The sequence below is a fragment of the Salvelinus sp. IW2-2015 genome, linkage group LG2 (genome assembly GCF_002910315.2).
Source record: "Salvelinus sp. IW2-2015 linkage group LG2, ASM291031v2, whole genome shotgun sequence".
NCBI lineage: Eukaryota > Metazoa > Chordata > Actinopteri > Salmoniformes > Salmonidae > Salvelinus > Salvelinus sp. IW2-2015.
The window spans coordinates 33,259,355-33,320,302 of NC_036839.1; the positions used below are offsets into that span (position 1 = coordinate 33,259,355).

General features: G+C 41.6%; 1 protein-coding gene and 2 long non-coding RNA genes across 7 annotated transcripts; 2 read left to right on the top strand and 1 right to left on the bottom strand.

Moving 5' to 3' along the window:
* Positions 1-4,881: 4,881 nt before the first annotated feature.
* On the bottom strand, positions 4,882-7,287 carry LOC111978486 (uncharacterized). Its single transcript, XR_002879176.2, has 3 exons — positions 7,102-7,287; positions 5,689-5,841; positions 4,882-5,531 (listed from the first exon to the last, which is right to left on the bottom strand). It is a non-coding gene; the product is annotated as an uncharacterized lncRNA (long non-coding RNA).
* LOC111978461 (M-phase phosphoprotein 8) lies at positions 5,806-25,038 on the top strand. Of its 5 annotated transcripts, none has more exons than XM_024008575.2 (14): positions 5,806-6,169; positions 8,936-9,097; positions 9,255-10,289; positions 10,426-10,513; positions 10,810-11,058; positions 11,289-11,411; positions 11,537-11,625; positions 22,404-22,544; positions 22,684-22,770; positions 22,965-23,119; positions 23,270-23,427; positions 23,512-23,636; positions 23,766-23,849; positions 24,001-25,038. In XM_024008575.2, exons 1-14 carry the CDS (start codon positions 6,080-6,082, stop codon positions 24,040-24,042), a joined length of 2,628 nt encoding a protein of 875 aa, XP_023864343.1. In that variant the 5' UTR covers positions 5,806-6,079; the 3' UTR covers positions 24,043-25,038. The 5 variants fall into 5 exon arrangements, with proteins under 5 accessions (XP_023864343.1, XP_070304680.1, XP_023864311.1 ...); XM_070448579.1 differs by having other exon boundaries at positions 10,810-11,046; XM_024008543.2 differs by lacking the exons at positions 22,404-22,544; positions 22,684-22,770; positions 22,965-23,119; ... (2 more) ...; positions 23,766-23,849; positions 24,001-25,038 and adding exons at positions 13,938-16,263; positions 16,502-21,099.
* A 5,605-nt stretch (positions 25,039-30,643) lies between these two features.
* LOC111978494 (uncharacterized) lies at positions 30,644-59,156 on the top strand. Its single transcript, XR_011481450.1, has 3 exons — positions 30,644-30,829; positions 51,916-54,013; positions 54,252-59,156. It is a non-coding gene; the product is annotated as an uncharacterized lncRNA (long non-coding RNA).
* Positions 59,157-60,948: the final 1,792 nt, after the last annotated feature.

Here is a 60,948-nt window from a genome sequence, read left to right on the forward strand (position 1 = left end):
CTTTCTTCTACAGCCATATTGTGGACTTTTCCATTGTACAATATATAGATAATTTGCAGATCAGCTTTAAATCCATCTAGAGGGAGAGTACTGCTGGTATGAGGAAGTGGCTGCCTGGGTCTTCTGCACCTCCAAGTGGAGTATAGCCTGAGAGTTTGGCATTTGCTCGAAACCACTGATATTATATAGGGTCAGGTATTTTTTCCAACATTTAATGTTTAATTAACCTGATTCTATATCTGTGGTTAGGGTCAACAACTTTTAGCGTAGTGTATGAGGAAGTGTCAAAGCCTAATGACCAGTGTAAACAGAAGACAATTGCACTGTAACCATACCTGCCCAACCAAATGATAAATTACCTGTTTATTTTTTTGTTTATTTTAAAATTATTTATTACAAAGAAACACACGGAAGAGGTAACATTAAAGTATTAGAACATGAAGGACAAACAATACAGCATCAAGACCCTATCAAACATGTATCAGTCTTTCCGCAACAGAGCCATCCTTACGTGTGAGGGTGCGTGTGTATGATAGTGATATAAAATATATGCCATAGTTTCCTTTTTCATGATCACAATCTTGTGAATCCCGAACCCTCCAAGATCCCCCCACAGTTCCCCAATAGCTGTCCCTCAACCATTCGAGACCCCTCCCACAGTCCCCCCCGGAATAAAAATAAAATAAAAATACAATTAATTCCATTCCCCACCCCCAAGAACCCCTCAATGCACCAACAACCAAGAGAATGAACTAAAGAGAAAAAAGGAAAAGACAGAAGAAAACAGCAAACAACAATGAAAAAAATACAAATATTTAAAACAAAGGACATCAAGGCCAACTGAAATCATAACAGCAATGCCAACTGTATATGTTTGTGTGCATGTCTGGCACTATTACATGTATGTGTGTGTTCTTGTATGTGTTTATTTGAATGAGAGTGTGTGTATATGCATGTGTACAAACACCTGCACGGCATCAGCCTCAGGCAAACCGGCATTAGTTGTAAAAACACTGCCACTTAGTGTAATTCAAATGTACTTTTATTATGTTTTATTTAGACTTTTTTTTCTTTTATCTTTTGACCATCGTTCTTTCTCTCACACAGCAACTCCACTCCCACTTGTCTCCAATTCCACATACCAACCCTCAGCTTCCCTCAGCCCATCCCATCTATCTCTGCTGGCCACCCACTTCGTGTTTCCACGCAGCACATATCTTTCAACTATGCTATGATGTTTAACGTACAATTTCAATTTATCTAATCGAATAGAATCTACAGATTGCGTGTTGAAGATAAATACTTTTACTAAGAGTATTAGTATATTAGTAATTGACTGACCCGGTCTCTCCAGATCTCCTAACAGTACTATTTCTAGGGTCAATTTTAGATCAATGCTATGCATTTTCAGCCATTCCTGAGCCTGAGACCAGAAACAGGCTACCTGAGGGCAATACCAAAATAAATGGTCTATTGATTCTGTATCCTCACAACAAAATCTGCAGAGCTTCTATGATTTTATGCCCCAAATATTCAACATTTTGTTGGTGGCAAGAATTCTATATAATCATTTTAGCTGAAAAGCACGAAGTCTTGAATCTTGCGTTGTTTTATATATCCACTCATACACCCTGTACCATGGAATCGGTACATCAAAAATCTCTTCCCAACTATTTTGCAATCTGTATGGTACAGTTGTCAACATCCTGGTCCTCAAATGAAACTGGTATACTTTCTTATTTATGCTATTTTTATTCCTCCACCAGTTTTGATCCTTTATATTGGGCAGACAGACCAGTTCCCTACCTCCTCCCGCTGCCACCCACCTCCTCCATTTTTGGGGCAATGCTGTAATCAATTGGTTGTACTCTTGGATTGAGCAGACCTTCCCGTACAATTCTGATAACTACATGAAGGACATAACTCTACCATTACAATTTACAATATCATTTAAGAACAAAATACCATTTTTAAACATCTTTCCCATAAATACAGGTATTTTATCAACCAGCACATTTGAGTTCAGCCATAATATTTGTTCTATCTTTTCAGGGGGATGAAATTGAAATTACCTGTTGTTACTCACAATGCTCAGAGTCCATAGCCCACTGGCCATCCGATCATAACATCATTTGATTGTGATCTGTGTGTTGGTTCAATGTCCGGATGATAATCTTGAATATTTGAGGACACGTAACAAACTTCCTGAGTGATTTCCTACAGTTGGTATAATTCACTTTATTAAACAGGTTGTTGTTTTGCTTCTGACATTTCAGTCCAGCTGAGACCAGTTATGGGTGACTTATAGGTGACCTGTAGATGACCTGCACCAGCCTGACTGGTGAGATGAATGATAGAGGGTGAGGAAGTTGTGTAAACCTGCTACTGACTGCTGGTACCATTGGTACTGGCAAATAATCTGCCATTAAAAAGGCCTATGGCTTTTAAAAAGTATGACCGTATATTCATAAAGAATAGAAATGTAAAGGGCAAATTTAGGTCTRGTAGGCTAGTCTGTTGGCCAGTATAATTAAGATGCAGGTGTTATTGTCAGTGGCTCGTGAAGGCAGTGTGGACCCATAAACACATCATGGGGTGTGGAATGCTGCGCTCACGTGCTATCTTAGTTATCGGAAGTTCAGTGGGAAATTTCACTTGAAAGACCCTCCAAGTTGGAATTACAAGTGGGAAACTCTGAGAAAATGTTGTTGCCCGAGTTGCCGAGTTGTGACGTCTCACCACTGACCTTTTACCTTTTCAACCAAAAGATGACAACAAATTTGTTTTGGACAACTACAATATTGTTTGGCTAATGTAGCTTGTTTGAACATATATAGTACATTTTAAGCAAGTTAGCTAACTTTATTAAAAATAATTTTACCTAGATTATTAAACTAGCTAAAATCTTATTGGTTGAAGAATTGGTCTGACCAAAAAGCACATGAACAAAATTAAGTTTTATTTCCGACATCACTAGGAAGCTCAGATGAGCATATGAATGCAGCATAAAAAAAGACCAAAGGAAAATCTCAATTGCATACTCCTTGCCAGAGCTCCCGCCCCTCTGACCTTCTCCTCCAATGAGTTTTGAGAAGGGAAGGGGAATAGAGTATGTGAGGAGAATACAATTGATATCTTCCCCATGTTGAAGTTGCAGGTTAGGAGAGCATTTTAGCTAACCCGAAACCTTTTTGGGTTTATTTGTCACGTGCGCCGAATACAACAGGTGTAGGTAGACCTTACAGTGAAATGCTTACTTACAGGCTCTAACCAACAGTGCAAAAAAGGTATTTAGTGAACAATAGGTAAGTAAAGAAATAAAAACAACAGTAAAAAGACAGTGAAAAATAACAGTAGCGAGGCTACACACAGGCACCGGTTAGTCGGGCTGATGCATATATGATAAATAGAGAATAGCAGTAACGTAAAAGAGGGGGTGGTGGGTGGCAGGACACAATGCATATATTGTAATATATTGCACAATGTACATATTGGGCCAGTTAGCCAATGTGCGGGGACACTGGTTGGTCGGGCCAATTGAGGTAGTATGTACATGAATGTATAGTTAAAGTGACTATGCATATATGATAAACAGAGAGTAGCAGCAGCGTAAAAGAGAGAGGGGGGGAGGGGCACACAATGCAAATAGTCCGGGTAGCCATTTGATTACCTGTTCAGGAGTCTTATGGCTTGGGGGTAAAAACTGTTGAGAAGCCTTTTTGTCCTAGATTTGGCACTCCGGTACCGCTTGCCATGCGGTAGTAGAGAGAACAGTCTGTGGCTGGGGTCTTTGACAATTTTTAGGGCCTTCCTCTGACACCGCCTGGTGTAGAGGTCCTGGATGGCAGGCAGCTTAGCCCCAATGATGTACTGGGCCGTAGGCACTACCCTCTGTAGTGCCTTGCGGTCGAAGGCCGAGCAATTGCTGTACCAGGCAGTGATGCAACCAGTCAGGATGCTCTCGATGTTGCAGCTGTAGAACCTTTTGAGGATCTCAGGACCCATGCCAAATCTTTTTAGTTTCCTGAGGAGGAATAGGCTTTGTCGTGCCCTCTTCACGACTGTCTTGGTTTGTTTGGACCATGATAGTTTGTTGGTGATGTGGACACCAAGGAACTTAAAGCTCTCAACCTGCTCTACTACAGCCCCGTCGATGAGAATGGGGGCGTGCCCGGTCCTCCTTTTCCTGTAGTCCACAATCATCTCCTTAGTCTTGGTTACGTTGAGGGATAGGTTGTTATTCTGGCACCACTCGGCCAGGTCTCTGACCTCCTCCCTATAGGCTGTCTCGTCGTTGTCGGTAATCAGGCCTACCACTGTTGTGTTGTCTGCAAACTTAAGGATGGTGTTGGAGTCGTGCTTGGCCATGCAGTCGTGGGTGAACAGGGAGTACAGGAGGGGACTGAGCACGCACCCCTGGGGGGCTCCAGTGTTGAGGATCAGCGTGGCAGATGTGTTGCTCCCTACCCTCGCCATAACCATAATTATCCTAACCTGCTACGTTAATTCTCCTAACCTGCTGTGTAAGTTCTACTAAGCTGCAAGGAAAAGTTGTCTTAACCTTCCAGTTGTAGCTATATACCACCTAGGGGTTTTCTCATTTGGGAAATATATTATTATGAGCCGTCCTCCCCTCAGCAGCCTCCACTGCACAAAACCTATTGGAGGAAGAGAAGGTCAGAGGGGAGGGACCTCTGGCTTTCTCATCCAATGGGTTTTGGGAAGGAAGCGAGGAGAGAGGAGGTGTGAAGTATGCAATTGAAATTCTCCCCCAGTTGCAGGCAATGTGCACACATCCTACAAATGTTTAGGTGCAGGGTACATGAAACAAGATTGGTTATGCCACCTAGTGGATTCAATAGTGAATACATTACTGTAATATCAAATCAAATCCAACTTTATTTGTCACATGCGCTGAATACAACAAGTGTAGACCTTACCGTGAAATGCATACTTACAAGCCCTTAACCAACAGTGCAGTTCAAGAAGAAGAAAATATTTACCAAGTAGACTAAAATAAAAAGTATTATTAAAAAATAACACCATAAGAATGTAACACCACATGAAGAGGCTATATACAGCGGGCTCCGGTACCGAGTCAGTGTGCGGGGGTAAAGGCTAGTTGAGGTAATCTGTACATGTAGTTGGGGGTGAAGTGACTATGCAGAGGTAACAAACAAACAGGGAGTAGCAGCAGTGTACAAAAGGGGGGGGGGGTCAATGTAAATTGTCCGGTGGTGATTTAATGAATTGTTCAGCATCCTTATGGCTTGGGGGTAGAAGATGTTGAGGGGCCTTTTGGTCCTAGACTTGGCGCTCCGGTACCGCTTGCCATGCGGTAGCAGAGAAAATAGTCTCTGGAGTCTCTGACACCGCCTATTATATAGGTCCTGGATGGCAGGAAGCTTGGCCCCAGTAATGTMCTGGGCCTGTTGCGCCTTAAGGTCAGATGCCAAGCAGTTGCTGTACCAGGCGGTGATGCAACTGGTCAGGATGCTATCGATGGTGCAGCTGTAGAACCCTTTGAGGATCTGGGGACCCATGAACATTTTAGAGAAGTAAGCTTTTTGTGTGTATGGAACATTTCTGGGATCTTTTATTTCAGCTCATGAAACATGGGACCAACACTTTACATATTGCGTTTATATTTTTGTTCAGTGTAAATACCACGTTAATGAGAAAATATACCTGGCCATTACAACATATCAAAGATGTTTCACCAACTTTTTCTCCCGCTCTGCTAGCCGGGTTCTCGCCGCTCATTTCCCACAATACCCTGCACATTTCTCTGTGTGCCATCAAGAATGAATGGGGGCGGACCTTCTCCTGCTGACGCCACGTCTGGTGAAAATGCACTGTTAGTTTTCCCCGCCTATTCAGACAGCTCACCTAGTCTATCAGCTCCCCCTCTGTAATGTTAACCAGCTAGCTAGTAGCAGAAACTCACTGTGGCTAGCGAAGTAAATGAAAAAATAGACATCTTGTACTGTAGCTAGTTAGCTAGCTCCGGCCTTGGCTGTAATACCGGCTAAGGCATAATAAGAAAAGTAACGAATAATTGTTTATAACTAACGATAAAATGGCGGAAAAGCCAGAGGCTGGAGACAGCGAAGACGAGGTTGAAGATGTGTACGAAGTGGAGAGGATTATTGACATGCGAACGGAGGAGGTAACGAAACTAGCTAGCTAACGTTACTGCTAGGCAGTTTTGGTTGTTAGCCATCTAGCTGAACGTTAGCTTTATCTAGCTACACAATGTGACAACAATGAGCGGGTACCGTGATTAATTTATTTAAACTGTAAATAGACAACATAGCTAGCTAGAAATGCTAAAATATCCACGCACAGTTAGCCAACTGAAAGGAAATTGAAATGGCTGCACAACTTTGCCCATACGACGCCCTCTCCTTGCGCTAGGCCAAGGTCGGACAGACTGATGTTATTCTTTCGCGTTTCTGGACTTCAGCCAGCCCCACTTGCGCAGACTTGCCAAATACAACAAACCCTCTGTACTAAGCCTTGCACAACCAAGTCGTAATTGTCTTTAATGAGCTAGCTAACTAGCTACATGTGCTAGTTAAGTTGCTATGCCAGTTGGTTAGGAAAGTGCTAACGTTAGCAAACTAGCTAATAGTCTAGACATGTTTTATGTAAGTTAGTTAGCTAAATATCTGGACGTATTAGCGATTAAGCAAATTTTCCACGGTACGTAATAAGATGGTACAGACCAGAGCTATTAAGATATTACTAGCTGTTACAGTTTGGCGGATAGCCGTTGATACTTAGGTAACGTTAACAGTTAGTGTTAAGGGCATGCAGGACATTTTCGACCAGTCTCTAATTGGCAATGGTTAAACAATTCCCGACTTGGAAACCACGGCTGTCTTATTAACTTCCATGGCTAGTTGCAGGTTGGAATTTAGAAAATGCGCCATTTTTTAAAATTACATCTTTTTTTTGCACCATGAAGTAATCCAACAAWGTGTRTACCGCCATCTTGTCTATTTCAAATCTTCTCTCAAAGATGGAGAGAAGATTTTAAATGGACAAGATGGCAGTGTACATACACATTAGTTTGTTGACATGGAACAACTGACTTACCTGGTATGCTAATTGGTGTAGACAGTCAACCATTTTTCTTACACCAATCCAATGCTTTTTTATGTATGAGGGTAAGTTCACACTTTGGGGTGGGGTGGGGGGCAGAGTTTGGCATAGGTCCCTGACAATCACAGTTGGCTACCACATTTCAGTCTGGTGACATCACTGTACTACACTATAGAGGAGAGTTGCTGAGTTGCCACACAACATGGGCCATGTGTCACTGAGTGATTAAGCAGTAGGCTCCTCTATTAAAGTGCAAGCAAGAATCTGTGTGTATAAGTAAAGGGAGAGAATGTGTTTGTGTAGGTCTGATCTGTGTGAGATTGAGAGAGTGTTAGGTGAATGGGAGAAAAATAGGATTTTCTGAGGCTTGTGATTGTGGCTCAACAGCGATTCAGAGTGAAACACCCAGCCCCGCCAAACCTCCAGAGTTCCGGAAGAAGAGGGGAGGGCAGTATTGGATGAGGAGGAGTGGTGTGTGTGAAGAAGTCACTTGCACAGCCAGTTCCTCTTATCTAAATTGCTTTTGAGCTGAGAGTATGAGGGCGGGAAAAAGGAAAACAAAGCCTCTGAGGGAGGCGGGTGGAGAGAAACCTGACTCTCATTGTGCTTTGTTTACAATCACGACCAGCCATGCACTGTGCTGCAGTCACATGTGTACCTCATTTGAACCAGAACACATTAGTCACATGATACAAGCAAAATCTACTGTCAAAGTAACCAGGTTTTCAGCCAACTTTTTATGTGAGTAAAGGACATGTTGGATAAAGAATGTCACGACAGGAGTGATGGAAACAGCAAATTTGTCTAAACTTTCCAGATGTCAACAAAACAAAATACGCTAGACAAGGTGGGATCATTTTGTGAGAAATTAATTGTGAGAAATGGCAGTGGAAGCACCTTTATGCGCTAATATTAATATAATATCAAAATAAATTTGGCGTCACGTGATATGTTGTGGTCCTCCCACTACGACTCAGGAAAGCATGCAGTTTATTAGGCTACAGATTAAATAAATTACGATAAACTACACAGGGTGGTGAAAGTGCGCGATGATGAGCTTGATTCTTCTTTCCAATAAATATCTAGGCTCTTCTGGTGACATGATGATCATGCTTGGCTGTCATTTGACAAATAGAAATGATCTCTTTTGTCCAAAATAATATCATCATGTAGGTAGCCTACCCACGCTGTATCTGGGAACTATTGGCTAGAGCCACATGCCAATAGAAGAGTGTGCACATTTGCTATAAAACGCAACATGTTTGTGACAAAACGATCAGTAGAGTTGAAAATGTGATGGAAACCCATTTAACTTTGGAAATTAACCTCAAAAGTTGTTTGTGCAATATATCACGCACAGCCTTTTATCTGCAACAAGTACATTTGATGGAGACATCTCTGGTGGGAAAATGCGTATTGTTTTTATGCAGATTTTAGAATATTCGCATGAAAATCTGTCGCCATTTGGATGGAAACCTAGCTAGTGTCAGAACGGTTGTCCCCTGTGACTGGTTCTCTTTGGTGTCCCAGTGCCCTGGATGGGAAGGAGGGGACTGGGAGTTCTGGCTGTGTGCCACATTGCCAGACACAGCCGCTTAACGGAATGTGTGTTTGTGTCAGATGGAGAGGTCTGAGTAGGCATGTGTCAGATTTAATACAAACTCTAGGTCTTTTTTATACACACAGGAGGTCTATGAGTAGGTGTAGGCCCAATACAGTCACTCAGTCAGTTTTCATCTTCTGCAATGATGTGAAAGAACTGAACTGGTAAAAAAAAAAAAAAATCTCCATATTGCTCTCACCCACTTGTATTTGCCCTTGTCTTTAGGGGGAGGTACTGTACCGCGTTCGCTGGAAGAACTACTCCTCTGACGATGACACGTGGGAGCCTGAGGCCCACCTGGAGGATTGCAGGGAGGTGCTCCTGGGCTACAAGAGGGCTCTGGCAGAGGCTAAGGTCACGAAAGACCAAGATGCTAAGAAATGCATGGTAAGTCCCATCCAGAAGGATCATAGCCATCGTAAGAAAGGCGAGTCTAATTGCTGTAATGGAAAGGGCTTTATAGGACTGACTGTTACATTAACTACCTTTCGAGTAACCAATATCACTTTCAATGGCTGATGTGAATATCCCCTCTCCTTTGTAGAAGTTGCCCATGAAGAGTGATGTGTTCGATGCTGACTCTGACAGCGACAGTGATATTGACAAGCCCACAGACCTGCATGTTAAGAAGAAGAAAAAGAAGAAGCCCAGAGAAGAGGAGGAGGAGGAGGAGGCACCTCCCCTGAAGGAGAAGAGGAAAAAGAAGAAAGACAAGCGCAAGGAGGACTTCAGGCCTCGTCCGGCACCGGAGTCTGATGAAGAGGAGCTTTCCCCTCCCCCAACCCCTGGCCGCGGAACCAAGATGTCCGACTCCAAAAAGAGATTTGTTGACTCCGATGAAGAGGAAGAAGCCCCTGTGCCCTCCAAGAAGCACAGGAAGGACAAGGCCAAGGATGGAGGAAAGCACGGAAAAAAAGAGAATGGGGAGGAAGGGAAGAAGAAAAAGAAGAAAAAGAAGGATCGAAGGGGTGATCTGGAGTCCACTGAAGATGAGGCCACYGCCCCCCTGGAAGAGGAGCTTAGCGAGGGGCCATCTGAGTCCCAGACGGATGATACCACCACAACGGAAAAGTCTCGCGCTGATGACAAGCCCAAGAATAAGAAGAGTAAGTCAGAACTGAAGCTGCAGGGCATCAAGGACTTACTTCAGGACAAGAAAGGCAAGAAACTGGAAACTTCGTCGCCAATGCTCTCCGCAAGCGGCCTCGCAAAACTGAAGAGCCTCACTTCCTCCAAGAGCCAGGGCCGGGATGAGCCCACACCAACCTCTGACTCCAGCGACACTCCTGCCCCGGCCCAAGTCCACAAGAAGGCCAAGGGCAAGAGCCACGAGGCCACTCCTGCACCGCCTAAAATTCCCTCTTCCTCATCCTCGTCTTCCTCTTCCTCCTCTGGTGCAGGGGCAAGCACTAGCAAGACTGTGGAGGAGTCTAAAGTTGTAGTTGCTGGGGATAAGGAGCCGACCGCCTCCACTAACCTGTTTGAGAAGTTCCTGCTGAACTGCGAGGCCAAGGACCGTGTTCCCCGCAAACAGATGGTCCACCAGCCCACCCCCACAGAGAACACTAAACCACCAAAGGTATGCCAAGCAGTTCTGCACTAAATGTACGGGGTTAGTAAATAAACGCTGGTGATATAGCCAGTGGCAGGGCCCTCAAAGTCTATCTTAAGCTGCCTCAAGTAAAATCTTAAATATATTTATGTTCAAATTTCAGCTCATAGGGAAAATTGAGAAAAGGACCAAGCCGACAAAGGAGTCACCTGCTCGGAAGCCAGAGCCAGATAAGTCCAAACATACAGACGGTGAGAAGAATTAAAAGGGTCTTTATTTTTTTGAATTGCGTATGAATGTAGTGGACACAGCCACTAAATATTGACTCAATCAAGACATAAACAAAAATGTAACTGACATTTTAGTAATTTAGCAGACACTCTTATTCAGAGTAACTTACAGTAGTGAGTGCATACATTTTCATACTTTATCGTACTAGTCCCCCGTGGGAATCGAACTCAACCATGGCGTTGCAAACTACAAACTTAGCCACACAGGAACCCCTTTTATGCCACCTTTTATTTTTTTATTTTCCCTTATCTAACAGCATTTCGGCCCAGTCAGAGCCCCGGTGCTATGGAGACTGGTGACAGGGCAGAGGCAGAGGAGGAACCCGCCCAGAAGTCAAAGTTTGGCGGAGAGGACCGGAGGGAGGAGGCACAACGTTGGGAGAGGAGGACCCAAGAGGATGACAGGAGGAGGAGGAGGAGGGAGGACAGCGAGCCACGCCTCTTCATCGCCTGTGACGACAATCAAGACCCCTTGGAGAGCGCTGACAAGTCTGGTACGCAGTTTGGTACGCCACAGAACCAACAAACACACATGCATACATACACACAGACACACACAGAAAAGTCAACACACACACGTCTGTTACAAAACCTACCATTATTGTTTACACCTATCCAATCCTTTCAGATCTACACAAGTGTTTAGGGGCAAATGGTTGTTTCTGGATAGAGACTCTCATAATGGCCATGTGAAATAATACTAAATGTACTATTGGATGTGGTTTGTGACTGACAGACAAAGGTCAAGCCTCTCTTAACCTTGGAATGGACCTCAACTTGGACTGGATGACACTGGAGGACTTTCAGAAACATTTGAACGGGGAGGATGAGATTCTTTCTGCTCCACCTCTATCTCCCAGTAAGTGCATACCCTCTTTCTCTCTCATGTTTCCCAGCAGTCTCTCAACATCGGCTGTACATGGAACTCTCTCTTCCACACATGGATGTAGACAACTACTGATGCGAAATCTGTGTGTCCCTCAGGTGAGCTGCGGGATGCAGTGAAAAGTGGGGATTACATGTCTGTGAAACTTGCACTCAATTCCAAAGAGGACTACAATCTGGACCAGGAGGTACGTTCTGTGTTCCAAAGAGAGTACCTCTCACCTGCATTCTCCCCCCTGCTTTGCTCCTGTCTTTGGGGAGCCCCAGCTGTTCCACATATTTATTCAGTCCCAGTACAAGCACTAACTAGTCACAACTAATCAATTAAATATGTTTTTACCTTTTGTTAGAGTAGCCTGTGTGTGTGGTTATACTTGTGAGTTCATTCAAATGAGGACCATTTTGCGACATACATCACAGTTCTCTTCTCATACGCTTTAGCTTTGTTCTCGGGTTTTCCAACAAAAAACTTACGTTAACCAACTTGGGGCGGCAACAGATTCGCTTTTGATACATATGTTTAGCTATTGCATATATGTCAGCGCCAAGTACTATAATTCATTACTCAATTAAAGCCACAATATGTAACTTTCATTCCAGAATGACTGCAAGCACAGTACAAAGGATTGGAAATTTAAGTTACAGATTGCTGCTTTAATTAAATGTATTGTGTAGAATGAATTTTCATTTAGCCAGTCTGGTTCAAACATAGATACAACTGGATCAACTTAGCCACTCTGATCGAGTTATAAAACAGTTTAAATATTGGATATAACGTGCGAGCCAGTGATGGCATGCAGAGGTTGAATACCAGGACATTGAAAGAGASAATCCGACTACAGTACCTGCTGACTGTATCCATTGAGGACCGCTAAGCAATCGAAGGTAAGCAGATTATGCCCTTTAACTACTCAGTTATTTAATTTAGCCCAATGGAGCTACAGATTGTTTTGTAAAGATGTGTTAAGCTTGAATAGGAAAATGCAGTTTGTAAAATGTAATGTTTATCGCTTTAACATGTTTTGCCTATTATCATACCTAATAAACTGTTGTGCCAACTTTGTCTGGCAATGAATAAATCCAAGCTTTATATTGCATTGAATGTTTGTTGTTGTGCACAGTTGTCAGAATTTTCATACGTTACTATGGAGGCAGCTAGAGTGGTCTCAGACAGGTATTATCTTCTCATTAACAGACACAGAACATGATGAGCAAGAGGTCAAAGTTCACAAGAAGCTATAAGATACAACATTTACCTCAGGTACAGTAATGCCTTCAGAAAAGTATTCTTGCACCACCGCAGAGCATGTAAAACTGCTGCGGACATAGCAGCACTGACATTTCACTCATCTTCATTATCGACAATGAATAGCCGAAAAGCTAAAATAAAAAACCTTCCTTAGTCACTCATTACAATACCAGTAACACATTTCAGCTTTTGCCATACAGTTGTCTTTGTGTACAATAATAATTAAATATGAATCGAACAAAACCTTCACAGTTTAACAAACTACTGACATAAGCATGTATTCTATTAACAAAATATGTATTTACATAGGCTAATATTACTTGCCCAGTTACATTATTATTTTGTTTGGGTTGTCCAATTTAGCTTTGTTAATTATTACAATTTATAAGGACTCGATAGTGTTAGTGTGGACCAATCGGTGTTTTTAAGGGCCTGCTGAATATATTATATGTCTCAAACGTTCTGCTGCAACTGTAACTGTTGGGCAAGTACCAGAATTAATTTGGACCAGAGTTTGTTTTGCATCTTTATAGGCAGCCAAACACTCCAGGATCTTATTCAGGTCTATTTGTGAAAACACTTTTAAATCACCCACCAAACGCTCATCATTGCATGTAGGTCACTAAATACTGAATATATTGAGGATTCAAAACAGTCATTGGCACAATTAGGTTAGAAGCCTAGTTGCATGGCGTTTTCTTTTATGTACCTTCCTCGTCTCCATGCAGCATCTCATCCAACATCACATTATTAATTCCTCATCAGACATATTTACAATGTCAAAACGTTGTAGTTCGCTGATTTAATACAATAAAGCCATAAACTATTCCTTGAATGGGTCAAATGTGGTTTTTTTATTATTGAAGAATTCAGTCTACACGCAGTTTGGTGCTGTGTAACCATTGCATTGATTCTTGCTTGACTGTGATTGAAGTTGAGAGCATTGTTGCTCTTAGGCGATCATTTGAATGACTCACAATGTGTACTGTACATGTTTTCAATGAGCAGTACTATGAGGTTTTCACGATTTTAGATTTTTCTGTGTATGAAACAGGGCAGGGGACACCAGCTTTGTCTAGTATGATGGTATAGTTTACCTAATTTCTCTTTGCCACAAAAGTTAAACACTAACTCCCAACAGCTATGAAGCTGCTTGTTTTACGTCCCACTTTTCATACATTTGAAACGGAATGCATCATGAGATTAACCTTTCATAAGTTATGAATCTTACGTTTACTTGTTCTTTTACAGGCATACACTGTTGAACAGAAGAGTTTAAGTGGCAAAGAGAAGAGTTTAAATGAGGAAGAGGATATTTTAAATGAGGAAAAGAAGACTTTATGTGATGAAGAGAAGAGATTAAGTGATGAAGAGAAGCCTTTATGTGCAGCAGGGAATCCTCGCAGCCTGGGGAATCTTCACCGCAGCCTGGGGAATCTTCACCGCAAAAGGAATCCTCACCGCGAAAGGAATTCTCTTTGCAAAGATGAGATTCCTCTATGCGAAGAGAATCATTTACACAAGGAAGAGAAACATTCTCTACACAATAAAAAGAAGACTTCATGTGTTGAAGATAATACGTCATGGGATGTGGAGAAGACTTTATGTGACATAAAGAAGGGTGCTGAGGAAAGCAGTTTGAGTGGTGATGAGATTCACGAAAACAGTTCTGGTGATGAGGTAGAACGACAAAGACTTGATTCAAACGTTCCAAGTGGGTCAGATCCTCTTCCATCTAATGCAGAAAGCTCATGCGAGGATGAATATGAGCAGTACCCTCCAAAAACGGCACAAGCTAAAAAGACTTGCCGCAAAATATTTGCGCCACGGAAAGGTACACGGTCAAGCTTACGTTCCAGCAMAAAAATGACAGTCAGCGCATGTAGTACGATAGATGATGATGATAAGGGAAAATTGGACAAAAAGTACTTCTGCCTGTATTGCAATGAACCACACCACAAAATTGCAAGACATTTAGAAAGGATGCACGCAGAAGAAGCAGCTGTTGCTCATGCTATCAGCTTCCCAGAACTCTCCAAAATCAGGTCTCTCTTGCTTGACCAACTCCGTAACAAAGGCAACGATCAACACAACTTAGAAATTCTTCAATGTGGAGATGAAGTTGTGACAAAGAAAATACCCTCTTACAGTGGTGCTTCTGTGCGTGACTACCTACCCTGCCAACACTGTGTAGCTTTTTTTAACAAAATTGATTTATGGAAGCATGAGAGCTCATGTAATGCCAGAAAAGGACAAGATGAAACGAGGGGAGGAAAAAGAGTGAGGATCCAGGCTGCGTCCTCTCAACTTGTTCCATTGCCTGTCTATTCTACTGGAGGATGTGAAGAAATAATACACAATATGAATCAAGATGACATCTCATGCCACATCAAAAATGATCCCCTGATATGTAAATATGGCAATGCACTATCTGCAAAGCATGGTCATGCCAAGTCGCAGTTTACTTACATTGGTTCAAAAATGAGGGAATTGGCTAGATTTGTACTTRMTGTAAATGAGATGGACTGTGRTGTKCAATAYYTGCATGAAGTATGTGTACCATCCAAATTCAAATTGGCCGTTCATGCTGCCAGGAAAATGAGTGGTCATGACCCTGCCTCCGACAGGTACAAGACCCCATCTCTTGCTTTAAAGATTGGCTATTCCTTGAAAAGAGCTACTGAAATAGCTTTTGGGGAGAGTCGTATGACAGAGGACCGTGAGGCAGAGGAACAAGCCAAAAGGTTCATTGAACTACTTGAAAACGATTGGAATAACTGTTTTTCYGGTCTATCCCTCAGCGCTGTCCCTCAGTGTGATGAAGTTGATGTGTCTTCACTAACTGAGGATTTGATCAAACTTCAGAAGTTTCTCAAGGTTGCAGAGGACACAGCGAAGAAAGAATTGCTGGAGAACCCCACCAACACTGTCTGGAAAAAGCTCAATGAAATTCTTCTTGCAGAAATAGCTCTCTTCAACAGAAAAAGGACAGGGGAGGTTGCGAAAATGCTGTTGGAAACGTACACAAACAGAAAGAAAGCTCCAGCTAGTGCAGACATTTTCAATAACCTCTCAAGGCTGGAGCAGGAGCTTGGTGACGACAAATTAACCAGGTTGGAAATAGAAGGCAAAAATGGTAGGAAAATGCCAGTCCTACTMACGGAGAGGATGATCTCATCTCTTGAGATCCTTATTGCAAACAGAGACAAAGTTGGTGTGTCAAAGGACAACCCTTATGTCTTTGCACGTAGCCTGGATGCAGCAAGCTACATCAGAGGGTTTGACTGTCTGAGGAAGTGTGCACATGAGTGTGATGCAAAGAATCCTGAAAGTCTGATCCATGCGACARTGAGGAAAGAGGTTGCTATYCATTGCCAAATACTAAACTTGAATGAAAGTGAATTGGATCAGGTGGCAAAGTTATTGGGACATGACACCCAGGTCCATAAAGAGTACTACAGGCTCTCTGAAAACGCAGCACATCTAGCACAAATCAGCAAATTGCTGCTTGCAATGGATCAGGTTCCAGTGGTAATTCCAGGGCCATCTGAGGAAAGGGTTGTTTCTCCTACATATGGTGAGTATTAGTTGCTTTACAGGGTATTTGGAGAAAGATGTCCATTGTGTTTTAAGGGATTAAATGATCAATTCAGTGGAAAAATCTGTTGTTTTTGTGCCATTTACATGTTCACTAGACCTACATTTTTGAGAAGCTGGCAACTTATTACTCTATAGTGTTTGCTCTGTTCCTCTTCACAATATATGATAATGGCACATGTTCATGAATCCTTTTCTTCTGTTTATTCATTTCATAGGTACATCTTCTGCAGGGACATATCCAGCGGGGACAGATACTGGAAGGACATATCCTACCGAGACATGTCCTACTGGGTCATCATATCCTACAGAGACGTATTCAGCGAAGTCATATACTGTGGAGGCACAGCCTTCAAGGTCATATCATGCTGGGACATATCCTGAGAAGTCATATCCTTCAGGATTACAATCTGCAATGTCATATTCTGCGGGGACAGATTCTGCAAGGGCTTATCCTACCGTGACACATCCTGCAGGGACCTATCCAGCAGGTTCATATGTTGCAGGGACATATACTGCAGAGACACATGATGCAAGATCATATCCTGCAAGTGCTTATGCTTCAGGGACGAATCCTGTCAGGTCATATGCTGAAGGGACATATCCTGCGGGGACACATTTTGTGGGTACACAACTTGCTAGGTCATATCCTGCCGGAACATATCCTGCACAGACACTTCCTGCACAAACACTACCAGCGCATACAGTTATTACACCAACACTTCATGCCCAGACACTTCCAACGCAGACGCTTTCTGTCGGGACAGTTCCTGAGGGGACAGGTTCTGTGGGGAAGGTTAAGGTGGGCACAGTATGGAAACGGAGACCGTGGAGTGATGCGGCTAAGGCTGCGGTGAAACGTCAGTTGGGACACTTTATCTCATTGATGGAGGTTCCAGGTAAACGGGACTGTGAAGTATGCCTCCACAATGAACCAGCTGTACAAGACAGGACATGGAGAGACATCAAAAACTATGTGCACAACACAGTAAAATCTATTAAAAGGAAAAAGGGTCTTACAAGAGTGGACCCCACCCAACAGACAAAGAAAGGAGCGGCAAAGAAAGAAAAAGAAACGGAGGCAAAGAGTGCTAAGGAAAGAGTTGGTGGAACAATGACCGTATCTGCACAGGAGAGACTAGAGGCAGGTCCTGTTGCAATACCAAGGAAACAGAAAATTTGGGGTGATGAGGCTCAGGCTGCGGTCAGGCGGCAGCTAGGAGACTTCACTAAACTGATGAAGATTCCAGGTAAAAAGGAATGTGACGCATGTATTGCAGCTGAACCAGTTCTACAAGGCAGGACATGGAAAGATGTAAAAAACTATGTGCATAACACATTAATGACAATGTGCAGGAGGCATATTTCAGGCAAACAAAACATGGATAGTGAAAAACCTATTCCTGTGACACAGAAACCAGCGTTGCAACAGAGTCCAGTTGTGCATCAGAAACCAGGGGTGCTGTTGGGACATCCAGAAGATCATCCTGTTTATCTGTCCTTATGATTACCTTGAACTAGTTTGAAAACCTCCCACGGYTGAAGGTATGCAAGGATGGAGAAAGGAGAAGATAGCTTTTGATTTAATCTGACCACCCTTGGTCACTCTGATCTCACTTTGTGACGTAAAGCAAGAATGAAGTATCTACTTTATTCTACGAACGTATCCGTGGCAACTACATAGTGATATATTATGCATGCAAACTTGTTTCGCAGATGTTGAAATTCTCAACTACAAAATTCCATTGTCACAATGCATTATGTGGTACCTAAACTCAGTATTTTGGCATGGGCTACACATTTGCAACCTTGGGAGGCAAGGAAGGATGGAATCATACCTTTTTGTTTAATTTTTTTTTTCCAAAGGCACTTTCCAAAGCCTGTCAAACTGAATCTTCTGGGTCAGCAATGGCAACAAGGCCTCATTGACGTACATTTGGAATCCAAACGCACCACATGTTTCGATTGAACCATGTTGCATAAAAATGGCCACAATAACTGACTGAAATACAGTATATGCTCCACATGGATAGATAACATGTACCAAGTACAGTGCATAATGTTTAGTTTTTAAAAAAACAACTTCGTAGATTGTTGTGCAAAGCTATACAGTTAAACTGTTGACTTTGGCTTTTTGATCACAATACTGGTATACTTTACTTTCACCAAATGAATCTGGATCCAGATGTACAAAATGTTTTGTGTATATGTCTAGGTTAGGTTTTGAGTAAAAACAACTGACCAGAAAACCTGGGAATTTAGCAGGTTATTCCTGGTAGAAGTGAGGTGTGAATGTGTTTCAGGGCTCCATCTGTGCTAGCTGCACATTCTACATTGTCACCCCACTCAAACCTTCCTATTTTTTGAGTGGCTAATATCACGATATGGTCAAACAGTAAAGTTCATTATCCTCATTCCTGTAATATTAGTGTCTGCCCTCCTGCCCCTGTTTCGCTGGGGCCTGCTGATGTGATAAGTGAGCCACTCTCCTCTCTGGTAGAAAAACATATGTTCTGGTTGTACAACAATAAGGAGGTCTCAGCTTTCTGTAGGTATACTTTTCTAAACTCAATATTGAGCTCAGTAGCAACTATTTTACAAACAATATTTTATATGGCTTTCAGATACGGAGTGGGGAGTGAAATACGCATTGAATATTGTGAGGGCATATAGGTCTCATTGGGTAGCCTACAACTGCAGAGTTTTTTCAGGACTTTACATTTACTGATTAATACATGGCTACTAGTAGTGGGTATCATATTTAGTTAGCAATCTAATGTGTTTTGAATTTCCACTTCCACAGATGTTGAATTAGCCCCAAATGTATGTTGTAGATGAAGGAAAATTCATCTTTATTGAAAAAGAAAAACATTCAAATATAACAACAATATCCATATTGTCAACCCAAAATTCATGCCAATCATGGGATTAGGTTGCACATCAAAATATCTTGAATCATGCATTCCTGATTGGACATGTTAGATTAAACAATTTATTTCTTGAATAGCATCTCGGTGTAGTCTATTACAAAAAAAGAACTATGACTGACTTTATAAGATGATTACAAACATTTTATATTGCATGACGCTACAATTTTTGTGGGTTGAGACTAAATCTGAAACTGAAAAAGTTGCGCACAGTTCAGATGCCAAATGTATGGCGAGTCGAACTGAATAGAAATTAAAAGCAGGCTGTCATGGTTGAAAGCTTTTCTTGACTTACCAACAGTGCAGACTTTGTTGGTTTTGGGTTGAATTCAGGCATAAGTGACCTTATGTGTTGAAGAAACCACAAGATTTATTGCACTAAAAGGGCAAAGTTCGACGAGGCGCATTGCGTGGTTTCACACGGCACTCTATCCCTGCTCCTCCAAAGAGAAAGTTACATATTGTTTTGTTCGGTGCGGCGATGGAGCGATGTTTGAACTAGGGCCTAGTGCCACCAGCGGAAAATGCTAGTCTTGAGCCATGGGTTTACGTACGAAATTTGTGCCCAGCTAAGAGTATGGCTTGATGTTTGAGCCACTTGAAATCCAATCATGTCAAGAAGAATGTTTAGATGAAGACGGCTCCATTGTAAATTGTACTTATTATAAATACAAGGTATACATACACTATTCGTACTCGATTGCTTTTGAAGCATGGTTGAGTTTATTATCATGGATATTGTACTTATGTTATTAACGTTAGCGAACTAGCTATCTTGTATTCCTAGCTACCGGTATGTATCAGTCGTTTTTTTATATTTCTTTTTATATATATATTATTTTTCTCAACAATTTCGATCTCAGCAGTGACACGTTCAGATCCTATCAAAGGGCCCATTTATGGATGCATCCTGATTTTCCACCCTTCTCCCAAAGTGTGCAAGTAAACTCTTTGAAAGAAGTGTGGAATCCGCACTCAGCGTGGGTGATAGCTGATGTGTTTGGCAAGAACGGGTGCACTTTTATTAGCAATCCCTTTACATCGCAAGTTTATGTGTGAAGGCTAGTTTATGGTTCCTAAACCAAAGCCTTGTTTATGGTCACTAGTAACTTTACAGTAATGGTCACTAAAGTTGGTTGACTTCCCATCCAATTTGAGGCCGTTTTTGGTTCTCCTATCCACTCCTTTGGCCAAAGGTTACTATTGATAAGTAACTGAAATCTGCCTTAACAATTGGAAACAGATCCTTTGTTCTGCATGTGGAATTGGTTTCAGAGATTCACACACATACAACTTAGGCTATTTCTCTTATACATGCCTTTTCTACTAAATATGATGTGAATTATTAGGCATTAGCTGAACATGTACTTGTTTTATTGCTTCTTGTCAAACGATAAACATTTCAACTTTTTAAATTAATGTTGCTATTATTCACTACGGTCTTAACCATATTGATTCAGTAGCTGTTTAAGTTCCTCAACACTCATTTAGGCTGACTAACTTGTATAGGGTTTGACGGCTGTTGCTTCTCTGTATTATTTGATCCGCTTGCCTACTAGATAATGTTACTATTGCAAGTAAACCTTTCTGTTGCTTCTAATTGGATCAAGGAGGAATAATGTAAATAAATTAGTTCATAGTTGTCAGTTCATGTTGTAACTGCATAAGGTCTGCCACAGTGTTAGGTGTTAACTGAGAACAATTGTCAGGGGTTTAAACCACACCCCACTATTTACTGTCTRAAGACATGGACATCATTGCTTAAATCGTTTTTTTCACCAACATGTATTTGTTATCAAGCTGCCTTTTGTTACCACCTGGTGCTTATTGTGTTTATTGTAAGATACTATATTTGCGCCGTTAATAAATTGTTACTTGACGTAAACGTTCTTAGCCCCAAGACATGCTCTTTCAGCTCTGAGAATATTCATACAGCTTACTTGATGTCCATCATTAGTGTTCCAACAGGGATTTGGAATTGTAACGGTTATGGAAAAAAGCTTTGAGATTTCATGATGTTGTAATACTAGGAATCTACACCACATGACAAAAGTATGTGGACACCTGCTTGTCGACCATCTCATTCCAAAAGCATAGGCATTCATGTGGGGTTGCGCCCCCCCCCCCTGCTATAACAGCCTCCACCCTTCTGGGAAGGCTTTCCACTACATGTTGGATTATTGCTGCGGGGACTTGCTTCCATTCAGCCACGAGCATTAGTGAAGCCGGGCACTAATATTGGGCCATTATTACAAACCATTATTACTCCAACAAACTTTACAATTGGCACTATGCATTCGGGCAGGTAGCATTCTCCTGGCATCTGCCAAACCCAGATTCGTCCGTTGGACTGCCAGATGGTGAAGCATGATTCATCACAGAGAACACATTTCCACTGCTCCGGAGTCCAATGGCGGCGAGCTTTACACAACTCAAGCCCACGCTTGGCATTGCGCATGGTGATCTTAGGCTTGTGTGTAGCTGTTCGACCATGGAAACCCATTTCATTAAGCTCTCGACAAACAGTTATTGTGCTGATGTTGCCTCTAGAGGCAGTTTGGGACTCTGTAGTGAGTGTTGCAACAGAGGACAGAATTTTTACGCACTTCAGCACTCGGCGGCCCCGTTCTGTGAGCTTATGTGGCCTACCACTTTGCAGCTGAGCCGTTGTTGCTCCTAGACGTTTCCACTTCACACAAAAAACACAGTTGACCGGGTCAGCTCTAGCAGGGCGGAAATTCGACGAACTGACTTGTTTAAGAGGTGGCATCCTATGACTGTGCGATGTTGAAAGTCAGTGAGCTCTTCAGGAAGGCCATTCTACTGTCAATGTTTGTCTATGGAGATTGTATGGCTTTGTGCTCGATTTTATACACATGTCAGCAACGGATGTGGCAGAAATAGCTGAATCCACTTATTTGAAGTGGTGTCCACATACTTTTGTAAATATAGTGTATCACCATTGCTCAGTGCTTTATGCTTTTAAGTACTTAAAAACCTTTTGGATGAAAAGACAACACCCTAGGTAAGTCGATAATAGTTCACTTTTTTGAAAGCTAAACTTCTCTTTTTTAGTTCTATAAACAATTAGCTGTACAGATATATTTTGATTCCTGCCCCTCCCCATAGTGTTTGCTACCAGCTTTGGAAAGCTTTGGTCCTCAGTAATGAAGGAGTTTGTTGCCTCCTGCAGGACTCCAGCGGTATGTCCCTGAGTATGTTGGCAGCAGCAGGGGGACAGGATGACATCCTGAGGCTGCTGATAAAGAAGGGGGTGAAGGTGAATGGACGGCAGAAGAACGGAACCACTGCCCTAATGCACGCTGCAGAGAAGGTAACACAGGATGAACTGGTTTAAACCGCCTCAATACAAAGTCTACACACATGTATACACTACTCTTGTTTGTGTGTAAATGTCTTATGCAAGGTTTACTTACTTAACCCTCTATCCTTTTTTTTTTTCTTCATTTCAGAACTTCCTGACCACAGTTGCTATCCTCCTGGAGGCAGGGTCCTATGTCAACGCTCCGACACTGGGAGGAGAGACGGCCCTGATGAAGGTACGGAGGAGGAAGGGAAAAAACGGGGGCGATGAAGACAAATGCTGTGTTTAATTAAAAATCAACATATCACCGCTGAAGCACAGAGATTAAGTTAATCAATGACCCCTATTTGTAAATATCATAATTTCAGCTAAAGTCCTGTGTGACAGACTTATCGCAATAGTTCCTTACCAGTAGCCTCTGTTCTTCAGGCTTGTAAGAGGGGGAATGCTGACGTGGTGCGCCTCCTACTGGAGTACGGGGCCGACTGTAACATCCTGTCCAAACACAAGAATACGGCCATGTACTTTGCCAAGGTTAGCAACAACCTGCTTGTGTACGACCTCATCAAGGACCACATCAACATGTGAGTGTTGCTGCCATGTCTCTCTTGCTCTGTAAACTTATGAGTTAGTATGTATAAATAAAGGTACATATGTAACAGAGTTAAGATGGTATACTGTAACCCCACATACTGTTAGCAGCAAAGTGATATCTTATTCACACACACACACAGGTTATCAAGTGTGGCAGAGGACACTATCCGGGCATTCTTTGAGACTCGGCTGGCCCTGCTGGAGCCGGTGTTCCCTCTGGCCTGTCATAGACTGTGTGAGGGACCAGACTTCTCTCTGGAGTTCGGCTACAAACAATCGCCTCACACACCTGGAGAGGGTAGGATACACCTACAAACAGTGCTAATCACCTGCACACACTGTATTAGGGGAGTTAGGTAAAACATTTAATCTCTCCTTCCAGGCTCAGGTATCCTGCTCTTCATCTTCCATGCTAACTTCCTGAGTGAGATCACAGCCAGGCTGTGTGGGCCCTGCAGTGTCCACGCCGTGGTGCTCAACGACAAGTTCCAGCTGCCCATCTTCCTGGTGAGTCTCATTCTAGATCAGGAGTACTCCTGGTCTGGAGAACGGTATAATTTTTTTTTTTGTTCTACCTCATAGTTAGTTGATTGATTCATGTCACTGATCTTTTCCTCTTTCAATTACACCTCACAGGATAGTCACTTCATCTACTCATTCAGCCCAGTGCCAGGCATCAACAAACTGTTCATTCGCCTGGCAGAGTCACCTACAGCCAAGGTACACATACATATACACACACACACAGCAGAGTAACTTGTGGCCATGGTGAGAGGGAGTCTAGGCCCAGTTACTGTAAAAGACTGACAAGTTGTTGATAAATTACATTTGACCAATACATTTGATTGATGGAATCTTTCTTTCTCCCCAGGTGAAGCTTCTCATCTGTGCATACCGTGTTCAGCTACAGTGATGGGTAGCACCTGCCAAGTTCAGAGTTTCCAAGTTGCTTGGACCCCAATTACAGCATGGGAGATTCACACACATACCAAGATTCACACACGTGCAATCACACAACATGAAGAACAGTTTGAGACACACACCAGGCTACCTTCATATAAAGTTGTTGGACATTAAGCATCCACCCAGAGTTTGAGAGACTGTTTCTCTGGCAGAGGATTAAAGGACAAGAACAGCATATCAACCCTGTCCATTGACCAATCATGTATATTTCTGTGTGTACGATTAATACTCTAACTGAAGTCTGAGTTCTGCTTTTGTGTATGCGTAGGGGGACAATAGCCTGATGTTTTGTTTGTGCTCTTGATGGCATCATAGGCAAGGAGTTAATGTCAGATTCTTTGGACCAAGTTAATGCTTTTCCCAATTATACCATTTTAGAAATGAAAATATGTTTCCTTTCTGGAGTTGTCTATATTTTATTGTCTGTACATACAGGTGTGGAATGTCAAGTTTGAAGGATGTTTCTTGATTTAGGCAAATTTGCCACTGTTGGAGTGGGTTAAAGTATAGCATGATGCTTCAGATGTAGTTTTACTAAAGGGCTAATGTGTCACTCCTTACGAGTGAAGAATCCTGCTTCTTGGGATTGGAGGAAAACACAAAAGATGAAGTCTAGGACTACATGAGCTTTCAAGAATGCATGATTTTAACTACTTTATCAAAATAGACATCCATTGTAAAGGTCGTTTTTGCGATGATAATGCAGAGCACATYTTGGCAATGATCTGCCTTGCTGACATACAACAGATATGGGATAAACATTTATCCATGATAATCCACTGTAATAGGAACAGGAATTGCCATCCTTGTTTTATAAGATGTAGGAATTAATTTGATATGAGRATTCCTTCTGCCTTAATAGCCACATCGTTGAAATAATTTCCCCATTTGTGAACTGCTGTGAAAACTGGCAACTTAGTAAAACGGTGAAATTCACCAAAGGATACCCATGTCTGTAGTTTATTCTGAAGATAGTGGGGAGAACAAGTATTTGATACACTGCCGATTTTGCAGGTTTTCCTACTTACAAAGCATGTAGAGGTCTGTAATTTTTATCATAGGTACACTTCAACAAAAATCCAGAAAATCACATTGTATGATTTCTAAGTAATTAATTTGTATTTTATTGCATGACATAAGTATTTGATACATCAGAAAAGCAGAACTTAATATTTGGTACAGAAACCGTTGTTTGCAATTACAGAGATCATACGTTTCCTGTAGTTCTTGACCAGGTTTGCACACTGCAGCAGGGATTTTGGCCCACTCCTCCATACAGACCTTCTCCAGATTCTTCAGGTTTTGGGGCTGTCGCTGGGCAATACAGACTTTCAGCTCCCTCCAAAGATTTTCTATTGGGTTCAGGTCTGGAGACTGGCTAGGCCACTCCAGGACCTTGAGACGCTTCTTACGGAGCCACTCCTTAGTTGCCCTGGCTGTGTGTTTCGGGTCGTTGTCATGCTGGAAGACCCAGCCACGACCCATCTCCAATGCTCTTACTGAGGGAAGGAGGTTGTTGGCCAAGATCTCGCGATACATGGCCCCATCCATCCTCCCCTCAATACGGTGCAGTCGTCCTGTCCCCTTTGCAGAAAAGCATCCCAAAAGAATGATGTTTCCACCTCCATGCTTCACGGTTGAGATGGTATTCTTGGGGTTGTACTCATCATTCTTCCTCCAAACACAGCGAGTGGAGTTTAGACCAAAAAGCTCTATTTTTGTCTCATCAGACCACATGACCTTCTCCCATTCCTCCTCTGGATCATCCAGATGGTCATTGGCAAACTTCAGACGGGCCTGGACATGCGCTGGCTTGAGCAGGGGGACCTTGCGCGCGCTGCAGGATTTTAATCCATGACGGCGTAGTGTGTTACTAATGGTTTTCTTTGAGACTGGTCCCAGCCTTCTCTTCAGGTCATTGGCCAGGTCCTGCCGTGTAGTTCTGGGCTGATCCCTCAACTTCCTCATGATCATTGATGCCCCACGAGGTGAGATCTTGCATGGAGCCCCAGACCGAGGGTGATTGACCGTCATCTTGAACTTCTTCCATTTTCTAATAATTGCGCCAACAGTTGTTGCCTTCTCACCAAGCTGCTTGCCTATTGTCCTGTAGCCCATCCCAGCCTTGTGCAGGTCTACAATTCTAACCCTGATGTCCTTACACAGCTCTCTGGTCTTGGCCATTGTGGAGAGGTTGGAGTCTGTTTGATTGAGTGTGTGGACAGGTGTCTTATACAGGTAACGACTTCAAACAGGTGCAGTTAATACAGGTAATGAGTGGAGAACAGGAGGGCTTAAAGAAAAACTAACAGGTCTGGGAGAGCTGGAATTCTTACTGGTTGGTAGGTGATCAAATACTTATGTCATGCAATAAAATGCAAATGAATTACTTAAAAATCATACAATGTGATTTTTTTTKATTCTGTCTCACAGTTGAAGTGTACCTATGATAAAAATTACAGACCTCTACATGCTTTCTAAGTAGGAAAACCTGCAAAATCGGCAGTGTATCAAATACTTGTTCTCCCCACTGTATGTCAAATGTAGGCACAGAAGCACAAGCGTAACCTATCAGTCCTTCCTGGAAGAGTTTTGAAATCTGCCACACCCCCTTTGAATCAGGTATGTTTTCTCGAAGGAGAAAAGGATGCAAACATTAAAAGTTGCATCTATACAATGTCTTGCACAACTAGCTAAATCACTTTATACATTTATTTTGGCATTCCACATTTTGCGTTTGGAGGAGAGTTATTTCATATGGTTCGTGTTATCTGGGATCCTTTGGATGTCCCTACCCAAGTTGAAATGTAAAATGTTAAGGGTTATGTTAAGTGGCGATTTTAGCATGTAAATCTTGGTGGGGAAAACAAAAAAACATAGATGCAAAGCCACAAGACTAATCAGTACATGAATGCTACTATAACGGTGACAAACGGTGCCCACAAACTGTTAAGCCCTACATAAAGCTGTCCCAACAGCAGAGCTTTCTTTTCAGCACCATGGAGTGAATCCTTACCACTGCTACAGCTGGCTATCAGTGGAGCCTTGTCTGGCAACAAAACAGTTCACTCAGCCTCATTTACTGCCTTTAAAAAAAACATAGCTGATATGGCTGACTTGTTTAAACAAATCTGGTTTCTTCTGACAATTGAGATGTACAAACTATAGCATAAGGGAACGACGAGGCACTAATTTTGATTAAGACATATTACATTTATGCAGCAGCATACAAGACATTTTTGGACTCACCTCGGTGTGCTGTGCTCAGATCCTTCTTGTGGGCAAATTTTGTCATCAAAGTCTCGCATTCTCTGGCTTTATGGTGCTTTCAAGACAACTGGGAACTCTGAAAAAAACAAGGTTGAATCATGACGTCAGTGATCTTCAGGTCGGAGCTCTAGAAAGAGGCCAGAGTTTCCGACTTGGAATTCTGAGTTGGATGACTGTTCAATACGTATTTTCCAAGTCGGAGCTTGTTTTCCAAGTTCCCAGCTGTCTGGAACTCACTGAAGTCTGAGATTCCCAGTTCTGTGTTTCCAGTTGTTTTGAATGTGGCAGAAATCATGCTGGATTGACAGCATGGCCAATGTATTCAACATTTTCTGACCTATGGTGTTGGATGTGAATGTTTATCGTTTTAAGTTTGGAAAAGAGACCCTTAAACCCAGACTTGGACCCCACACCCACTCCACTGAATAGCAGGTCATTTATGTCCAATGGCCGATGAGCACCAATACGTTTTATCTATAATTGCTCTTCATATGACAAGGATTGAAAAGGATTTGCCAGTAGACTGTTGTATTGATTCATGATGATGACTGCTTGTCTAGCTTGCTAGCTAAGATTTTGAAAGTATGATGTTGACATGATCAGCCCAATCAAAGCTACAGTAGATATAATGTGATTTGTCATCATTTTATCTGTGGCCAATAACCTTGAGCCTTCCTGGATTGGCACTTCTAATGTAAATCTATGGCAGCACCCAAGGGGCTTGAATTTTTGAGCTCTCGTAGATTTTGCAGTGAGGTAGTGTCCCCATGAGTGACAGAACACTGAGCCAGTCACGTCGCAACTAGAGAACATTACCAACCCCTACGCTTCTTATTTTCTGCTGGCTGCCCTATCACCACAGAACCATTTGCAAACTGATATGTGACACGTATTAATGCCAAAATAACATGCAAAACAGGGAACTAGAAACAAATAAGATATACTGTATATATATATTTATTTTAGCTAAATAGGTGGGGCTCTGCCCCACATGACGGGTCGCCACTGATTATTTTTTACCTTTATTTAACTAGACAAGTCAGTTAAGAACAAATTCTTATTTTCAATGACGGACTAGGAACAGTGGGTTAACTGCCTTGTTCAAGGGGCAGAACGACAGATTTTTACCTTGTCAGCTCGGGGATTCGATCTTGCAACCTTTCGGTTACTAGTCCAACGCTCTAACCACTAGGCTACCTGCCTAGTTTAACCCTTTCATACAAGTGCATTTTTGTCCACTTTCCCTCTCCTCGATAAACGTAGACCTTTTCGAAAAAAGGAGGTCTGAGGAAGGACGCAGGAGTTGAACAAATCTAATTAAGAAAACACAACGGTCTCTGGCCCACACTCCAGCACAGTAGGAGGCAGTAATGCACCATTGACGTTGGATGCCAACCCCTGGTAAATCCCATCTAAGACAACGTCTCTACTTTGGGGCGCATGCAGCGTTGCCACGTTCGTGGTTTTCCTGCATTGGGCTTCTTTGACAACGATGTTGCGGGTGAAAATGTATTGGCCGCGGGTTTTTGGGCTATTTATAAATTGTACCGCGGCTGCCATGGCATTTCTCTTAAAAAATATACATATCACTTACCGCTAACTGAGGCAGGCTGTTGCTGAGTGAGTGCGTGAGCGGTGGGGAAGGCGGGTGTGTTGAGAGAGCACTACAGTTCTTGGCTGAGTCATGTGAGCAAGAGGAGAGCTGCACGCGTTCACGTTGTGACAACTTCTTACCAGTTGTAGGTAGGCTATTTAGATTGTCATTATGGAGACACCTATTTCCAACTCTTTTTCCATAAAACATAGCAATACGCTAGAACTGAAACACATCAATAAATAATGTAAACAAAACACTGGAAAACGACTTTGGGCGCATTATATAAATTCGCTCGGAGGGGGTTTAAAGTGCATTCTCTATGACTGCTTAAAGAAAACGGTATCAAGCGAAGTGCTTTATGCATGCTCAGGTCTTGGTTCTCAGGGGTTGCCCGAGTGAGTTTGAAATGGAAGTAATGGAACTCCCTCGCGTAGTTCATTTTATGAGGAAAAGTAATTTGTAAAAATATACATTTGCCTCTGTTAGCCATCAAGTAAGCTATTAATGAATATGCCATTGTAGGCAACCATTTGATACAATAAATATGTTGAAATTAAGATATCACTGGAGTCATTGCGAATCAAATTGTGCCATTTGTGTAGCCTACCTGGAGCTGGTGAACAAATGTAATAAATAGCCTATGACTTCAGTTTGTTGTTGTAGCCATGTGTTATTATTAACAAATTAAATTGACGGTAACAGTAGTCAGATTAGGCTACGGGTAGACTACAACAAATTCCCCCCAAAATAACCACTGACTGTTGTTGACAAGCATATTCAGTTCATATACATATTATTAATATTCAGTGATTTAAATTATGACCCCTGTTGCAGCAGGCTATTTGGGAAACAAGCATTTTTTATTGCAAAATTCATTAATAAATGTGTCTGTTAATTTGAACTAATCAAGATGCTAAATCGTTCACTTTATATCTTGCCTACATCTTGTCTAGGCTACTGTAAACTATCTGAAATTAGATGTAGGCCTATCAGGGGCTATAGGCTACCTGTAGCCTATGCCTATTGGAATGACCAGTCAATCTCGAAAATGGGCCATTTATAACGGTTTGTAGGCTGGCACATAGCAGCACAATTGCCAGAAAATAGACTAACATTCGTTTTTTATGTTCATCCAAGTGTTTCTTGCTCAGAGATTGAGATCCTCAGTCCAACTTTCATCACTCAAACTTTACATTTATAAACCTGGTTCGAGCCCTTAATGCTGATTGGCTGAAAGCCTTGGTATACATTTTACTGTTCTAATTACAGTGGTAACCAGTTTATAATAGCAATAAGGCCCCCCGGGGATATGTGGTATATGGCCAATATACCATGACTAACGGCTGAATCCAGGCACTCCACATTGCATCCTGAGTAAAAAACAGCCCTTAGCCGTGGTATATTGGCCATATACCATACCCCTTATGCCATAATAAAGGAATTTGAATATGTGGCAAGAGAAAATATAATTTCCCCCTTTATAAACTCGCCAGATCATTTTCCATTAATGGATGTCGATTTAACTCGTTTGACTGCTATTATTATGTTTAAGCAATGTCATATAGCTTGCAATAATTATTATTTTGAAACCCGAATTTTGCTTCCAACGTCGTTACAAGTTACTATATTATTCCTTCTTAATTGTCTCGGTAACGTTATGGGAAAAGGGTTTATTGTATAGATATGGCAACTCCTCTCTTGCTGTTATACATTTTTGGGGGGCTAGTTTTAGGCCTTTTAGGTGGGTTTTGAGTGGTCAGTGGGCTAGAAATTGCAGCTTGATCTGGCAACCCTGGGCGCATGCTATCCTCGATTTATCTCAGGGCACAACAGTGGCGCTAGCTATATCGTTTCAAGCTCTACTCCTCCGGTAAGAACGTCATAGACGTTTATTCCAATTTTACGGTTAATTAGTCAACGTTGCAACACGTGCTTAGGTGTTAGCTATATGACCACGGGCTCCCTTGAGTCGCTGTGTTAAGAAGTCAACATTTGTTTATCTCCTTTTCTGGCCTGCCGTGGGAGGTTACTATATTACCAAATATTTGCAACTAACCCTCATTGTTCTATCTGTGACATTGCCCTGCTCTCGCATTGTTTCGCTCGCTCTCTAATGGCGGACGTGAGGCAGTGCTGCTTGCTGACGGAAGGGAGTGGTGGTGGGGGTGTTATTTTAGCCCTTTGTTGAAAAGGTTCAGTTACCCCCTCAGGTTTGTATTAGCGTTGTAAAAAAAATACTTATACTTAGAATAAATATGAGTTTTTTTGGTCTGTCAGCTATTTTATTGACTCAAACAGGTCAGGTGGTAGATATGTAACTAACAGTATAGCCGAAGTGGGAACACCAAGCGGATGCGTCACATTTATACATCCAGTGAAAGATCTGTCTCATTGTTCTATCTGTGGTATAGCACCCCCCCCCCCCCCCACTTCTCTTCAGAAAATGGGCGTGACTTGAACGTTTTCAAATTTTAAGAAAATGGCGGAAAATATGCTGACCAAGTCCGACGAGAGCGGATACAAATTCAATGCTTAAACAAATTACGAGAGCGGATACAAATTTATTGTTTAAACTAATTATGACAAATGTTAAGAACATGTTGTGCAATGTAATGACTTTTCATATAGGTTACGTTACACGTTATGTTGGCTGACAATTTGTCAGCTCCTTACGAACTGATTAGCAGTACAGCAGTATGTAATGTAAACTCACCCCATTCCGTACAAATGTGCGCAACCGCAACATTCAAACGAGGCTACAAAGAAAACTAATGGGACTGTAGCGACTGTGTTGACTTCAAAATCGGGGGTGTGAACTAGGTCTCTATTCAAGCGTTGATCGACATGGTAATGGCTCTATAATATTGGAGAAAAGTTGAAAAAACGGACCCTCCGTTACATCGTGATGTCTCATGTCGTAACGTACAGCACGCATAAAGCAACTATTTCTGTCTTACAATCTCTCCACCTGGTGTAGCACTTCTCTCATCGTTTAAAAACAAGAAATGGACAGTGACAGGGGTAAGGGGGGATACCGAGACATTTTTTGCGTCATCATTGCATGCAATCATCATTCTCAAAGCCGTTGTTTACTTCTAAGATCACTTTAGCACTGCCCTAAAAACCCGATTCAAATTCGACACAAACCTTCAAATAGGTATGTAATGACACATTATATAAACTCTTTATAGTGTTTTATTCACATTTTAGAGGCGATAAGGTGATAAGTTGGACAGATCGAGTGAAAAAAAGCAATCTCTCCTCACTATCACACATTAGTTTCGCTTCCCCACCCGCCATTTTTAAAAAGACCCGACGGGGCTCATTGCCTGCTTGAATTATGCAGAAACGGGCAGCCTTTAGGACATGTAATTGATTCTGTTGGAAAGGGGAGAAATTGTGCTTTACAATGGTATTGACATTGCAGTTGATCTGGAAGTATTACGTTTTTGGGGCGCTAAAATAAGGGCAATTGTACGGACCAAGGCGATGTACGAGTTTACGTTACCGGTGTTAGCTCGTTACCTAACGTTAGTTGGCTACTAATACATCGAACTTGCCAGGCAGTATATTAACTATAATCTAACTGACCAACGTTTATTGACTTGATTATTCACGACATTCTTAGCTAAGTGGTATAGTCGAGCTGCGTTCTCAATGGACATTGTTAATTCTGGCTGTCTACTCCGATTTCAGAGCACTCTCGTCTGAGTGTGCCAGAGCGCAGAATAACTGATGCATTTACGAGGGCGAGTAACACGGAACCTAAACCGGCCCGCTCGCGCTATCGTGCATACATTTATTTCGTCCCCCTAAACCAAACGCGAGCACGACACGCAGGTTAAAATATCAAAACAAACTCCGAACCAATGACATTAATTTGGGGACAGGTCGAAAAGCACTAAACCTGTATGGCAATTTAGCTAGCTAGCTTGCTGTTGCTAGCTAATTTGTCCTGGGATATAAACATTGAGTTGTGCAGTTCAGGTAAAATAACAAGGTCCTCTACTCCGACAAATTAATCCACACATAAAACGGCCAACCGAATCGTTTCTAGTCATCTCTCCTCCTTTCAGGCTTTTTCATCGTTGAACTTATATGGTGATTGCATCTAAACTTTCATAGTATTACCACGACTACCAGCAAAACAGTTCGTCTTTCAATCACCCACGTGGGTATAACCAATGAGGAGATGGCACGTGGGTACCTGCTTCTATAAACCAATGAGGAGATGGGAGAGGCAGGACTTGCAGCGCGATCTGCGTCAGAAATAGGAATGAGTTCTATTTTAGCCCTTGGTGTCGCAGACGCTCGTTGGCGCAATAATTGAATAACATGGATTTCTACATTTATTTTGCGACGCTCGCGCACGCGACGTGTCCGGTCTGGTCAGAATGTGAAATGGTCAGAGTGAGCTGTTCTCTCAATTGTGTCTGGAAATAGCTAGCAAGCTAGCCAACGTTAGCTTGGGTGCTTTTATTTTATTTCACCTTTATTTAACCAGGTAGGCCAGTTGAGAACAAGTTCTCATTTACAACTGCGACCTGGCCAAGTTAAAGCAAAGCAGTGCGACAAAAACAACTACACAGAGTTACACATGGGATAAACAAACTTACAGCCAATAACACAATAGAAAATATGTATACAGTGTGTGCAAATGAGGTAAGGCAATAAATAGGCCATAGTGGCGAAATAATTACAATTTAGCAATTAACACTGGAGTGATAGATGTGTGGATGAGGATATGCAAGTAGAAATACTGGTGTGCAAAAGAGCAGAAAAAACAACAAATATGGGGATGAGGTAGGTCGTTGTTTGGACTATTTACAGCTGCAGCGATCGGTAAACTGCTCTGACAGACGATGCTTGAAGTTTAGKGAGGGAGATATAAGTCTCCAACTTCAGTGATATTTGCAATTCGTTCCAGTCATTGGCAGCAGAGAACTGGAAGGAAAGGCAGCCAAAGTAGGTGTTGGCTTTGGGGATGACCAGTGAAATATATCTGCTGGAGCGCGTGCTACGGGTGGGGCTTGACTCCGGTTGTGAGGTCAGAACGCTCGGATCAACTCTACTCCTCGGCCAGATCGTCAAATGACACGCTCTAAGAGCGAAACGCTCTGAATTTACGAACGGACAATCTGACAAAGTTCTGGATTTACGAAGCCCAGAGCGCACTCTGGCACTCCTGATTGAATTTACAAAATGTCTAGCTAGTCATTTGTTATGTCAACAAGCTAGCAGGAGGTTGCATAGCAACAACCTCAACTTCTGGTAGACAGGCGAAGGATACCATTTGTTTACAGTATACTAAAATGAACTAATAGTATGTAGTATATACTCATTAGGAAGTAGTTCAGACTGTTAGTATGGGTATTTGAACACAGCTTTGATATTCTGGATTTCCCCCTGATTGTCTGTGATTAAAATGTGGGTCAAAATAAAATAAAAAGTATTATCTGAGTTATTCGGGAATGAAGGACACTGTCTACCCACAGAGTTTCTAAATCCAGAGGCGCAACATCGCCAGACTTCCAGGAACGCTTGCGAAACAGACCAAGCAAGCCAGGGGTTGGGGTTTGAGAAGTGAACAATTCTTCCTTTAATTGTTAATTTTTTCAATCTAAAGGCAAAACCTAGATTTGAGCCAGTGTCTTAAAGATGCACTATGCAGAAATCACTCTGCCATTTTCTGGTTGGTATAATTCTAATAGTTCACCTAATGTCAGTTTGTGACAAAACAAGCAAGTATAGTGTAGAGAATCATTGTACCATCTAAACCACTGAAATATATTTTCCATGACCAAAAACATTACTTTCAGCTGTTTTGAAACTGCTGTACAAAACTGAAAGTAAAAGATGCAAAAATTCAAATAAAATTTTATTGGACACATACACAAGAAGGGAAAGCATAGAAATAACGCACATAGAACAGATCTACCACTTCTTAAAGTTGCTTTCCATGACCATGACAGCTCTGTAACTCACATGTATATGTACACTTGTTTGGGTTGCCCAAAAAGTTACATATTGCAGCTTTAAGTAGTTGAACATGTTATTACTCCAACCTCATGAGTGACAAATCAACACGTTTTAATTTTCGTCAAAAATAACTTTAAATCGAACGAGTGCCTTTGATTTGACGGCCTGCACATGCACAGTTCGACGCGAGACGACCTTTAGACCCGATTAACAGTTTCTGAGCATGAGCTTAGCTAGCCAACTTCGCCATGACATCGTTATCAGGGATTTCTATTGGAGAAGCAGTTTCTGCCTATCTTCATACTGTACTGTCCTTGGTCTACTGGTGTTCTTGCTAGCTAGCTACTTGTGTCGCTCCCGCCTGCTGTGCTAGCATAGTTTCCTTCTCTAACGCCTGCCGAACACCTGCCTTCACTGCTGTTAATAGAACTGTTCATTACCGCCACCTACTGTACTGGAGCAACCCCGCCTCCAGCCTGTGTCCTAGCTTAAAAATTATTGCAGTAATGCCCACATCCAGTAATGCACCGAATTGAGTGTCTTCTTGGTGTAACAGAGGAAGAGGCAAAGCAAGAGGGTTAACTCCACCCAAAAATACTGCTATAAGCAGACCAAGTGGGGATTTTTTGTATGGATGTCTATGAGAGAGTGTCGAATTTGGTCAACATAAAATTGAATTGTTAATTTGCTACGTGAGGCTTATTTTTTTTAACCTTTATTTAACTAGCCAAGTCAATTTAAGAACAAATTCTTATTTTCAATGACAGCCTAGGAACAGTGGGTTAACTGCCTTTGCGCACATSTATTCCTATTGTTAAAGTGGTCAGTCGACTATCTTGTCAGTATCATCTTTGAGTGTAGTCTCTCCGGGTAACTTTCCAATTAAACGTTTGCGTTACACAGGTATCACAAAAACAACCGTTTTCAGATTGTTGTGAAAACAAGGAATGTTTACTGAATAATAATGGTGGGTTTTTGCCTCAGAGCACTGTTGTTTTTTCTTCTAGCCTGTCACATTGATATTTGAAGCAACATGGAGGATAGAAACGTGAATAATGCTTTATTCTCTAGATTAGAACATCACATGGGTCACAAATAATTGAGAATAATTGATGATTTAATTTATGATTATTAGCAGCAGGATAATAGCAACAGGACCAGGAGTAGGAATAGAACTGAACCACGTTTAGTGGTCCTCAAGTTAGCTCACTGATCCCATCTACCCCGCTCCTTTGTTCTCGAGAGCTGTTTATCGGGTAGCTATGAAATATATTTGTCATCAGTCTATTATCCACCTAAAGTTTTGGACCCTTTGCTCTTACGTTTTTTTAATACAAATGATCGCTCAGGGCGGGTTGATATCATTATCCGGTTGCCTTGAGAGTTGATGAGTTGTGGAATTGAGGTTCTACTCAGTTTGTCTACTCAAGGGCATGGCCTGATATATACTTTTCTGTACCGCAGCCTCTGAGTGACATGGAGAATAAATTGAGCAACGATACATGACCGTCATGCTTGCACCATTGCTACAGAGAAAACAGCTTGTTTCTAGCTCAAACCATTCAAATGTTATGACCCATATTAACAGCATTATGTTTGTTTTTCTGATCGCGTATTGCCAGGACTGCATTTTACATTCATAAACCATGTCGCGGGCCATTCGCAAGCCGCAAACCTTGTTCAGTCATGTTACGGTGTTATCTAGCGAGCAAATGTTCCGCACTTGAAATGACAGAGACAACTCCAGTCAATCTTTGTTTGGCCAACTTTATATAGGGCTATGTTCAATACAAAATTATATTTTGTAGTATAGTTTTTCAATTATAGCAATGGCTGAATGACTGATCTCTTGCATGTCCTCACTCTCAACTTGACGTTCTTAAAGAGATCGTGTACAATTTCAACAGTAATACATCTCAAAAGGGCTACTAAATCAAATACAATTTTATTGGTTGTGTACACATATTTCGCAGATTTTATTGCAGGTGCAGCGAAATGCTTATGTTTCTAGCTCCAACAGTGCAGTAATGCCTAACAAAACACACAAATCCCCCCCAAAATAAAAATGTATGAATATCAGAAAGAATATCAKATTCTGGAATATATACAATATGTTCAGAAAGTATTCAGAGCCCTTTACTTTTTCCACATTTTGTTACGTTACAACCTTATTCTAAAATGGATTTTTAAAAACATTTTAGCACATTTATTAAAAATAGAAAATAGAAATATGAAATTTACATAAGTATTCAGACCCTTTACTCAGTACTTTGTTGAAGCACCTTTCACAGCGATTACAGCCTCTAGTCTTCTTGTGTATGACGCTACAAGCTTGGCACACCTGTATTTGGGGAGTTACTCACATTCTTCCCTGCAGATCCTCTCAATCTCTGTCAGGTTGGATGGGGAGCGTCGCTTCACAGATATTTTCAGGTCYCTCCAGAGATGTTCGATCGGGTTCAAGTCCGGGCTCTGGCTGGGCCACACAAGGACATTCAGAGACTTGTCCCCGAAGCCAATATTGCATTATCTTGGCTGTGTGCTTAGGGTGGTTGTCCTGTTGGAAGGTGAACCTTCGACCCAGTCTGAGGTCCTGAGTGCTCTGGAACAGGTTTTCATCAAGGATCTCTCTGTACTTTTCTCTGTTCATCTTTCCCTCAAACCTAACTAGTTTCCAGCGTTGCTTTGGCTGTATGCTTGAGGTCATTGATCAGTTGGAACGTAAATATTTTCCCCAGTCTAAGGTCGTTTGCACTCTGAAGCAGGTTCTCTTCAAGGATTTGCCTGTATTTGACTCCATTCATTGTTCTCTCTATCCTTACCAGTCTCCCAGTCCCTGCCTCTGAAAAGCATCGCCATAGCATGATGCTGCCACCACCATGCTTCACCGTAGGGATGGCGTTAGATGGGTGATGAGCTTCCTCCAGACATAGCGCTTTGCATTCAGGCCAGAGGGGCGGGAGGTAGCCTAGTGGTTAGAGTGTTGGGCCAGTAACCAAAATGTTCCTAGAATCCCTGAGATGACAAGGTAAAAATCTGTCGTTCTGCCCCTGAACAAGGCAGTTAACCCACTGTTCCTAGGCCATCATTGTAAATAAGAATTTGTTCTTAACTTCATAATAGTCCCTATATTGTGCACAATTAGCTGTCCTCCCTCTCCTATGAGCTATCTTCTGTAACAATATACATAGCACATATATCATTCCATCCATAACACAATAGTCACTACTCCTAATGCACTTCTACAGTTATAAACATACTAAAACATTCTCAAATCAATTAGTCAATATACATCAATCCCTCCTCTGGAACAATGATCACTCTCATGTTCCACGAAACCTAAAAACGTATTGACTTAACAGGGAAGAGAGAAAAAGTACATGTTTAATCATTTCACACCACACCACCAGAACCGTCCATCCGTTACGTTCTATGCCCATGTGATGCTGGTCTCCATGCCCGTCTCCTTCATTCTCATCCTTTGGTGTTAACGCAAGACACAGACTATGAGGCTTGTATGCAACTAATTGTACCGTATCATCCAGCAATCTATATGTATTGATGCGATTTAACATACAAATTCTGATGACATGGTAAAACAAAAAAAACTTCATGTTTGAACCAAGCTATCATCCAGTGAGTTCTGATAACCTCCCTGTTGGAGGACACTTAACAATAAGGTTTATATAGCCTCCCTAGGCCCAATACATTTCGAGTAGTTCGAGCAACTCTCTCTCGCTGTATCCGAGTCGCAACTAAAACATTTTATAAATTATCCAACCCAAATTTAGAATGACAGTCCTTAGTGCTTTACTTTGAGTCTATCACTCGAACTCAAGCTTCCAGGCACTTTTTCTGATTCAGGAGATCCAGACAAGCATGGACTATATGACAAATTATTACATTCCCAATTTTCTTTATAACATTACTGTTACACCATGCTGTTACTGTTGAAACCATTTTCAAAATTAGTTCATACTCCCTTTATTTTACTGGCGACCTCTCGAAAGAGTTACCAGATCAGGGAGTTAGCACCCTAACCCATGGGGGTATCCCAACAATCCAGTAGACGCAATCTGGTGAAATTTGTATCGAAACAAAAGTGAATTCAGTAATACACATATCACAATCCATTTGGAGTAACCGTCAACCATTATTAACATATTTTCCCTTCTATATGCAGACTGAACAAAATACATTTCTGTATTTACCCAAAGACCAGGGCTCCAAGGAACTGGTAATTTCCCATTCGAACACATGATTCATATCGTGATTCAAAAACAACATGTTACATCAAAAAAATAAATAATTGAATACCAATCAACTTAGAATTACAACACTTGATAAGGGAATAATGGTATCTCATAAAGTATTAGTAAAATATAATAGAGACTGGTGTTTCTCATTCATTGTATAATTAAATCCCACCTGTTTCGATCATTTCTAGTGAGATTGATCAGGCCTCACCAGAAAGTCAGGATACAGGGCATTCGAAACCATTAAATATTTCCTCTCCCATTTCTTTCTCTGTCCTTCAGACACCATTTAATTTTTTTTCAAACATTTCCATCATTCTGCATACCAATTTAAAACCAAATTGAAAAGACCCCACACAAAATAAATACATTTACATTTACATTACATTTAAGTCATTTAGCAGACGCTCTTATCCAGAGCGACTTACAGTTATCCAGAGCGACTCACAGTTGAAGTGTACCTATGATCAAAATTGCAGACCTCTACATGCTTTGTAAGTAGGAAAACCTGCAAAATCGGCAGTGTATCAAATACTTGTTCTCCCCACTGTAGGTCCTGGATGTCAGAATGCTTGGCCCCAGTGATGTAATGGGCCGTGCGCACTACCCTCTGTAGCGCCTTACAGTCAGATGCCTTACAGTTGCCATACCAGGYGGTGATGCAACTGGTCAGGATGCTCTTCGATGGCGCAGCTGTAGAACTTTTTGAGGATCTGGGGACCCATGCCAAATCTTTTCAGTCTCCTGAGGGGGAAAAGGTGTTGTCGTGCCCTCTTCACGACTATCTTGGTATGTTTGGACCATGATAGTTCGTTGGTGATGTGGACACCTAGGAACTTAAAACTCTCTTCCCGCTCCACTTCAGCCCCGTCGATGTTAACGGGGGCCTGTTCGACCCTCCTTTTCCTATAGTCCACGATCAGCTCCTTTGTCTTACTCACATTGAGGGAGAGGTTTTTGTACTGGCACCACACTGCCAGGTCACTGACCTCCTCCCTATAGGCTGTCTCATCGTTGTCCGTGATCAGGCCTACCGCTGTTGTGTCGTCAGCAAACTTAATGATGGTGTTGGAGTCGTGCTTGGCCACGTAATCGTGGGTGAACAGGGAGCACGGGGGGGACTAAGCACGCACGCCTGAGGGGCCCCAGTGTTGAGGATCAGCGTGGCAGATGTGTTGTTGCCTACCCTTACCACCTTGGGGCGGCCCGTCAGTAGGATAGTCTCGTTGGTAGGATAGTCTTAATCGTAGATCGTCCAGTTTTGTTTTTTCCAATGACTGCACGTTGGCCAATAATACGGAGGGAAGTGGTGGTTTACCTACTCGTCAGTGAATTCTTACAATGCACCCCACCCTCCTCCCCCTTTTCCTCTGTCTATTCTTCACGCTGATGACGGGGATTTGGGCCTTGTCTTGACAAAGCAGTATATCCTTCGCGTCAGACTCATTAAAGAAAAAATCTTCATCCAGTTTGAGATGAGTAATCGCTGTTTTGATGTCCAGAAGCTCTTTTCGGTCATAAGAGACAGTAGGAGCAACATTATGTACAAAATGAGTTACAAACAATGCGAAAATAGAAACAAAATACCGCAGTTGGTTAGGATCTTTACCCAATACATTTAATGTGTTCCCTCAGGCCACTACTCCACTATCACATATTTACAATACAACATACATGTGTATGTGTGTGTAGAGTGCGTGTCTTATCATGTGTTTGTTCGTGTCTCTCCACATAAGGTGTAATTTTATCAGTTTTTWAAAATCTGATTCTAGTGCTTGCATCAGTTACCTGATGTGGAACAGAGTTCCATGTAGCCATGGCTCTATGTAGTCCTGTACGCCTCCCATAGTCTGTTCTTGACTTGGGGATTGTGAAGAGACCTTTGGTGGCATGTCTTGTGGGGTATGCATGGGTGTCCGAGCTGTGTGCTAGTAGTTTAAACGGACACCTGTTGACATGCTGAATGCACCACTTCTTACAAAAGCAAGTAATGATGAAGTCAATCTCTCCTCCACTTTTTGCTATGAGATATTTACATGCATATTATTAATGTTAGCTCCCCGTGTACATTTAAGGGCCAGTCGTGCAGCCCTTTTCTGAGCCAATTGTAATTTTCCTAATTCCCCCTTTGTGGCACCTGACCACACGACTGAACAGTAGTCCAGGTAAGACAAAACTAGAGTCTGTAGGACCTGCCTTGTTGTTAAAAAAGCAGAGCAGAACTTTATTATGGACAGACTTCTCCCCATCATAGCTACTGTAGTATCAAACCCCGCCCTGTGCAACTGGGTCCTGGACTTCCTGACGGGCCACCCCCAGGTGGTGAACGTCGTCAACAAAACAAAGTGGAATTCAGGAAACAGCAGAGGGAGCACGCCCCTATCCACATCGACGGGACCGCAGTGGAGAAGGTGGAAAGCTTCAAGTTCCTCTGTGTACACATCACTGACGATCTGAAATGGTCCACCCACACAGACAGTGTGGTGAAGAAGGSGCAACACCTCAGGAAGAAGGCACAACACCTCAGGAGGCTGAAGAAAATTTGGTTTGGCCCCTAAAACCCTCACAAACATTTACAGATGCACAATTGAGTGCATCCTGTCAGGCTGTATCACCACCTGGTACAGCAACTCCACCACCCGCAACCGCAGGGCTCTCCAGAGGGTGGTGCGGTCTGCACAACGCATCACTGGGGGCAAGCTATTTTCCCTCCAGGACACCTACAGCACACAATGTCACAGGAAGACCAAAAAGATCATCAAGGACATCAACCACCCGAGCCACTGCCTGTTAATGCCGCTATCATCCAGAAGACGTGGTCAGTACAGGTGCATCAAAGCTGGGACCGAGAGACTGAAAAACAGCTTCTATCTTAAGGCCATCAGACTGTTAAATAGCCATCACTAGCCGTCTTCCACCCGGTTACGCAACCCTGCACCTTAGAAGCTGCTGCCCTATATACAGTGCCTTGTAAAATGATTCATCCCCCTTGGCGTTTTTCCTATTTTGTTGCATTACAACCTGTAATTTAAAAATATTTTTATTTTTATTTCATGTAATGGACAATAGTCCAAATTGGTGAAGTGAAATTTCAAAAATAACTTGTTTCTAAAAAATAAAAAACGGAAAAGTGGTGCGTGCATATGTATTCACCCCCTTTGCTATGAAGCCCCAAAATAAGATCTGGTGCAACCAATTACCTTCAAAAGTCACATTATTAGTTAGATTGCTCACAGGTGGACTGTATTTAAGTGTCACATGATCTCAGTATATATACACCTGTTCTAAAAGGCCCCAGAGTCTGCAACACCACTAAGCAAAGGGCACCACCAAGCAAGTGGCACCATGAAGACCAAGGAGCTCTCCAAACAGGTCAGGACAAAGTTGTGGAGAAGTACAGATCAGGGTTGGGTTATAAAAAAATATCCAAAACTTTGAACATCCCACAGTGCACCATTAAATCCATTATTAAAAAAAAATGTAAGAATATGGCACCACAACAAACCTGCTAAGAGAGGGCCGCCCACCAAAACTCACAGACCATGCAAGGAGGGCATTAATAAGAGAGGCAACAAAGAGACCAAAGATAACCCTGAAGGAGCTGCAAAGCTCCACAGCGGAGATTGGAGTATCTGTCCATAGGACCACTTTAAGCCATACACTCCACAGAGCTGGGCTTTACGGAAGAGTGGCCAGAAAAAAAGCCATTGCTTAAAGAAAAAAATAAGCAAACACATTTGGTGTTCACCAAAAGGCATGTGGGAGACTCCTCAAACATATGGAAGAAGGTACTCTGGTCAGATGAGACTAAAATTTATATTTTTGGCCATCAAGGAAAACGCTATGTCTGGCGCAAACCCAACACCTCTCATCACTCCGAGAACACCATCCCCACAGTGAAGCATGGTGGTGGCAGCATCATGCTGTGGGGATGTTTTTCATCGGCAGGGACTGGGAAACTGTTCAGAATTGAAGGAATGATGGATGGTGCTAAATACAGGGAAATTCTTGAGGGGAACCTGTTTCAGTCTTTCAGAGATTTGAGACTGGGACGGAGGTTCACCTTCCAGCAGAACAATGACCCTAAGCACACTGCTAAAGCAACACTTGAGTGGTTTAAGGGGAAACATTTAAATGTCTTGGAATGGCCTAGTCAAAGCCCAGACCTCAATCCAATTGAGAATCTGTGGTATGATTTAAAGATTGCTGTACACCAGCGGAACCTATCCAACTTGAAGGAGCTGGAGCAGTTTTGCCTTGAAGAATGGGCAAAAATCCCAGTGGCTAGATGTGCCAAGCTTGTAGAGAAATATCCCAAGAGACTTGCAGCTGTAATTGCTGCAAAAGGTGTCTCATCTAGGTATTGACTTTGGGGGGGTGAATAGTTTTTTTGTCTTGTTTGTTTCACAATAAAAAATATTTTGCATCTTCAAAGTGGTAGGCATGTTGTGTAAATCAAATGATACAAACCCCCCAAAAAATCTATTTTAATTCCAGGTAAGGCAACAAAATAGGAAAAATGCCAAGGGGGGTGAATACTTTCGCAAGCCACATAGACTTGGATTTACTGGCCACTTTAATAATGGAACACTAGTCACTTTATTAATGTTTAAATAATGTTTACATACTGCTTTACTCATCTCATGTATATACTGTATTCTATTCTACTGTAATTTAGTCAATGCCACTCCAACATAGCTCAATCTAATATTTATATATTTCTTAATTCCATTCTTTTACTTTGATTTGTGTGTATTGTTGTGAATCATTTTTAGATACTACTGCACTGTTGGAACTAGAAACACAAGCATTTCGCTACACCCGCAATAACATCTGCTAAATATGTGTGTGTGACCAATACAATTTGATTTGATCGACATGTTTTGACCATCCAGGTTTACTCCAAGCAGTTTAGTCACCTCAACTTGCTCAATTTCCACATTATTTATTACAATATTTAGTTGAGGTTGATGGTTTAGTGAATGATTTGTCCCAAATACAATGCTTTTAGTTTTTGAAATATTTTAGGACTAACTTATTCCTTGCCATTCATTCTGAAACTAACTGCAGCTCTTAAGTGTTGCAGTGATTTCACTCACTATAGTAACTGACTTGTATAGTGTTGAGTCATCCGCATTAGAGGTCGACCGATTATGATTTTTCAACGCCGATACCGATTATTGGAGGACAAAAAAAGCCGATGCCGATTTGAAAAAACAAAAATTTATAAAAATATATGTATTTATATATATCATACACACATACACATTTTTGTAATAATGACAATTGCAACAATACTGAATGAACAATGAACACTTTTATTTTAAATTAATATAATACATAAATAAAATAAATGTAGTCTCAAATAACATGAGAACATATGTTAAAACGAACCACCAGCTTTCATGGGTCTTCAATATTCCCAGTTAAGAAGTTTTAGGTTGTAGTGCAGAAAGCAGAGCTTGTCTGCATGGTCCCCTGTCAGTCTGCTCCTCCGCGAAACACATACCTTATTTGAAGTAGATCAAGACATTCTCTATGGAAGACATGAATGGTAAAATAACRAAGGAACCCCTTTCAAGTTCAGCCGCAAGTTATTACAGGAATTATAACGCGCCGACTATTTCTCTCTAAACCATATACCTTTGACTAATCCGGAAACTATCACCTCGAAAACAAAACGTTTATTCCGTTCCATACTTTATCTAACGGGTGGCATCCATGAGTCTAAATATTCCTGTTACATTGCACAACCTTCAATGTTATGTCATAATTACGTAAAATTCTGGCAAATTAGTTCGCAAAGAGCCAGGCRGCCCAAACTGTTGCATATACCCTGACTCTGCGTGCAATGAACGCAAGAGAAATTACACAATTTCACCTGGTTAATATTGCCTGCTAACCTGGATTTCTTTTAGCTAAATATGCAGGTTTAAAAATATATACTTGTGTATTGATTTTAAGAAAGGCATTGATGTTTATGGTTAAGTACACATTGGAGCAATACCAGTCATTGATTGATTGTTTTTTATAAGATAAGTTTAATGCTAGCTAGCAACTTACCTTAGCTTACTGCATTCGCGTAACAGGCAGGCTCCTCGTGGAGTGCAATGTAATCAGGTGTTAGAGCATTGGACTAGTTAACTGTAAGGTTGCAAGATTGGATCCCCTGAGCTGACAAGGTTAAACATCTGGCAGAACATTCCTAGGCCGTCATTGAAAATAAGAATGTGTTCTTAACTGACTTGCCTAGTTAAATAAAGATTAAATAAAAGGTGTAAAAAAAAAAAATCGGCCCCCAAAAATACCGATTTCCGATTGTTATGAAAACTTCTAATCCGCATACATAGCTACACATTCGCTTTACTCAAGGCTAGTGGCATGTCATTAGTAAAAATTGAAAAAAGTAAGGGGCCTAGACAGCTGCCCTGGGGAATTCCTGATTTTTCCTGGATTCTTTTGGAGACGCTTCCGTTAAACACTCTCTGTGTTCTGTTAGACTAACTCTATATCCACAATATAGCAGGGGATGTAAAGCCATAACACATACGTTTTTCTATCAGCAGATTATGATCGATAATGTCAAAAGCCGCACTGAAGTCTAACAAAACAGCTCCCACAATCTTTTTATCATGAATTTCTCTCAGCCAATCAGCTGTAATTGTTGTAAGTGCTGTGCTTGTTGATTCTCCTACTCTATAAGCTTGCAGAAAGTCTGTTGTCAATTTGTTTACTGTAAAATTGTCACGTTCTGACCATAGTTCTTTTGTGTTTTCTTTGTTTTAGTGTTGGTCAGGACGTGAGCTGAGTGGGCATTCTATGTTGTGTGTCTAGTTTTCACGTTTCTATGTTTGGCCTGATATGGTTCTCAATCAGAGGCAGGTGTTAGTCATTGTCTCTGATTGGGAACCATATTTAGGTAGCCTGTTTTGTGTTGGGGTTTGTGGGTGGTTGTCTTCTGTCTTTGTGTCTATGCACCAGATAGGACTGTTTCGGTTTTTCATATTTGTTGTTTTTGTATTTTGTAGTGTTCACGTATTTTGTCATAATTAAAGTCATGATGAACACTAACCACGCTGCGCTTTGGTCCGATCCCTGCTACACCTCCTCTTCAGACGAAGAGGAGGAAATCTGCCGTTACAAAAATAGCATTGTATCTGGTCAAACACCATTTTTTGCAAAAGTTTACTAAGTGTTGGGAACAGGCTGATTGGTCGGCTATTTGAGCCAGTAAAGTGGGCTTTACTATTTTTGGGTAACGGAATTACATTTGCTTCCCTACAGGCCTGAGGGCACACACTTTCTAGTAGGCTTTGATGGAACATAGGGCAAATAGGAGTGGCAATATCATCTGCTATTTTCGTCCAAGTTGGAGGATTTTCCATCCAAGTTGTCAGACCCTGTGGCTTGTCATTGTTGATAGACAACAATCATTTAAAAAAAAAAAAATGATTTCACACTCACTTTATGAAATTCAAAATTACAATGCTTGTCTTTCATTATTTGGTCAGTTATACTTGGGATGTGTAGTGTCAGCGTTTGTTGCTGGCATGTCATGCCTAAATTTGCTAATCTTGCCAGTGAAAAAATCATTAAAGTAATTGGCAATATCAGTGCGTTTATTTTGATGAATGAGCCATCTGATTCAATTGAATGATGTAGCCAAGTTTGCCTTTTTTCCCAAATTTTCATTTAAGGTGCTCCAAAGCTTTTTACAATCATTCTTTGTCATTTATCTTTGTTTCATAGTGCAGTTTCTTCTTTTTATTCAGTTTAGTCACATGATTTCTCAATTTGCAGTGTGTTTGCCAATCGGTTGTGCAGCCAGACTTATTTGCCATTCCTTTTGCCTCATTCCTCTCAACCATACAATTTTTCAATTCATCATCAATCCACAGGGATTTAACAGTTTTTACAGTTATTTTCCTAATGGGTGCATGCTTATTAGTACGTGGAATAAGCAATTTCATAAATGTTTCAAGTGCAGCATCTGGTTACTCCTCATTACACCACAGACCAACAAATATTATTTACATCAACAACATAGGAATCACTACAAAACTTATTGTATGACCTCTTATATACTATATTAGGCCCAGCCTTTGGAACGTTGGTTTTCCTAGATATGGCTACTATATTGTGATCACTACATCTGATGGATTTGAATACTGCTTTAAAGCATATTTCTGCAGTATTTGTAAAGATGTGATCAATACATGTTGATGATTTCATTCCTGTGCTGTTTGTAACTACCCTGGTAGGTTGACTGAACCTGAACCAGGTTGCAGGCACTAGTTACAGTTTGAAACTTTCTCTTGAGTGGGCAGCCTGATGAAAGCCAGTCAATATTTAAATCACCCAGAATATATACCTCTCTGTTGACATCACATACAGTGCATTCGGAAAGTATTCAGACCCCTTGACTTTTTCCACATTTTGTTACGTTACAGCCTTATTCTAAAATTGATTTAATACATGTTTTCCCTCATCAATCTACACACAATACCCGATAATGACAAAGCGAAATCAGGTTTTTCGAAATTTGTGAAAATATCTTAAAAAACAAAATAGAAATACCTTATTTACATACAGAACCAGTCAAAAGTTTGGACACACCTAGTTTCTACATTATAGAATAACAGTGATGACATCATAACTATGAAATAACACATATGGAATCATGTAATAACCMAAAAAGTGTTAAACAAATCAAAATATATTTTATATTTGAGATTGTTCAATACTTTGCCTTGATGACAGCTTTGCACACGCTTGGCATTCTCTCAACCAGCTTCATGAGGTAGTCACCTGGAAGGCATTTTAAGGTGTGCCTTATTAGAAGTTAATTTGTGGAATTTCTTTCCTTCTTAATGCATTTGAGACAATCAGTTGTGTTGTGACAAGGTAGGGGTGGTATACAGAAGATGGCCCTATTTTGTAAAAGACCAAGTCCATATGGCAAGAACAGCTCAAAAAAGCAAAGAGAAACGACATGGTCAGTCAATCCGGGACTTTGAAAGTGTCTGAGAGTGAAGTCTGAAAAACCATCAAGAGTTTGAACTTTGAAAGTGTCTGAGAGTGAAGTCTGAAAAACCATCAAGAGTTTTGGTTCCATCCGCCGTGTCTTTGTGAAACACAGAGTAGGTGAACGGATGATCTCTGCATGTGTGGTTCCCACCGTGAAGTATGGAGGAGGAGGTGTGATGGTGCTTTGCTGTTTTGATGTCTTCACTATTATTCTACAATGTAGAAAATAGTAAAAATAAAGAAAAACCCCTTGAATGAGTAGGTGTGTCCAAACTTTTGACTTGTACTGTAAGTATTCAGACCCTTTGCTATGAGACTCAAAATTTAGATCAGGTCCATCCTGTTTCCATTGATCATCCTTGAGATGTTTATACAACTTGATTGGAGTCCACCTGTGGTAAATTCAATTAATTGGAAATGATTTGCAAAAGGCACACACCTGTCTATATAAGGTCCAACAGTTGACAGTGCATGTCAGAGCAGAAACCAAGCCATGAGGTCGAAGGAATTGTCCGTAGAGCACCGAGACAGGATTGTGTCGAGGCACAGATCTGAGGAAGGGTACCAAAAGATTTCTGCAGCATTGAAGTACCCCAAGAACACAGTGGCCTCCATCATTCTTAAATGGAAGACGTTTGGAACCACCAAGACTCTTCCTAGAGCAATCGGGGGAGAAGGGCCTTGGTCGGGGAGGTGACCAAGAACCCGATGGTCACTCTGACAGAGCTCCAGAGTTCCTCTTCCAGAAGGACACCCATCTCTGCAGCACTCCACCAATTAGGCCTTTATGGTAGAGTGGCCAGATGGAAGCCACCCCTCAGTAAAAAGCACATGACAGCCCACTTGGAGGCACCTAAAGGACTCTCAGACCATGAGAAACAAGATTCTCTGGTCTGATGAAACCAAGATTTAACTCTGCTTGAATACCAAGCAGAATGTTTGGATGAAACCTGGCACCATCCCTATATTGAAGCATGGTGGTGGCAGCATCATGCTGTGGGGATGTTTTTCAGCGGCAGGGACTGGGAGACTAGACAGGATCGAGGGGAATTGGAACGGAGCAAAGTACAGAGAGATCTTTGATGAAAACCTGCTCCAGAGCGCTCAGGACCTCACTGGGGCGAAGGTTCACCCTCCAACAGGATAACGACCCTAAGCACACAGCCAAGACAACGCAGGAGTGGCTTCGGGACAAGTCTCTGAATGTCCTTAAGTGGCACAGCCAGAGCCCGGACTTGAACCCGATCGAACATCTCTGGAGAGACCTGAAAATAGCTGTGCAGCGACGCTCCCCATCCAACCTGACAGAGCTTGAGAGGATCTGCAGAGAAGAATGGGAGAAACTCCCCAAATACAGGTGTGTCAAGCTTGTAGCGTCATACCCTAGAAGACACGAGGCTGTAATCGCTACCAAAGGTTCTTCAACAAAGTACTGAGTAAAGGGTCTGAATACTTATGTAAATGTAATATTTAAGTTTTTATTTTTAATATATTTGCAAAAAMCTGTTTTTGCTTTGTCATTATGGGGTATTGTGTATAGATTGATGAGTGGAGAAAACAATGTAATCAGTTTTAGAGTAAGGCTGTAACGTAACAGTATGTGAAAAAAGTCAAGGGGTCTGAATACTTTCCGATGCACTGTATATGTGATCGTATACAAATGTAAGCAAGGTGTAAAATGATTATGTTTTAGTCAAATATTATATCTGTTTGGGCTTATTGCAGTCAATTTGCAGTCTACAAATTATTTGTAATTATGTTCTGGCACCCTGACCATCCACTGATTTATTTATTTTTGCCCTGCATTAGGGGATCTACACACGGTGCTCAGAATGACAGAAATTACATTATGGTTATGATAATTCATCTTAACAGAACATGCAACTCCTGTAATGAAGCATTTGCCAAAATGCAATTTGCAGGAAAACACCATTCTAAACAGTGCACCTGATGAGTGTGGCTCCATATGTGACAGAGATTAAAATCTCAGTTAGAAACTTAGAAAGAATCTAAAGATGCAACAACTAGGATGGGTTGCTAATATACTGTACAAAAATTTAAACGCAACATGCAACATTTTCAACGATTTTACTGAGTTACAGTTCATATAAGGCAATCAGTCAATTGAAATAAATAAATTAGACCATAATCTATGGATTTCACATGACTGGGCAGGGGCGGTCTTGGGAGGGCATAGGCCCACCCACTTGGGAGCCAGGCCCAGCTAGTCAGAATTAGTTTTTCCCCACAAAAGGACCTTATTATAGACATAAATACTCCTCAGTTTCATCAGTTGTCCGTGTGGCTGGTCTCAGATGATCCCGCAGGTGAAGAAGCCGTATGTGGAGGTCCTGGGCTGGAGTGGTTACACGTGATCTGCGGTTGTGAGGCCGGTTGGGTGTACTGCCAAATTCTCTAAAATGATGTTGGAGGCAGCTTATTGTAGAGAAATTAACATTAAATTCTCTGGCAACAGCTCGGATGGACATTCCTGCAGTCTACATGCCAATTGCACACTCCCTCAAAACTTGAGACATCTGTGGCATTGTGTTGTGTGATGATAAAACTGCACATTTTAAAAACGCCTTTTATTGTCCTCAACACAAGGTGCACCTGTGTAATGATCATGCTGTTTAATCAGCTTCTTGATCTGCTACACCTGTCTGGTGGATGGATTAGTTTGGCAAAGGAGAAATGCTCACTAACAGGGATGTAAACAAATTTGTGCACTAAATTTGAGAGATAAGATTTTTGTGCGTATGGAAAATGTTGGGGATTTTTTTATTTCAGCTCATGAAACATGGGACATACACTTTACATGTTGTGTACATATTTTGTTCAGTACATGACTAGGATTGTGCCTTTTGGTTTCTGGACAATGAAAGAAAGTTGATATGAAAACCAATAGAACAGGAGAGAAATGCATGGTTTCAATGGCATATGAGGAAGTTTTTATGAAATCATTGCCTCCGTGTTGCTATGGTCAGATTTTGCCTAGGCTACATTGAAGCAATGTAAGAAATGCCTCATAAGTAAAACGTTCAGGTTTCATTAGTTAAGTATATGTTTTCAAAATGCATACTGCCTCCAGCTCACATTGCAAAGTGGTTGGTGACATGCTGATAGCCTACTGTTGCCTATGCATGGCAAATAGGAATAATAAAAATAGTAACTCTTTTTAATCGTGGCCATCAAAAATGTTTTTGAAATGCAATCCTATTGTTGCGCTATTATAAAAGCACATATTTCACTCCAGCAACAATGAGCTGGTGAGCTGCAGCTCTAGCGCTGTCTGACAAGTGGTATTATGCAAAAAATAGATACACATGCCCCAATTTAATTCCACAATATTTAGCAAATTGACCAATAAGCATGACTGTCAAATGTATTTACGATTGTCAGATTTGTCCATCAATTAATAAAAAGCATTATTTTGCAAAGGGATTTTTTTTCTTCTCCTGGTCAGTTTGGCCGGGGGAAAAAATAAATGACCGCAATTACCGGCTAACGGAAACCCTGAGCAGAGCTCATTTATGATTACTTTGTAATCAACCTGCTCGCCTAAACAGTGGTTGGCTATATTCCTATTTCTTCACATACGCACAGCTTGTACCTGGGATACTTCCATTCAACATTCTTACCATGTACTAGGCTTATGATGGGTTTCTCCTAACCTATGCTGTGTTTTGTGTAGGTGCAGATGGTAGCAGCCTAAACGATGGATGGGGAACACCAGGAAGAGAATCCTTTACACGAGAAAGGAAATCCTCTACACAATGAAGAGAAGACTTCAAGTGATGTGGAGAAGACTTTATATGACATGGAGAGAGCTTTATGTGACATAAAAAATAGTGCTGAAGAGAGCAGTTCAAGTGATGATAACAGTTCAGATGATGAGGTAGAAGAACAAAGACTGGATTCAAACCTCCCAAGTGGTTCAGATACTCTTCCATCTAATGCAGAAATCCCCTGCGATAGTGAATCTGAGCCATCCCCCCAAAAAGCCGCACAAGCTAAAAAACCTCGCCTCAAGAAGTTTGCGCCACGGAAAGGCACAAGGTCAAGCCTACGTTCCAGCACAAAATTGACAGTCAGTGCATGTGATACGACAGATGGTAAAAGAAAATTGGACAAAAAGCACTTCTGCCTGTATTGCAATGAACCACACCACAACATTGCAAGACATTTAGAAAGGATGCACGCAGAAGAAGCAGCTGTTGCTCATGCTATCAGCTTCCCAGAACTCTCCAAAATCAGGTCTCTCTTGTTTGACCAACTCCGTAACAAAGGCAACTATCAACACAACTTTGAAGTTCTTCAAAGTGGAGATGGGGAAATTGTGAGAAAGTGTAGACCATCTTACGATGGTGTTTCTGTGCGTGACTGCCTGCCCTGCCAACACTGCTTAGCTTTTTTCAACAAAATTGATTTATGGAAGCATGAGAGCTCATGTAATGCTAGAAAAGGACAAGATGAAACGAGGGGAGGAAAAAGAGTGAGGATCCAGGCTGCGTCCTCTCAACTTGTTCCATTGCCTGTCTATTCTACTGGAGGATGTGAAGAAATAATACACAATATGAATCAAGATGACATCTCATGCCACATCAAAAATGATCCCCTGATATGTAAATATGGCAATGCACTATCTGCAAAGCATGGTCATGCCAAGTCGCAGTTTACTTACATTGGTTCAAAAATGAGGGAATTGGCTAGATTTGTACTTGCTGTAAATGAGATGGACTGTGGTGTTCAATATCTGCATGAAGTATGTGTACCATCCAAATTCAAATTGGCCGTTCATGCTGCCAGGAAAATGAGTGGTCATGACCCTGCCTCCGACAGGTACAAGACCCCATCTCTTGCTTTAAAGATTGGCTATTCCTTGAAAAGAGCTACTGAAATAGCTTTTGGGGAGAGTCGTATGACAGAGGACCGTGAGGCAGAGGAACAAGCCAAAAGGTTCATTGAACTACTTGAAAACGATTGGAATAACTGTTTTTCYGGTCTATCCCTCAGCGCTGTCCCTCAGTGTGATGAAGTTGATGTGTCTTCACTAACTGAGGATTTGATCAAACTTCAGAAGTTTCTCAAGGTTGCAGAGGACACAGCGAAGAAAGAATTGCTGGAGAACCCCACCAACACTGTCTGGAAAAAGCTCAATGAAAYTCTTCTTGCWGAAATAGCTCTCTTCAACAGAAAAAGGACAGGGGAGGTTGCGAAAATGCTGTTGGAAACGTACACAAACAGRAAGAAAGCTCCAGCTAGTGCAGACATTTTCAATAACCTCTCAAGGCTGGAGCAGGAGCTTGGTGACGACAAATTAACCAGGTTGGAAATAGAAGGCAAAAATGGTAGGAAAATGCCAGTCCTACTMACGGAGAGGATGATCTCATCTCTTGAGATCCTTATTGCAAACAGAGACAAAGTTGGTGTGTCAAAGGACAACCCTTATGTCTTTGCACGTAGCCTGGATGCAGCAAGCTACATCAGAGGGTTTGACTGTCTGAGGAAGTGTGCACATGAGTGTGATGCAAAGAATCCTGAAAGTCTGATCCATGCGACARTGAGGAAAGAGGTTGCTATTCATTGCCAAATACTAAACTTGAATGAAAGTGAATTGGATCAGGTGGCAAAGTTATTGGGACATGACACCCAGGTCCATAAAGAGTACTACAGGCTCTCTGAAAACGCAGCACATCTAGCACAAATCAGCAAATTGCTGCTTGCAATGGATCAGGTTCCAGTGGTAATTCCAGGGCCATCTGAGGAAAGGGTTGTTTCTCCTACATATGGTGAGTATTAGTTGCTTTACAGGGTATTTGGAGAAAGATGTCCATTGTGTTTTAAGGGATTAAATGATCAATTCAGTGGAAAAATCTGTTGTTTTTGTGCCATTTACATGTTCACTAGACCTACATTTTTGAGAAGCTGGCAACTTATTACTCTATAGTGTTTGCTCTGTTCCTCTTCACAATATATGATAATGGCACATGTTCATGAATCCTTTTCTTCTGTTTATTCATTTCATAGGTACATCTTCTGCAGGGACATATCCAGCGGGGACAGATACTGGAAGGACATATCCTACCGAGACATGTCCTACTGGGTCATCATATCCTACAGAGACGTATTCAGCGAAGTCATATACTGTGGAGGCACAGCCTTCAAGGTCATATCATGCTGGGACATATCCTGAGAAGTCATATCCTTCAGAATCACATTCTGCGAGGTCATATTCTGCGGGGACAAATTCTGCGAGAGCTTATCCTACCGTGACACATCCTGCAGGGACCTATCCAGCAGGTTCATATGTTGCAGGGACATATACTGCAGGGACTCATCATGCTAGATCATATCCTGCAAGTCCTTATGGCCTTTCATCTCCTGCAACATCATATGCTTCGGGGACTAATCCTGCAAGGTCATATCCTGCAGGAACATATCCTGCACAGACACTTCCTGCACAAACACTTCCAGCGCATACAGTTATTACGCCAACACTTCATGCACAGACACTTACAATGCAGAAACTTGCTGTCAGGACAGTTCCTGCGAGGACAAATCCTGTGAGGCCGTGGAGTGATGCGGCTAAGGCTGCGGTGAAGCGTCAGTTGGGACACTTTTTCTCAATGATGAAGGTTCCAGGTAAACGGGACTGTGAAGTATGCCTCCACAATGAACCAGCTGTACGAGACAGGACATGGAGAGACATCAAAAACTATGTGCACAACACAGTAAAATCTATTAAAAGGAAAAAGGGTCTTACAAGAGTGGACCCCAGAAAATGGACAAAGAAAGAATCGGCAAAGATTGCTAAGGAAGAGGTTGGTGGAACAAGGACTGTACCTGCACAGGGTCAAGAGGAGAGACTAGAGGCAGGTCCTGTTGCTGTGGCAACACAAAGGAAGCATAAGATATGGAGTGATGAGGCTCAGGCTGCGGTCAGGCGGCAGCTAGGAGACTTTACTAAACTGATGAAGATTCCAGGTAAAACGGAATGTGATGCATGTATTGCAGCTGAACCAGTTCTACAAGGCAGGACATGGAAAGATGTAAAGAACTATGTGCATAACACATTAATGACAATGTGCAGGAGGCATATTTCAGGCAAACAAAACATGGACCATGAAAAACAAAGTCCAGGGACACAGAAACCAGGGTTGCAACAGAAACCAAAGGTACCGTTGGGACTTCCAGAAGATCTTCCTGTTTATCTGTACTTATGATTTCTTTGAACTAGTTTCAACGCTTTTGATTTAATCTGACGATCTTTGCTCACTCTGATCTGACATTGTAAAGCAATAATTATGTCGCATTTTTATAATGTCACGACCTACTTCATTCTACCTACGTATCCGTTAGGCCTGGGAATTGCTATGGACCTAACAATACGATTTTATCACAATACTTGTGCCAATACTATATATATACACGTGTATATATATTGCGATTCTATAAGGACTGCGATTCGATACTTTGATTTTATTGCGATTTAATATTTCAAACATATTGCTCACCGTGTCTGCTGCAGAGGGACAGGAGAGAAACATGAGAAAACGAGTTTTGTTCAGTCATGGAAGTAAGTGCTGAAAACATGTTGGCTCCCCATCTAAAAAGAAGTTGAGAACAAGGTAGAGAATAAATACTGGACCTTTTGGCACAGGTACAGCCAACTAGCGCTAGCTAACGTTAACTTCCTAGCAAAATAATATGAGAATCGATACTTGGAGTCATAGAAATGATAAAATATAATTGAAAATAATATTGCGTTACTCTATTGTATTGAGAGAAACAAATCCACTAGTAGGCCTATCTGTAGCATCTAGGCTACATAGTGAAATATTATGCATGAGCACTAAATATATGTTCAACATTAATAGATTACATGTACCAATTACAGTGAATAGTTTTTTTTAACTTTGTAGATGAAAGTTGTGCAAACCTAGACCGTTAAACTGATAACTTTACCTTTTAGATCACACTAATGGTATACTTCACCAAATGGATCTGGATCCAGATGTACAAAATGTTTTATGTATTCTTGCCTGTACCATTGTATGTGTAGCTAATGTATATGTGTAGGTTAGGTTTTGAGTTTAACAACTGACCAGCAAACTTGTGAATTTAGCAGGTTATTCCATTTGAAATGTGTGACTTTTAATGGATTATAAATACATGGCATCACAGGTAGTTGGTGGCACCTTAATTGGGGAGGTCGGGCTCGTCGTAATGGCTGAAGCGGAATCAGTGAAATGGTATCAAATACATCAAACATATGGTTTCCATGTGTTGGCCATTCCATTCACKCCGTTCCGACTATTATGAGCCGTCCTCCCCTCAGCAGCCTCCACTGCATGGCCAACATGCATACACTATCTACATCCATGCATTTTGAAGCATGGTTGGATTTATTATCATGGATATTTTACTTATGTTATTAACGATAGCTAGATAGCTAGTATTCCTAGCTACTGGTGTATCAGTAGTTGTTTTTATATATATTTTTAAAACACTGTTTTTATCATTCCTTTCAATCATGCTAGTTTTTGTGGATATTTGCATCTAGAGCTGACATTCATTTTCATTACTAAGCCAGATTCCCACAGCTCCATGACCCAGTGAGCCATCTCAGTCCTGGTGAGTTGCTTTAGTCAAAAGGTGCTGTTGATTAGGCTTGCCAAGTGGGCAGAGTGTGTGCTTTAGGACCATTGAAAGGTTCTGAAAGGGAAAAATCTGTCTACCTATTGCACCGGGCAAAGTCAGTGACACTTTCAGATCATAGCATCATACCCTTCTCCCAAAGTGACTGGGAGTATTTAAAAATATATATATTTCACCTTTATTTAACCAGGTAGGCCAGTTGAGATAAAGATAGAGCTATAGATAAGACAAAGCAAGGCAGTGCGACAAAAACAACAGAGTTGCACATGGGATAAACAAACATACAGTCAATAACACAATAGAAAAACTATATACAGTGTGTGCAAATGTAGTAAGATTAGGGAGGTAAGGCAATAAATAGGCCGTAGTGGTGAAATAATTACAATTTAGCATTAACACTGGAGTGATCGATGTGCAGATGATGATGATGTGCAAGTCGAGATACTGGGGTGCAAAAGAGCAAAAAAATAACAATATGGGGATGAGGTAGTTGGGTGGGCTATTTACAGATGGGCTGTGTACAGGTGCAGTGATCGGTAAGCTGCTCTGACAGCTGATGCTTATAGTTAGTGAGGGAGATAAGTCTCCAGCTTCAGTGACTTTTGCAGTTCGTCCCAGTCATTGGCAGTATTCAAGTAAACTCTTTGAAAGAAGTGTGGAGAATCCCAAAGCAGCGTGAGTTATGGCTGATGGGTTTGGCTTCAGACCAATGTCTACTTCTCACTTACACTGAGTGTAAAAAACATTAGGAACACCTTTCCCCTTTTGCCCTCAGAACAGCCTCAATTCGTCGGGGCATGGACTATACAAGGTGTCAATTGTTTCACAGGGATGCTAGCCCATGTTGACTCCAATGCTTCCCACAGTTGTATCAGGTTGGCTGGATGTCCTTTGGGTGGTGGACAATTTGTGAAAAACCCAGCAGCCTTGCAGTTCTTGAAACACTTAAAACGGTGCGCCTGGCACCTACTACCATACTCTGTTCAAAGGGACAAATCTTTTGTCTTGCCCATTCACCCTCTGAATGGCACACATGCATAATCCATGTCTCCAAATGTCTCCAGGCTTAAAAATCCTTTTAACTGGTCTCCTCCCCTTCCTCTACACTGATTGAAGTGGATTTAACAAGTGACATTACATGTATTGATTAACAGCTTGAATACCACTATATAGCTAGCTATCTACAGTAGCCTAGATTTGTTTGCATACACTTCTTATGACTAGCAGCCTGGTGCAAGCGGCTGTGTTGTTGCCGAGCAACCGATCTGGTGTTAGAACTTGTAGAAATGCTACAAAAACAGTAGCACATCATTTGCTGGTAGTTATTGTAAAGAAATGAGCACGTGAGAGCTGTCTCACAACAGCAGTTGGTTAGCTTGCTAAAGTTGGTTAGCTTGCTAGCTACTTCCAGACACAAATGAGCGAACTAACTCTGACCATTTAACTCGCCCTAGCAGAGCTAGTTATCTAGAGCGTCAGTGACTGTAACTGTGTTGCTTTTTTTTTTCTCCCACCTTTACTGACAACTGTCATATTCGACGGGTGTTGCGCGTTCGTAAGTTCATCAGTTATTCAACAGTTGTAACAATGAAAAAATCGTGGGTTATTGTGCGCTCTGGCACACTCAAGGGAGAGTGCTCTGAAATCGTAAATAACCAAAATGAATTTACGAACACACCCTCAATCAATGCATACTATATTGTGGAGGCTATTGCCCCACAATCATTTATGGTCACTAGTAACTTTTACTATAATGTTGGTTGACTTCCCATCCAATTTCAGGCCGTTTTTGGTTCTCCAATCCACGTCTTTGACCAAAAGTTACTATTGTAAATGTGATTTTGCCAATTGGAATTGGTTCATTTGTTCTACGTGWGGAATTGGTTTCAGAGAATCACACAACCTATTCCTATTGTACCTGTCTTTCCTGCTAAATATGATGTAGATAAGGCTCTAGCGTTCCATGTAATTGTTTTATTGCTTGTCTAATATTAACATTTACACTTTTTATATTAATATTTATATTATTCACTACTGTCTTAACCATATTGATTTCACAACAGCTGTTTAAGTTCAACATTAAGGCTGACTTGTATAGGGTCTGTTGTTACACACCCCACTATTTACTGTCTAAAGACATGGACATTATTAAGTGTTTTTTCTTCAATATGTATTTCTTATTAAGCTGCCTTTTGTTGCCCCCTGGTGCTCATTGTGTACTGTATATGTAAGATACTATATTTGCTTGGTTAATAAATTGTTACTTGATGTAAACTTTCAAATGTTATTTCAGTTCTGAGAATATTCATACAGCCTACTTGATGTTCCAACAGAGATTTAGAATTGTACCAATAACAATTATGGAAAACAACAGTTTTGAGATTTAAAGGGATACTTCAGGATTTTCGCAATGAGGCCCTTTATCTACTTCCCCAGAGTCAGATGAACTCGTGGATACAATTTTTATGTATCTGTGTCCAGTATGAAGGAAGTTAAGAGGTAGTTTTGTGAGCAAACGCTAACTAGCATTAGCACTATGACTGAAAGTCTATGGGTATCTAACAGGATGCTAGCAGATACCCATAGACTTCCACAACACCCTAGGTAAGTTGAAAATAAGCTAAACCTTCAAAAGTGATCTGTCCCTTTAATACTTTAAACAATTATACAGATGCAGTACATTTGGATTGCTGCACTTGTTTGGGGAAAGCTTTTCATCATAATCTCAGTCTTCCTCTCCTTCCTTTCTCCTTCCAGGCTCTGGTATCTTGCTCTGGTATCTTGCTCTTACTTTTCCTTTCTAACTTCCTGAGTGAGATCACAGCCAGGCTGTGCGGGCACTACAGTGTTCATGCCATTGTGCTGAAAGACATGTTCCAGCTGCCCATCTTCCTGGTGAGTCTCACTCGATCAGGAGTACTCCTGGTCTAGAGAACGGTTGATTTTTTGTTGTTGTTCTACCTCATAGTTAGTTGATTGATTAATGTCACTGATCTTTTCCTCTTTCAATTACACCCCACAGGATAGTCACTTCGTCTACTCATTCAGCCCAGTGCTAGGCATCAACAAACTGTTAATTCGCCTGGCAGTCATCTACAGCCAAGGTGCACATACATACACACACACACACACACACCGTAACTCATAGCCATGGTGAGAGGGGCTCTAGTCCAAGTTACTGTAAAAGACTGACAAGTTGTTAAAAGGGCTATATAAATAACATTTGATTGATGGACTCCTCTCTCCCCAGGTGAAGCTTCTCGTCTGTGCATACCATGTACAGCTACAGTGAGTTTAGAGTTCACAAGCTGTGTGGACCCCAAGCATAGAATGGGAGATAAAACACACACAAACACTGAGTTTACATAACGTAAACTGACCAGGTGAATCCAGGTGAAAGCTATGATCCGTCGAGACATGGATTGTGTGTGTGGCATTCAGAGGGTGAATGGGCAAGGCAGAAAAATCTAAGTGCTTTGAGCAGGGTCAATAACTGCAACGCTGTTGGGTTGTTCACACTCAAGTTTCCTGTGTGTATCTAAAATGACTAGCAGCCTGGTGCATAACTGTGGGAAGCATTGGAGTCACCATGGGCCAATATCCCTGTGAAACGCTTTCGACACCTTGTAAAGTCCATGCCCCGATGAATTGATGCTGTTCTGAAGGCAACAGGGGTTGCAACTCAATATTAGGAAGGTGTTCCTAATGTTTTGTGCACTGTGTAGATACATGCACAATCACAAAACATGAAGAACCGTTTGAGCCACACTCCAGGCTACCTTCAGATAAAGTTGTTGGACATTCAGCATCCACACAGAGTTTGAGACACTGTTTCTGTGGCAGAGGATTAAAGGACAAGAACAGAAACACATCTCAACCCTATCCATATGTCTGTGTGTATAATTCGTATGTGTGTGATTCATATGTGTGTAATGGGACAATAGCCTGATGTTTTGTTTTTGGGAGCTGGGTGCTCTTATAGCATCACAGTCAGGGAGATGCCATCAACTATTACGGATTACAAAGGGAAACCCAGCTGTGAGCTGCCTAGTAATGCGAGCCTACT